Below are 71,101 nucleotides of genomic sequence, written 5' to 3'. Positions count from 1 at the left end.
TAAGGTTGAGTGGGTCAAAAATGTTCCCGCCCAGCAGGAAATTGGTTGGCAGGACGGACTCGCTCTCAGAGTTGGCACGTCGTCGTCGTTTACCATAACCGGGGTGCTTGAATCCAGCGCTCAACGTGCTGCGGCGCTTATTGATTTTCTGCTGTTGAGGTTTAGGCTGCTGGGTGCCATTTTGAGTTTCTGTAGACGATTCGACCCCAACAACCCCACTTTCACTCGAAATATCGTTTTCTGGGGTTTCTCTGTGTTTCAGTGAGGTCTCACTTCCTACCCCTTCACTGGCTTCTTTGCTGAGGTTTATAACCGTGGTGTTCCCGGACGGACGGGGAGAGCTGGCATCATTGCTAATAAGTTCTGAGTGCTGTTGGGAAGTGGGGTCTCTTTGCCCCTCACAAGATAAAACAGTTTCTTTGTCAAATGACATTTCTATCATGTTTCAGGCCAACTCTGGAGGAGACATGGATCTGAAATTAAAGCAACAAGTAATCATCCACAAAGCCAAATGCACTTAAAATTCTTTGCTAAATCATTACTATATGTAATACACTCAAAACATAGGCTATCATTTCCCTGCTGGAACGTAGATCAAAGCTTTAAATATCCTAATTAGCAACACACTAATATATGAGGCCAGATCATAGTTGGCTATTCTGAGACAAAATAAAAAACTAATTAGATCAACCAAAATTATTCTATGTATTGCCTGGCCCTATTTATTCATGTTAAACTTTGCCAAAATGTGCGCATCTCATTTACTTGTGCATTAGAAAGAAAGAGGCATATTCCAGGATTTCAACACAAACCTAGATATTTTAAAAGTACAAAGTTTCCAAGATGACTATTTTGATTTCCAAAGGGAAAACAGCTTGTGATACTAATTCTTTCTTTAACAAGAACATTATTTCAGCGCAATACAAGCAGTGCTCGGTTTAAGACATTCAACAGAACACACACACACAGTTTTTAAATCATATATATAAAATCTTGTACAACTGTTATAAAAGCCTAATTACCCTAAACAGAGAAAATGCCGTTTAGCCAAAATACACCGAACTTGAAGTTGCCAGATGCTTTGGTGTCAGCTCCTGACAACATGTGTCAAGTGTGCATAAAGAAAGTAAATGTTAGGTCAGCGTTCGCAAAACGTCCACCCACCTTCAGTGTCAGCGTGCCCGCCTCCTCGACACTGCTGTTATTATTGATACTTGGTACAAACCCCGCCTCCAGGCGTCATTCATGAATAATACATAACACAGTAAAATCTGCACGAAGAAAACAGAAGAGAGAAAACGAAGAGATACCTAAACGGGCTCAGCGCTGCGCTCAACATACAGCCCGGGGCTCTAACTCTCTCCGCCCTCTCTTAAAGGTACACAGCCCAGTGCCTGCCTCCCTCTCCAGCGGACGAAAAAAACCCCACAACAGCCTGGTCAGTGAAGCGACTGCTGTCCTTGCACATCCTGCACTGAAAGCGCCAGTACGCACAGCTGTCCGCTGACGTCAGGTTCACAATCAAAATAATACATTCAGAGGACACACCCCTTAAAATAAAGCTTAGTGAAATACAAACGAACTCTATTTTAGAATATCGGCGGGCTGTGTGGAGGTACTGACCACAATGCTCGTTTTCTGCTTATTTTTTTTAACCCCTAACTGATCGGCTAAACTACTGCGCTTACTCGACTGAACTTACTAATGAGCTGCAGAATCTCGCTGTGAGGTGCGGGGCTTTCTGTGCTTTATATAGCTCGAGCGCCTGATGACGTCGTGACGGGCAGCTAAACGGACCAATAGTGCACTCGTGTTCCGGAGACTCTCGCTTCACTGCCCAATCATGGAATACATTAGGGAGGGATTAGCCTAGATTCCGCTTTTTAGTAGCCCTAAGTACACGCCTGGTCATAAAAGTCAATGTTATTAAACTGGCTTCATCGCCTCACGAATTGCGCAGCGACGTCGTTAAACTTCCCGTATATAACGCATGTTTCAATCTATTGCATTATAATGAGAGAGTGGTTTTGTTTATGTGTGTTTTGGGCTGTTGTTTATACACTGCACACTTCCTCACAGGCAAGCACGAGATGCCTCTTAGCTCTTCTATCCAGCATGTAAATAAACGACATTTTGATGGTTGATTGACAGCCAATAACCCCAAATCCGCACTCTGTGACTGAAGACTGGTCACTTATTTAGCCTCAGTCGCTTTACGCCCGCTACTGCTTGTATTTGAACGCGATTAAGCTATAAGTAGAAGATTCGGGGTTCCCGCCCCCGCTTGTGGTTGCCGCGCATGGCATATGACTGGGGTTTGTAGTCCTAGTACGCTTACTAACGCACATTTGTGTAGTCCTCAAGAAAAACGTTTGTAAACGGAAAAATAACTCTTATGATTGTTTTAACTCACGAAAAGTATTATAGACATTTACCATTGCAAACAGTCCATCCTGCTCAAGTAGCAGCTGCGATAGTCAGAAAAAGTATAAATACAATTTGGGCGTAGGCTACGTCTTTAAGATTTCCCTAAATGTTATAAAGTAAGAAATATATCACGCGACTCTTGCTCCTACAGTTCATGCACCATTTTCCGTTTGCAATTTGCAGGTTTATAAATGCAGTAAGTCTATTTTGCCAGCAGAGGGCAAACAAGATTCTAAAACATAATTTGTAGGCTATATGAACATTTGCTTCTAATAGTTACTCAAATACAGTGCTTCACGACTAGGTTTAGTCTCTCTGTGTCAAACAGATGTTTTCTGCAGATTAATTTACTGGTTAGTGACATGTCGTGCAGTGATAACAGTGCCCTGCAGCATGAGAAATATTAAAGTTGACACTTTCTTGCCTTAAATGTTCTGTTTTGTCCATGAAACATATAATAGGATGTGATATAATAATGCTTCGTATTTTAAGTGATGCAAAGATGAATTTTCAGCATTTTTCCAGTCTTTAGTGATCCTACAGAAATCATTCTAATGTTCTGATTTGCTTCTCAAGTTGTTATTGGTACTATTATTGTGTTATTAATATTCTTATCATCTTAGTATTGTTGTTTTTTTCTGTGTTTTTAATCTAATCGGTGGGAGCATGAGATTTATTTTAAAAAATGAATACAATTTGACTCTAGATTTATTAGGCTTTGATTATTTCCTGTAGTAGATAGATAGATAGATAGATAGATAGATAGATAGATAGATAGATAGATAGATAGATAGATAGATAGATAGATAGATAGATAGATAGAATAAAGAAGTCATACAAATAAACAAAATTATATAGATTTATTTCGTGAAAAAGTACAATTAATTTACAATGTACAATAGGGAACAAATAAATATATTTACACAATTTATATACAGTAAGTCACATGTGATTAGCTCCTAATGTACATATGCCCAGGACACTCGCTCCCATGCCTTTTCCATGTGAAGCCCAGCCTCTTTCACGAAAGAAAGCTTCGAGTCATTAAGTGTTTTGAGTTTTGCTCACCAGGGCCTCCACACAGACTGTGGCTGGTTCTGAAACAGAGCTCTTCTCAGAGTCCGGGCTTGGCAGGAGGGAGACGAGCCAGTGGGTCGAACTGGAGTGGGGGAGCCCACCGAGACCTGAACATGAGGTCCTGAGGACACAGGCAGAGCGGGGGCAGAGAGACCGAGAGAGGATGACGACGAAGATGAAGAGTCACTGGAGAGCGGAGAGATGGTGGGAGGGAAAGGGAAATGGCAGGGGACAGAGAGATACGTGGGAGAGCTAGAGAAAGGAGGAGAGCTACTCGTGTAACAAGGAGAAGGTGGAGGAGAGAGGGTGTATGGAGGGGAGAGGTAGGGATGCGTCATGGCCTGTCCTGTTGGATGAAGCATAAAAGACTGAGGATACAAACTGTTGGTGTAGGAAAAAGGCTCTGTGCTGGTTCTCATGGGTCCTATGGCGTGGACGTCTGTCCTGCACGTCAACTCTGAATTTGGGATCCAGGGATGGTGGGCGGCTTGGCCGGAAACTCTACACTGGGAAAGAGTACTGCTGTATGAGTCGAGGTGGTGGCACAGGCCTTGAACGAAGCTGTCTCGCTGGGAAGGCTCCACGCAGTCGATAAAGCTGGCCAGACGGGAGATGCACTCCTTAAAACCCGCTTTGTAGATAGGATTGGAGGGCATCTGCTGGACACTGATGGGCTCGGGGACCGAAGCAAAGGGTATGTTGGGTCTCCTCGAGAGCAGAGTCGGAGCGTTAGCGTCAAGGTGTTCTGAGTCTTTCTTAGAGATGCCTGAGGTGGAGGGTTAGGGAGAGCCAAGCCGGGAAGGTATAAAAGGACGCAAAAAAGAGGAAAGGTAGATGGTGAAGCGTTAAGCGAGGTTAATAATGATAATGCAAGAAGTTGGTTTAGTTATTGGTTTAGGGTTGTTATGCATTTGAGAAAACGATCAAGAAATGTAGAAAGATTTAAGCAGAGTTAAAGAATGAGGATTTTAAGAGAAAAAAATGGGTGTAGGTTATTAATTGTAAAATTGAGAATCAGAGAGCACGTGTTTATGGAGTTATTTTGGGTTGGGTTAAAAATTAAAATAATTTAAAAAAAACAGGAGGGGAGAGAGAAAGAGACAAAGACAAAATGGATTAGAATCATGAAATTAGAGGCATCCATTGTAACTCAAATCGAATTAGCATAGATCTTACACAGCTATAGGGCCAATAATGTAGGGATTATAAATATTATGGTGAAAATACATACTCGAAATGACTCAAGGATAGACAGAAAACCTACCTTCACTAGGCCTATCTCTCGCAACCGTGGCTTTTGTCCGAATGTATTCAACGGTTAACTCCAGGATTTCAGCCTTCTCCAGTTTAGGGTTTTGAAGTCGCTGTGAAAGGGATTATTCGTTATGTTACTCCATACAAAAAAATGAAGGGCTGGATTGAAAACAGATGAAAAAAAGAGAAGGTTTTCTTACCGTGTCTAGAGTGTTATCCAGCAGAAGCGTCCGAAGCTCGTCTAAACGCTGGTTGATCCGGTCTCTCCGTTTCTTCTCTATAACCGGCTTCAAGATCTACACCAATCACATTACATGGAGCCTATTTAACTGACATTTAAAACTAAATCTCTACTAGGCACGTAGTCTATTGAGAAAGAATTAGACTTATCGCAAACGCGTGCTTTTAGTCTACTCACTCTTTTCGTTGGTCGTCGACTTGCCATTTTTGGAGTAACCATGATCTTCTGAACGCGTATATTCCCGTTGGTCCGTGTTTCTTAAGAAAACTCTTGTACTCTGGTAAAGGTCCCCGCGATCGGTGGCTTTTATTGGGGATGCTAGCGTGTCATTGGTGAGGAGGTGTCAATGACGATACTAACCTTATGGTCGTATTCCCCTTATGGCTTTCTCCTTCACCCAGTTGACCTTTTAATATATCCCGAGATAAGAAACTGTAAATCGATTAAGCTAACGGTTAACGCGCATTTTGTCCCGGCGAACTTATTTAACGGTAAAATATAACGCGAGTTATAGCGTGTCTTGTACGAAGCTGTGTTTGTGAATGTAAACGCAGTGGAAGCTGCGGGCTGTCTCAGCTTTAGAAGTCTGTTTAGAATAAGCAGTAATGTAGTCATAGAACGCTTATGATTTTATGGACTGGTTTGTTCGTTTTATTGCGCCAATAAGTCCATACAGAGCCATTTCAGTTTATTTTGAAGGTAAAGTTCTTGACACTCTCCCCTTGTTCACAGATAATAAGCCAACCAGATATAATAGATATTATATGTAGGCATATATAGGCATATATATAGGCATATATATATATATATATATATAGCTTCAGGTGTCATATAGGCCTAGTCTATAGTCTATATTTAGTCTAGTCTAGTCTAGTCTGTATTTAGTCTAATCTAAGATTAATTTCTCACTTTTTTTAGTTTTAAACGTGATTTTCGTAGAAATCAAGACCCCTGTGGTATGGGACACTTAGTTTTTTTTCTCGTGGGAACAGAATAGCAGGGCACGGTAGATGTGTAAAAACGAACACACTCACACTATAACATCGCCAGACTAAAGTCTTCAATCATCTCGGTATTTCATTAGCCTAGACGCTTAACGATTTTCACCTCATATCGACTCAGAGCAAAAACGAATAAACATAGCTGACTGGCCTGGACTTAACATTTAATCTGTAGTATACACCCTACATTTTATGCATATGCTACTAAAATCGATTTTGAGAAACGCCACTTGATAATGAACCTCGGCATGAACAACCAGGTCAAAAGAAAGCATAATGCTCTTCATAAACTGACGGTCCTGTATAAATGATTGGTCATGTGGCGCTTCACTTTTTGACCCCTGCGTGGGCCTCGAGATCAACCTTAAGAAAAATCCCGTGGGAAAGTTTAATGTTTGGTCAAGTGGAGTGGTGGCACGCACACCCTGGCTCATAATTCCATTAGTATATGATTCTTTTGACACGTCAGTTTAACGGTGAATTTGGCGTGAAGTCTCCGACGGACAAACGGTCGCGAGCTTTTCGTTGTAATCAGAGCGTGCATAAGCAGGGGGAGGGGCGAGACGTGGCTCAATTAGGCCAACAAAAAATAGCACAGTTATTAGCTTATAAATTGGCTTTAGTTCCTACCCTATCTCGTGAACATGAGTATTAAAAGCGAAAGCTCGTGGTATTGATACACAAACTTTGACTTTGGCGCGTATATGCTACGCCATGGGTGTAGAAGCGTGTCATACGCACGCGAAAACTGCGTATTATATGCACGCCAAACTCGTGCGTGTCATATATACGCCAAAGTACATTTTTGCGCATTTTCACAAGACCGGGCTCTTTATTTCACTGCGAGTATTTCTTTTACGCCGCATGCAGAATGAGCTAAACATTTCAAAAGTCCAAGACTGGGAAACCTTACAGGTGTCTGTGACTTGTGCAACTTTCGAAAGGCGCCCAGAGTTTTACGGAGATCGGGCTATTAAGCTGTCTTGTGAGGAATGTGCTAAGTTTCGGTAGTTTAGAATTATTTCACCTTTTTCAATGCAAACCCATTTAGAAACACGCTGGTTTCTGATAGCCTACGTCCGCACGGTCTGATGGCCGTCGACCGGCCAAACGTAGCGCGAGCTGGCCCGCTGGACCATCACTGAAACAACAGAGCAAACGGGCACGTGGAAACGTTCGGCACCTGAACGCCTGTTGCAAGGAGGTGTGAATTAGCCACGCTTTCAGGCACGGTGTGAGCACGTGTCGTCCGAAGGGGCGAGCTTTTTAGAGCAAGTAAAGCAGTCTGGAATGATGGCCCATAAACGGTTCAATGAGTTTAACCTGGTCGAAATTTTGCCAACATGCGCAGGAGTTTGTCACACCGACATTAAAATAACGCAAAACGTGAAAATGAATGATATGTGTTCAATTCGGTAAAACGGGGATTTACATTGGTGCTTAAAAAGTTATAAAAGACAAATGTGTGATGTTATTACACGTGGTGTGGCTCGTTAAGAGGCTGCTGTTGGTGACCGCTCATTATGGATGGAAAATTGTGGATTTTTTTGAATTCTACTTCAATTTGATATTAAAGAGATGGAGTCTATGTCAGTGGTTTTCCACTAGGGGGCTTTAGTAAACTTCCAACTGTGGCGCAAGATGGCTCATAGCACGTGTCGTCTGAAGCGCTGCTAAAGATCTAGCTCGGTCATCTTATTATGTGCAAATGAGTAAAGACAAACGTTCCGAGTCCATTTCGCTCGAAAGAAGCGTTTGGTACCCATTATTTCATACGGGTGTCCGTAATAGTAGGTAAAAGTTAAGTGGTGTCATTGTGTAACTCGTTGGCGGCTCCTCTCTGTTAAATTTATTTTAAAAAGACAAAAAAAACGATGGGAAAAAGAGGAATAAGAAATCAACAAAAATAATATTTTTTTGCATTACGGAATGGTCATTTTCCGAATAGTTTTGATCGAAAGGAGCTGATTTATAGCTGATTATTGATTTATATGGAAGTCTAGTCTCATTGGTAGGTTTACGCATAGGCCCATGAGATGCACGCGTTTCATTCTCCTACATAAAACACCCACATTGTAACATTAGAGCGTTTCTTTTTTTATGACTTTAATTTGAGGCACGGTTTACCGAGGTCGATTCCCGTGGGAAACTAACCAGCTCTATTAGAGGTGAAAGAGCACACGTCTTTCTCTGCGTGAAGCTGTCCTCATTCTGGTTCTTTTGACACATCTTGTTAACACCAAACGTGCGTCGAGCGAGCCCTCGTCCTGGACAAATGATGGCCGCGGCCGCCTGTTGGTCGTTTACTCCATAGGCGTCGGATAATTGTCATTTAAAGCAAGATCGAGTTATATACCAGATCAAAAATATACCATTCTCTGTACTTATATTCAAGAAGAATATATCCTTGCTGTTTTGACTGTAGGCTAACGATGCTTGAGCCGCTCTGGGTGGCATATCAAAGTTGACGAACTATTCCTTTTATTTGATTTAATTGAGTTGGATGTATTTTGATTACATTGGATTTCATAAAGTAGTTATTTACATTTTTTTTTCTTTTATTACATTCTCTGACATTATGACGATTCTTGTGATTAGGCCTACATAAAATACGAAATGAAGAAAAAGAGACGTGCTTTTAATATTTATTGGTTTGTGTATTCGGTAACCAAGAGGCAGGCTGTTTGTCGGAGTGTTATGATGGGAACCAGCGACCAGCCGCGCTCTCCCAGTAACACCTCACCTCAGCTCTTTTTATAACCTGTCAGAATTTGTACATTTTCTCTGAGCGCGGAGAAGGTTTCCAGTTCCCATGCTTCGCTTAGCTTGGTTCACACGCAGTCGTGATTTTCATCGCTTTGGAGGTGTTTGCGATCACCCATTCAGACGTTGCCGTGCATGTGATAAATTTAACGTGATAGCCTGCGCGTACGTAACCCTAAAGACGCCTTACGTCGGTTCCCTCCTTTTGAGACTGTCTCTAAAGTTTAACTTTTTTGCTCCGTGGCTCTCTTGAGGTTTTAAGGCCCTGCTCGGCGGCTATCGTTAGACCTAGCCTGCACGCGCGAGGTGAAGATTAAAGCAAATGGCACGCGCAGGGCTGTTGACGCGATTGCCCGCATAACAATGACAAAGGAGCAGACGAGACGGTGATTGAATGATGGCTAAATCGTTTTAACACTATAACGACAACGCGGAATGGTTAATCTGCTGACTGTATGTAATAACGTAAATGAAAAAAACAAAAAAAAAGTAACACAATAATATTAAAAGGGCACGTTACTAAAGGGCACTCTCGTTTGTAATAAAGGAGCCCAAGATTGAAAATGTCACAATATGAATGGCGATTTTGTTAGGCTTTTTCCTCAGGGGTGTCGCGCACGGGGCATAGAAAGGTCGTGCGATTGTGTAAATATTCAAAATGAGCACATAACCAACAGGCGTTCATTAAGTGCTACTATGGGAACACGCTTCTGGCCACGCTCTCCCACTCACACGAACGACTCCGAGGCTACACCTCACCTAGTAAAACAGAGAGACACCTCGGTCCTTTTTTATTACCTGTCGGGATTCGTACGTTATCGGCAGACGAAGAGAAGCTTCCCACGCTGCTCTTCAACAAACACGTGAGCACATGGGAAACGCCGCCTGCGTTCACACACAGTCTCCATTTTCATCACTTCCATAGGATGTTTTTGCGCTTAACTTGCGTCTCTGCATCACGAACTTACTGCTATACCTTGAGTAGCCTGCAGCATACAGAATGGAGGTGTTCATTCTTATGTGATTGCAATTTTGCAAATGTCTTCTTTTAACTTTTCTTTTGAATAGCAGCATATCCCCAAATGTAACATCAGTAATAGCATTAAGAGTCATTGGAGACATACAATGGCATTACGATTGATAAATCACCAAAGGACAGCAAGAATTGCAACTGACCAAGTGTTTTCGCGCGCATATGATACCCTAATCCTACCCAACGCGCGGCACATACACGCCAAAATCTTTTTGGAGGATTTATACCACGCGTTTTATTATTTGGCGAACTATTTTTACGCATATTCATGACACCAGTTAAGAAGAGGAGAGGTATCTTTAGAAATTTCGTGAACAAGGGCGATTTATTTACATAGTGATTTCAGTACCTCGAATCATCGAGAAACCAGGAGCGCGCGCTTTCATATGCGCACGTGGAAACTGTTTATTGACGCTCGCGCTGGTGTGAAACTGCCACGCGGCACGCGCCCTCCTGAATTACAAAGAGGCGTGAGCACACGTTTCCTTGCGACCCCCTAACGATTCACACCCACATGCTACAACATTTTTGAGCGAGACGCACTTATTAGCCTATAGAAAAGTGCACAAGACTGGCACTATGAAAATATATCGATTCATGTATTATATCAGACATGGTGTGTAAACGTCGTTTATAAATTCATTTTAAGATAAATAAATGCGTATTGTTTATTCGTTAAATCACCGTAAACATAAAAAATAAAATCACTGTAACAGTTTTGTTGAGTTATTGTTATTATTGTAAGCTGCTTTAAATATGTGGCACGTGTAGGTCTAATGGGAACTTTCATTAAAAAAAAAAAAATATATATATATATATATATATATATATATATATATATATATATATATATATATGTGTGTGTGTGTGTGTGTGTGTGTGTGTGTGTGTGTGTGTGTGTTAAACAGCCTAAATTTCGAAATCAAACCAGCACAATGCAACCCTGGAAATAAGACTATGAAAAGTAAAAGAAAGTAGCTACTTTTCTTTCTGTTATCCCAATGGCCTGTCTCGCCAGCGGCGCGTGGGCTATTGATATGGACACTTATCCTCAGTGTGATACTTGTGGTTTTTTACATACACACGTGCCCAAGGAAGTCTAGGTGTCAGTGAGCGTGTACCATCACTTCTTTTGATCTAAGGCTGCCCTGAATGTCTCAGTGAAGATTATATATTAGCTAACAACAGTCGACTGCACAACTGTAATTGGAAAAATAAGTAGGCCATTTTCTAATAAATATGTCGTTTACGCTAATAGCCCGGATGCGCACAACTCCGTGCAGCGTTTGAACTTCTGTACATCTTTAATTGGGATTAAAACATATGAGCTCACATCTAATGACCTACTAAAAGCCTGTGCCCTAGATCTTTTTGGTATTTCGTTATTAGGTTTTTAGCCGGGAACAAGCGGCATTAGAGCGCTGCGCCTCTCTGATTGGTCTGTGTCGGAGAGTGGGCGTGGCCGTTCCACCACGCGCCGAACGCCTATAAATACGTGCGCTCAGCTTCAGCCCGGCATCTCACGCTCGTCTGCTCGCCTCGAAGAGATTGCTTTTCCAGCGTACCTAATAGAAGATAACTTGGAGCTTTAAAGGATTATATCAACTCTGATATAAACTGCTGTTTGGAGTACACGTGCGATGAAAATCCTCAGAGAGGCCGAGACCATCAAAATGGACAGAAAGGTAAATATATATTGGCTATATTTTGTTCTGTGCATTCTAACAAATAGATGTCACACTTAACACGCTGACATGTATTATAATATAACCTGACCTGCCCACTGACTTTGGTTCCTTCGATTTCTTGCAGCTTTTAAAACCTCAGGTAGAAAGAAGAAGAAGAGAAAGGATGAATCAAAGTCTGGAGAACCTGAGAATGCTGCTTCTGCAAGGCCCTGAGCACAATGTAAGCACGCCGTACTTTTTTATTTTCTCTGCATAATGTCAACTTTAGATTCAGTGATCACAGCTAAGTGTGCATTTCTAAATTTTCCTTTCACGTTTTTGCAGAGTCCCACGCAAAGGAGAATAGAGAAAGCCGAGATCTTGGAATACACCGTCCTGTTTTTGCAAAACTCCGCTGCTCAGGCCAAGAAAGCAAAAGACGCGGAAGGAGGAGAAAAGAGTCGGTTTATGGATGGCTTTTCATCTTGTCTTCAGAAAGCAACCCGCTTCTTGTCAGATGAAGGTAAGGCCCGTGGACAGGAAGGTTCGGTGAACGCCGTGCTGTGTCAGCGTCTGTCCCAGCCCTGCGCGTCGACCACCGTCCGACTGCCTGCCAGAATCCAGAACTCGTCCAGAAAGCAGCTTCCAGACTCAAACGGGCGGCATCATCTGCAGCAGAGCTCCGTCTGCAAACAAGGACTTCCTACGGCTTGCAGGAACGTTGTGCCACATCTGAACAGGGTTCCATTCAGAAGCTCAGATTCCAACGCGCTGCATTCGACGGCCCCACCAACCTCTCAACACCAGACGGTCGGCCAGACGGTCTGGAGGCCTTGGCCTTGAGAGACATTTAAGACATTGGCAGAGAAATGGACTCGAAACACTGGGCTTGTGTAATCATTAAACATGGTTCATCTCTTTTAAATTATAGGCTTCAGAGAGACATGTTTAATTAAAAAAAATCATCTGACATCACGTTGGAAATGTAAAATGTGTAAATAGTGTATGATAAATTATGCAATATATTTTTACACAGATTTTTTTTCTTTTTTTTTGTTGTTGCATGATCTGTACTGAGTGTATGATCATTTGTAATACATAGCTGATGTATGTATTTATCTATTTTGCACATTTATTTATTCACGACATTCCCTTTTTATAGTTGCATACTTGGGGGGATAAAACATACATTCCGTCATTAAAATTTAAAAATGAAATATTCCTGTGTATTTGTTCATTAAGCCCACTTTTAAATATGCGTTAGCAGTTGATTTCGCAAGGAATTAACATTATCTCCAATGTTAATTCCTTGCGAAAACAACTGAAATCAACAATTCCTTTCAGCACGCGCCGATCGGCTTTGATCATCAAATCCTTTGAAACGCGCGCGACCAAATGTAACGCGCAGGTGTCGGGCTTCGAGGCGCCGAATAGCCGGCACACTTCCACGCGACTTCTGTTCTGACACCTCCGGCTTCCTCTGCTCGGTTGTCTGCTCACGCTAATAAATAAAGAGTGCGAAAAGGCGCCACGTGCCTCGGCACCTTGGAGACATCCGCCTAAACAAAGATACTGGCCTGTAACTCGCGAAAGTGCGTATCGGTGGCGCGGTTACGTTATGTTACGTTATTGGCGTTACGCAGAAATGGACTTTAGCGTGCATATGATACGCGACGTATAGATGCTCACCGTGTGTGGGCCTACGCGTAAACCTAGCGCGCGGCTTTTGGGCAACAATGCGTGTCAAATCACAGTGTTTCCTTTCGACGTGATAAAATGTATACAGGAGCATGGTGTATAGCTAATGAGCACATTTACGAGCATTAGCATAAAAAAAAAATCTAAGATTAAAGATCTATTTTTTTTAGTGCTCTCGTTTTGACCCTTGTGCAAAACCCTGCGATGAGTTTATTTCGCTCAGCTGCTTTTGAACTCTTGGGAAAGGACTGCTAGACATCAGAGACATGCTAATGAGGACAAAAGGCTTAACTGTTACCTGGTTTTAACACATGGCGGGCTCACGCTTTTGTCTGACAGGTGTCAGGACCGCAGGACTTAAAGACTGGCACGCGCATTTCCATCCGTTTGGATCAGAGACGCGTGAATTTCTTTACGCAATAAACCTTATTTGTGGCCAGGGAATGAAGGTCAGATGTCTTTCCCACGCTTCACCCTTTCAGGGTAACACCACCACCACAAAAAAAAAAAAAAAAAAAAGAGAGAGATTAATAACGTGGTGTTTTATTCTAGAAGAAGAACAGAGTAACAAAAGTTTAGGATTGGGGTTAAATTTATTAAAGATATTATTTCATCTCGGGCAGCCGCTATTAAAATCTGTTGTAGAATTACAGTGTAATTCGGGATGTACATTTTCAATGTTTAATACCTCAAAACAATAGTCAGCTGAGTATAATGTGTTCCCACACATTATATTTAATACCGTTTTAATACCAAATCATGATGGAATATGAATTGGCAAGGGTTGTGTTTATTTAATTATAGAAACTTTTTGTTTGATGTTGTATCTGTATTCTATTCGAATAATCAAAATAATGCGAATGTGATTTAATACATCTCTTTTCCCCTTTTAAAACCAGACTGCATATCTGATTTCTTTAGATTGATAAAATTAGGCTGCTTTGTTTTGGGTCTGTATTACCAGAATCATGTTTATTGCTTTAACATTGTTATTGTTTATTGTTGAATCCTTGTACCTTATGAATAAAGCTTATACGAAGAAAGCCTTTGTAATGAACGATGCTGAATTCAGCGAGCAGTACTAATGTGAACGCAGTGTAACGTCTTGCTAGAAACATCTGCTATACTAGCTCCAAAAAAATCTTTTAAAATTGAAGGGATGATATTAGCGCTTAGTTCAGTAATGTAACAACAAATATTAAGTCAACTTTACTTAATGTGCCATTGCTTTTAGAATGAGTTAGTCTGTACCCAAAACATTAGATGAAATTCATTCGATCAAACCGACCAGAAGTTAGCTTTTTGAAGACAGTGTCAATAATGCTGGCGGCTCTGGAGAAGAATGTGAAAGAACTGCTTCAGAAAATCGCAAATATATTATCTAAAACATTTGTTTGTTTTAACACCACTACATCTTAAATGCTTGACAGGTATGTGCAGTTTTATTCACAACTCTTCTATATCTGTGCATTTATTTTTTGCGCTTTGTAAGAATGTTTCACTTTTGCAACCACAAGGAAATGCAGTAACGATGACAAAAGTAAAAAATAATGTAAATGTGACGAGTTTCGGGACAGTTTTTACTCTCCCGTCATATCTAAATAATGCGTTATCATGTTTGCAATACGTTTAGGCTAAAATATTGTAAATAAAGCACAAAGCATGTAATGTATTATTCATTTATTTCTTTATTTTATGCATTATGTTACATAGTTAATGGCTTATTTCTATCATGAGGTTATGGGCGCCGTGGACCTGGGCCACGGCCATAGATGAGGTTGCTAGGTCTGCATAAAAAAATCAGCCCAATTGGTGCAAAAAAAACAAGAGAAATTAAAATTATAATAAAAATCGCTCCATAAACATTCTTCCAGGTACCTTGACCTCAGTAAAAAATTGCTCAATGGTCAATCTTCTTAGACTGGAGATTGACCTGCACTGTGGCGATGAGGCTCTGTGATGGACCTGTGATAAACCTGCGATGGACCGTGGCACTAAGGGGTCTCTGAGGGAGGAACGGAGGGAAGAACCATTATAACAATTGTGCCAAGCGAGGGTGAAGCCGTGGGAATGGAGCAGGGCCGGTGGAACTTATGGTAATGCGAGACACGGAGGAGCTCCAGAAAAATATAAGGATGAGTCATAACGGTGGAGAGAGAGAAGACCAGACAAAGAGCCAGACAAACACAGATCAACTCATTGCCGTCCTCCGGGTCATTGAGGGGTGGCTGCTATTTGCCACAAAACAGAGCTTTTTGCTGTTTCCTGTAATGATGAGGAGCGTGCAATGCCAAGGAATGGATTGTGAAAACAAGAGGGTACAAAAAATGTCACGATGATATCCTCTGTCTGTGTTAGCCAATGTGTGCATGTGTCAAAATTAAGAGTTGTGGTAATGTAATGAGGCCTGTGGAACTAATGGCAACGAGAAACACCGGTCTCAAGTTCCATGGAAGAGTAACAGTGGTGACAGTGAACACTGGCCTTGAAAGGTGCTTCCAGAGAAGTGGGTACGACATGCACCCTAGAGCAGTATTACAGTATTTTTATACCCCCCAGTGAGCAAGCCAAAGGGAACGGTGGCAAGGAAAAACTCCAAAATTAAGGTTACATGTAGGGAGAAACCTTGGGAGGAACCCAAGATTGAGCAGGGGGGACCCATCATCCTCTGGCCAATATATATAGAGAATACTGCATATTTTGTAATTATAAACCACAAATATGTACAATGTTCATGGCTAGATGATAATAATACAGTATTAGCCCCATTGTAAATTTAAATCTCTATTGAGAGCACTTACCGGACCTCTTTAAAAGCACATACTCTAGATGGTCCTGTTGCTGGTCGTGGTCTAGTGTTGCCAACTTCCAATGAAAATATGGGACAATCATATAACTCATTTTCATATATATAACACACACACACACACACACACACACACACACACACACACATATCACCAAAATTGGCATTAGTTGTGAGCAGATGATTGCCTGCCTGGGCCTGGGCTATAGGCAGGGCACTGAGGAAGGGCTGAGCAGTGCCTGGGCTATAACCGCAGCATCTGGACATGAGGAAACCCACGCTTTGACAGGTACCTCACGTGAAACAGTCAGGACCGGCATTTCAGGTACACCCAGCTTAAAAAATCCTTAACTGTACTCTGGGAAGACATGTCCTTTACTGTGGTACTGACGCTGCCCTAGTTTGTGGCTCTGCTTTGAGACGGTCCTGTGGTCTATCATAGCGCTGAGGGATAACTGGGAATCGTGGGGCTGAACACACACACACACACACACACACACACACACACACACACACACACACACACACACCAAAACAACTTCAAAGAACTAGCGGTGACAAAACACAGCCGTGTTCGGAGCCTGCATGATATCATACCATACCAGGTCTGCAGCAACGTGGTAAATAAATACACTGAGATGTGCGGTAAAATAACTCAGAAGTGGATCATTAAATGAAACTTTAAAACGTATGCTTTTATACTTCAAGAACACTTTAAATCCGTTTTTAAGAAGACACAGAAGCGCAATGTATTTGCGTGCATTTACTAGTAGGCTACTTTGGTGGAAAGATGCTTAGCACCACCTTGTGGCTGTATGAGCATACTACAGAGGTATATTTATAGCTTACTAGGTCCGCACATTTTTATTGATCCGGTGGCATTTACGAGCAACAGAAGAGGTACACTCCACCGAATGGGTAACATTTATATCCCCAGAATATTAAATGTATGAAAATTAACTCTGAAAATGATATTATTGAACAAATTGTCTTCACGTTTAGCCAACTGCAAAACTGAAAATTTATAATTAAAATAATTTATAAAAACTACGTAGAACACTAAAAACATAGCACGTTCTCACACCCTGCCTCTATAATTTGCCGTGGGATATTATAAAACCCTTAGGAAGTTGTTTTTTGCATTACGTCTGCATTTACGCTTTTATTTTCAAATACACATTTTAGTATGGTCCCCAGGTTTTCACTCATACCCGTTACACAAACACACTCCCCCCTCTGATAAACCTGGGACATTTCAAAAGACACTTTTTCAACTGGAAGTTGCATTATCCAGATCTTCTGAAGGCGATGGGGAGACCAAAGGTAAGGCTTTTCTTTTCAAAATATTTGATATTTTAATCGTGTCTGAAAGGGTAAATCTCACCGTACCGCCCTGTCACTTAAATTGTTTTTAGATGTTCTAAGAATTCTATGCTCAAAACTCCTATCGCCTTCAGTCCTGTTACCTATATGCCATAACAGGACTGAGTAATAGTAACAGGAATTAGTTGCAGTGATTTAATGGTGTGAATATTTAAGTAATGACTTTATTTTTTGTTTTAGTTGTTACTTATTTTCGTAAATGTATCATATGCACTTCATTTACCAACCATTTCCTTAGGATAAACATAAGACAAAAGAATTAGTTGATTTGTTTAAACATGCCTTTTAAAAGACTTGAATTTCAGTAACAGGACTGAGAAAAATGCATCCTTTGGGGAAGAAAAAAAAAAAAAAAAAAAGGCCCATGTTTGACCAATATACATTCTGAACAGTGAAATATATGTGTGGGGTTACATAGTGTTGAGAAGTAAAAACAAAAACCCCACAGTAAAACAATCAAGTTTCAGTTTTAAAACGTTTCAACAGCAAATGTTACCTATTCCCAAAATTTCAACTGATGTGAGGTGATTTGAAAATGTTCCTTACATTTGGCCATACAGACAAATCAAAAGGATACTGCGACACCCAACAATAAATGTGCATATTAGAAATTTTTTGGAAGCAGCATTCACAATGAAAAATTACTGCTACACATTAAAAGACGCCAGACTAAGTTATTAGTTACCATCTCACAAAAAAAAAAAAAAACAGTTGTGCCAGTATAAAGGTTCGGTGCGCCACTTTAAAAGCATCAACTAATGTTGCCTCAAAATGTGTTGCTTAAAGGTTTTAAATACATTTAACATCTTCAAGTTTTAATCCTTTGCAAGAAGGAAAGCCAATGAGTTCCTGGAAAGAAGTCGGTTTAGTAAATGTAGTTTGATTAAATTAAATGTAGACTGATAGCTTTCCCCTAATGCCTGGAGAGCCAAACCAGCCTCTAAGGAACACTAGTTTTTCCTGTTATTACAACACTATGCTTTATAGATACTCCATTGGATTTTTATTTTGCTAAATGCATTAAAAAAAAAAGGGCAATCAAGATCTATTGTGAAAGGGATATTTAAAAACAAAGTTAATAAAAACACAAACAAGCCTGAGAATTAAAATTGTTTTCGTTTATTGGATCTTTTGAAAAAAAAAAAAAAAAAAAACACACACAAAAGAAACACCACTCACGTTTTTGTCTAGGTCATGGCAGAAATGGGGTTGGCATGCCACGCATACAAAATTTAAGATAATTCATTTCTAAACACGTTTGTTAAGGTTTAACAACCTAATACAAATTAAGAGCGCCTACACTAAAGCATGTGGGGGGACAAAAAAAACAAAACAAAACCCAAAAACACAATTTCCTTCAGAACATCCGAGGACGGCTTCTCTTCTGCAGAAGTGGTCAGGAACCACGGAAACAAAATCAGGCAACCTACGAAAAAAGGGCAAGTCGTAATTAGAAAACAAAATCAAGAGAAAGAGACTAAGTGTTCTACAAAACAGCAAGCGGATACTAGCATAAGTGAACCCGAACGAAAATGTGTTCCAGTGATTGAGGATAGAACCAGCTGATGGGAAACATGCTGGCACCGAAGACATTTGCACTGGCACTAGTATTCCTCCACACATACATACACGCGTACAGAAAAACCACGTGTATGCCAAGAAGGAGGGTTGCACACTAAATGCAGCACAAAACTGGTACTTTAATAGCATTACCTCATTTGAAATAAACTACGCGTCATAAAAACACTAAACATACGTTAATCTCTAATAATACAACAAATTCAGTATCTCACGTACCATCAATGACGCTTCCTCAACGCTGCAGAAGAGAACAGAGAACGTCGCATGGCCGTCAGCCTTCTTTTATATTAGCTGTGTCGTCATTTTAGCGTCACGTGAAGCCATCCAATCAGCGGACGACATCAAGTCACGACGGAGAAGCAACGTCTTGAACGTGATATGTGTTAAAAGTCCGAGTATTTAAATAATTATAATTTAAATAATAATGAAGCAATTCTCAATTATTATTATTATTCTTACTAAACAGTTTGTCAAATGAAACAATGTACATCGTTTTTATGCAGTAGTAAGCAGATACTTTAAAATATATGAACACACTTTTAATAGATACTTTAAAATATACGAACGCACTTGTGTACTATTAACTGAAAGTTATGAATTTCCAAAAGGCCAAATAACGTTTCTCGGTGTCTTCTTGATCCAGACCACTGATGAAATAGTGAAACCCTGTCTACATATGGCGCGAAAATGCTTTGGCGTTTTCTTGTGTTGCAATTATTTGGTTGCTGTAGCACGTCATGTGTGAATGAGAGCAAACGCATTTTTCGCGATTAATGCAGAAAAAAACCGAGAACATACGCGCATATTTATTTTATTTTAGTTTCCTTGAAAAGGTCCACGTGTACGACACGTTTGAGCTGACTGGACGCGCGTGGAGGGCAAAGTTCACACGGAGGCAAGATGGCGGCTTCCTGTGACAGGTATTGTATTGCTCAGGCAGGATAATAGGATTATGTGTAAATAAAATCGAAGAGCCATACATTTGAAAAGCTCGTTTTTTACTTTACCCATTTGGTATGCATATTACATATTTAGATGTCCTCACAACCTATGAATTTATTCCTCACGGTGTCAGAAATATTTGCGGCATTTTCCTCACAAAAGAGTACTGTTGCGGTACAATGGAATAATGCTAAAAAGTTACCATAATCACGTACACTCGTGTCTGTTTGCTATTAAATAGCTTGAGTACTAGCGTGTGCGCGCTCGGGTTTCCGTTTAGTGTATTTTGTGAAGTATTTGGTGTTTTCTTTCAGTTTGTTGCCGCTGCTTCTGTTGTTGTGTCTGAGCGCTCAGGCTGTGGACCGCAGCAACTTTAAAACATGCGACCAGAGCGCTTTCTGCAAGTGAGTATGAAGAGCACCCTGTTACCTAGAAGTTGATCGACCTGGAAAACATGAGCTTGAATCAGAGGCTGTCGGAAAATGTATGTACGCTGTCATGTGATCTGTCTAAGAGCCGCTCAGGATTGCTTAGTCACGGTGGTTTGTTGTTAAGAGGGAAATCCCATCATATTTTTTCGATCCTTGGAATTAATATTCGTGCAGAGTAGTTTACAAATGTATTAAACATTAAGTCAAAAACGCCAGCGTGTTGCACAACGGAATATTTAAGTTAATGAGCCAGCATGCGCCCTCTGCAGGAAGACAAGCTAATAAACAGTTGCTGCCCAATTCTCCAAAATGCCTTACTAGAGCACTTTTCAGCATGCTCTAGTAAACTACAAATTTTCTTTAAATTCACCTACTCGCCTCACCTTTTTTTGTGACATTTAGGTATGAACAAGCTAAACGGGAAACGTGATTAAACAGTACACGAGTTTAGTTGTTCAGTCCTCCTGTTTTACTGCCAAAGCCTTTTTCTCAGATACAGCGTTTAGCCATATTCGCATTCAGAAAGATGCCCACCTGTGACATGTCTGGTGTTTTGTAGGCGTCAGAGGGAGCTGAAGCCGGGCCAGTCTCCGTACAGAGCTCTGCTGGACACGCTGGAGCTGAGCGACTCCAGACTCACCCTGCAGCTCATCAATGACAACAACAAGGTCACAGAATATACAGAAACAAACAGATCCGTATTTCCATTATGCATGTTCTTCTTTTTCGAGGAGTCGTTTCACTCGGGTGTGCGTCACAGAAAGAGACGTGTGAGGGACGTCGCGTCATGACGACTTTAAAATGCAGATCCTAAAAAATGTTTCCTTTGCCCAAACAATCATCGGACAGTGTGGGAGAGCTGAGACTCTTTGCGTTTGTTTGTAGGTTCGCTTGTTGCTGGAGCTGTACAGACTGCAGGGCAACATGACACGGGTGAAGATTAATGAACTCAAACCACTTAAGCCTCGTTACGAGGTTCCAGATGTACTCATCTCTGATCCCATTACCGAAACGTAAGTCGCGTCTACTCCTTCACCATCAGAACTGCTTTTTCTGTATACAGATGAAACAGCTACACATTTACTGAACACAGCCAGCCCTGGTGATTGATCAGTGCGATGGCCGGTATGATGTCTTAAGCCTGGAATATGCTACAGGACTTTTAAAACCTGAAATCGTACACTTGATAACTTTGTAAATCAATGCATCCAACATGTTCGATATCCTGGTCTACTGGGTTTGTAAATCAATTTTATTTTAAAACTGTTTAAGTCTGCACCGGCTCTGGATTTTAGTAAGCAGATATACTAGACCGTAAACCGAGTCAAAAGTTGTGTATTCCAGAATTTAGATATGGTGGCCAAATTAACATGATATTGCACTATTTTATTTAGCCAAACTAATGTACATAACATTTGCTGTACATTTTGAAAAACATTTAGAATTTTTGACTGAACCAATTAGTTTTATACATTTGCTACATTAGTAATACTTTTTTGTAAAATGAATGTGAAAAAAAAGTAATTAAGAATAAGAAATTAAATACTTAAAGATTTAATGGGCAAAATAAAATCTGCTTACAAAACATATTGGCCAAACAGAACAACTTTTTAGCTGATACTGTTCATTTAGAAATGCAAAATAGTGTCTGTTAAATCCTTCTTGTATTTTTATTTATCTAGAGAAGGTTCTATTTTGAAGATGGTAAATTGTTGCACAATTGTACCCCTTGTCATCTTTATAGAAATGATTGTTGAGCTGTGCTGTTTTGTTGTCTTGTGTCTTCAGGCTCTCCGTGGTGGCTCAGGATGAGAATAGTCTGGTTTTGTCTCTGGGCGGCAAAGATCAGCGTCTCATCGTAAGTGCTCAGCCATTTCGGCTGGACATTGTTGAGGGTCCTCAAGTGCTCATGTCACTCAACTCCCGTGGCCTGTTAGCCTTCGAGCACCTACGGGCACGCAAGGACACGTGAGTCCAGAAAGGCCATCGCATTCAGAAAGTTCACAACTGATACCACCTGCGTTATATAAATATCAAAAGGTTTAAATAATATTCAGTAAATAATACAAAATGCGAAAAAAGGTTAGCACTGCTTTCCTGGGCTGTATTTCTGATTAATTGAATATTTTTTTCACTCTTTCTACCTTTCATAAACGCACAGTCTTCCCGTTAAGAATGATAACAAAATTCTAACCTATGACCACGCACACTAATGTTCTGTTTATTACAAGCACACACTGCAGTTATACGATACTTGCAGGCTGCGTTTACACTGCAAAGCTTAATGCACAGATCCAATGATTTGACATTATGTAAAATTATCTACTTTCTTAATGCTGTCTGATTAATACTTCACCTCAAAATTCAAAGGCACCATTATTAAAAAAAGAAAATTATGCCTGTTTTTTTAGACAATCTACTTTGCATTATTTTCATGACAATTAAGATTTTAAAACAAATTTCAAACACATGAGACTGAGCATAATTAGTTATACCTTATCGGAATAGCTAGCTACTATTAAAAAAACTGTGAAATTAAAAACATTATTTCCTGTTGGTGACAAACCCCTTAAGGCTAGAATACAGATTCCAGGAATTTTTGCACAAAAATAAAAGAGGATTGTTTCTGCAGGAATGCATTTTCCCCCTCTGTGTTCACTGATTAAAATCTGAGGATTAATGTCTATTACTTTCTACTTGTAATCTTTCTGTTACTTCTTTTTTTTTTCTTTTCTGGCTTTCTTTGTCTGCACTAACTCTGTTAAATCAGGACTGCTTTCATCTAAGCCCAGTTAAGCACATCAGCGATCGTCAAAGTGACCTTAGCTCTGGTTTTCCCTTTCATCATCTTCACGGGAGCTTTCAAAAAGCTTTCAGAAAATATTTTAAGAATATTCACAGCATTTAGATGAAACGGCAACAACAAAACCTTAAAGCTTAAACTTGATTTTGAACAGGAATTGCATTGATTACTGGTTCTACAGAAGTATCTATAGGCATTATATACACACAACTTTGGATTCATGGTATGTTTCTGCACACTTCAATCATTTTGAATGACTACTGATGGAGTCCAAATGGTGACCATATAGGTTGGTTTGTGGTGTTTTGTGCTGTTGAAAGCACAATATGACTGACATCTGATCTGATTTTATAACGAGAATAAAAATATTCACATAATTGCCATCAGGTTAAAATGACACAAATTTTTTTTTTAAATACTGGGTTCTTTCAGATAAGGATAGATCAAGTTGTGTCAGAAATTTCATTCAGAAATACATTTGTAAATGTTTTTACTGAAATTTTCATCACATTCTATTTTCCTTCCCCTCTTTTTCTCAACTTTCCTCTCTTCTGTCTCGCTCAGCAGTATCTCTCATAAAATAAGTAGCACAGTTGGTAGCATGTGGGACTCGCTCAAGAGCATTTTCTCTAGGTAACACCCATTTGTCCAGTTCTTAACTGTAAAAACATTCTTAGATTTGTATTTCTTTTACTTAAAGGAATAGTTCCACCCGAAATGAATATTTTTTTTTCCCCAATATTTACCCATTCTCAGGAAACAATCAGGTACAAAAATGTTCATTTTGGGTGAGCTATTGCTTTAAACACAGTGTTTTAATTAACATGTTAGTTTAAATATATGTGTCACCCTAAATTATGCATGTACACCTTATGCAGTAGTGTACAATTTGCTTTTGATTTAGTTTAAGTGTATGTGTGTTCTAGATCGAAATAATAATTGTAGCCGATTTAGCATGACATTATATAGTCATAATATAGTGTGTTCAAACTCTACATTTTGTTGCACCTGGTGGATTTTAGATATTTACCAAAAAAAATGTACTCAATATGAAACCGTATTAGGTTAAACAAAACAAAAATAACAAGTCATCCACAAAAATGTACAGTATATTTGCTTTTGATAATTGTTGCCAGTTCTACAAATGTAGGTTGCCATCTGTGCTTCTGGCTCGGTTTAATATTTGAGAACACTAAATGATCAAGTAGATGAAAATAGCGTTTTGTGAAGAAACAAGTTGCCTATTTTTTTTTTTTTTTTTTTTGCATTCACCATTTTTTTTTTTTTTTTTTTTTATACAGGTGATACATAAACTGTGTCCCAAATGATGCACTTATACACTATGCATTATGCAAAGTAATTAAAGCTGTGACAGCTGAGTGCATAAAGTGTCCAACATTCCACACTTCATATTTTTTTTTTGTTTTTTAGGTGCATTATCTGGGTATTTAAAGTGCGCTTTTTCTTTTTTAAAATTTTTCGTGTGCACATGCTTCTCGCTCTATTCATACGACAAAGAATAGCACACAAGCAGGCAATTTGGAATGTACTTATAATGTTTAATTTGTCCACTTATTCTGTGCTAATGACCAACCTACTTGACCAATGCCTTTTCATTGACTCCATCCACCATTGCACAGATAGTTAAATTAAACAAAAACATGCATTAAATAGCAGTTGCCGGTAAAAGCAAATGCTTGGTTTGTCTTGGAATCATCATGTATTTGTGCTTAATTGCAAAATGTTATCAAATACAGGTATTGCATTGCTCGTTGCACATTTGTATTAAGTGAAATTTTGCCTGCTTTGCAGCAAAAGTGAGTCAGAGCAAGCGACCGAACAGGAGAATGTGGAGCAGCAAACCAATGAGGTGTGTGTAGATGTGTTTTTTTTACAATTTGTCATTGTTTTTCACACAAACATAACCTGTTGACTTTCTTTATTTTCTTTTATTATTATATAGGATGGACAGATAAAAGAAGAAGAAAGTAAACCAGGCATGTGGGATGAAACATTTAAATCTCATACTGATTCAAAGCCCAATGGTACGTTGAAATGGGGTTAAATCTTATTTATTCTATAACATACTCAGTGGAACATTGGTAAGAATACTAATCAAGTTTGTTTTTGGTTTTTTAAACTCAGGTCCATCATCTATTAGTTTAGATTTTTCTCTACCTGGTGTGGAACACGTCTATGGCATTCCGGAACACGCAGATACATTTAAACTCAAAAACACAGAGTGAGTTTTTACGCTTGCATGAGATTGATGCGGGACACGCTAGCAGCTTAAAGAATAGTTCACTCAAAACGGGTGATGATTTAAGATGAATCCTCTGCTGTGAATGGGTGCCGCCAGAATGAGAGCCCAAACAACTGATAGAAGATATGCCACTGATCCAGAAGTAACCCACATGACTCCAGTACATCAATTAACATCTTGTAAAGTCAGAATCATTAGCATTAAATTGTTGCTTCCAGTCCATAATTCATAACACTTTCTCCAGTAAAAAGGAAGTCCATCTCCTGTCATCCTCTCACATCACAATACACCCATGTATTTATAACTGTTTTGGGCTGTTGTCCAAAAGCGATGCAATGTTACATATATCCAAATCCGTTTCAATGAAGAAACAAACTCCTGCATCTTGGATGGCCTGCGGTGGATTACAGCAAGTTGTAATTTTTGGGTGAACTATTCCCTTAAATAGAAAATGAGGATTTTTTTTTTTAAATGCAGACATTAATTAAAAAAATAAATATGTCAAAAAAACTGTATGCTGGTCCAGAGAGATTATTGCTGGCTAGTGCTTGGTTTTGCTATTAGCTGTGCTGTCCACCAGCAAAATCAAAACTGAATATATTTGATTAAAATTCCATTGTTATGAAATGTTACGTGACAGCAGCTGATCATTTATTAGTTTTTTTAGCGTATCATGCTGGCACAAAAATGACTGTTCCATTAAACCGTTGCTGTGTTGTTTTTCACAGTGATTCAGACCCATATCGGCTGTACAACTTGGATGTTTTTCAGTATGAGCTACACAACCCAATGGCCCTTTATGGGGCAGTTCCTGTCCTGATATCTCATAGCACTGACCGCACCATGGGCATCTTCTGGCTCAATGCAGCAGAGACATGGGTGGACATCAGCTCGAATACAGCAGGAAAGGTGAGATGAGCAACCTGGGGCCTGTTCCATAAAGTAACTTTACCAAACAAGCCAGGCTTATTTCAGTTAGTATGATTCATTTTGAAATAAATCAAATGACAGTAAGTCAGACTAACTCAAACCTGGCTTATTTGGCAAACTTGTGTTATGAAACACACCCCTGCTCTTTTTTTAGTTGTTTTAGTAAGTGGTCTAATGCTTTCGGCTGACAAGGTTAAATCAGAGAAGCACTATATATTGGAGATTTTTTTTTTTTTGATCAAGTGTATCAGTTTTGGTATAAGCAAAATGTCTTCAAATGTTTTATAACGATTCCTTTAAATGTGTGTCTCTGTTACAGACAATGTTTGGAAAAATACTGGACTTTGTACAAGTTTCTAGTGAAGCTCCTCAGACAGATGTACGCTGGATATCTGAGAGTGGTATTATTGATGTCTTCATAATGCTGGGACCAAAACCTGCGGATGTCTTCACTCAGTATGCCTCGCTTACAGGTGCACAAACACACAGGAATAGGAAAGGCCAACTGCATGTGGTGTTATTGCTGAACTTTGTGAGACATTTCATGTTGGTTTCAGCTTAAATGTGTAGTTCAGTCAATCTGTCATTTACTCAGTCATATTTTTCATAACAGAATGGCATTTTGGAGAAATGTTTGGTATAGTATTGCTGACTGCCCTCAGATCTCAAATTAAATGAATCGGGAGATCTGTAAAAACAAATGACATAATCATCACATAATATGTAGGTTGACAATAACCTGGAATATTTCTTTACCTTCATTAAATGTTGCATTTGGTTCAATGTTTACCTGAAAGAAATTTAGTAGGGAAACCAAACTTTACAAATAAACCAGGACTATCAAAATACACATGATTAACTTTTTGAGTTAGATTTGTATCAATAATAAAATTGCTAAATATACCACATCTCGCACATGCTCTTGGAACTAAATTTTGTTGGCAAACATCAACATGCATAGTTGTTAGGTTGTTATATATGCATACTATGCTAACAAAAAAACATTATGGATCGATTATCCATTTTATCCAAATCCATATTTGGGATGTGATTAATCACTTGATAACACAATGATTACAGTTTACTAGGTTAAGTGTATCTAAGTGTACATGTATCATCCTCCTAAACATACCCCTCTCTTTCTTAGGTACTCAGTCTTTTCCTCCTCTCTCTGCGCTGGCATATCATCAGTGCCGCTGGAACTATAATGACCAAGAAGATGTAAAGACTGTCGATCAGGGCTTTGATGAGCATGACATCCCGTATGACTTCATTTGGCTGGACATTGAACACGCAGATGGTAAGCGCTACTTCACCTGGGATCCCAGCAAGTTCCCCCAACCTAAAGAAATGCTGCAAGGTCTGATGGACAAAAGACGCAAAGTGAGTGTCTGAAATCTCATCTTAAATCCAATCAACAATTAATGGATAAAACCTATTACGTAGTCCAGAATCATAAATGTGTGACACTGCTTTTTCGGTCTCCTCAGTTAGTGGCCATTGTAGATCCTCACATCAGGGTGGACAGTGGCTACAGGATTCACAATGAGATTCGCTCCAAAAACCTGTATGTCAAAAACAAAGATGGAGGAGACTACGAAGGCTGGTGCTGGCCAGGTGTGTAGCTACTCATACAGCCGTCTTAAAATCAATGCAACAAACTCTCCAGAGCTCTGAAACGCATTTTCTCTGCTGAAGGTAATTCAGGCTATCCAGACTTCACTAACCCTGAGATGAGAGCCTGGTGGGCCAGCCAGTTTGCCTATGACCAGTACGAGGTGAGGGTTTCTGAACACATTTCAACATTAAAATGTCGACATTGTTGAGGTTAGTATTGTATTTGTATTAAATGTTGTGTGTCTTCGTCCAGGGTTCCATGGAGAATCAGTACATCTGGAACGACATGAACGAGCCGTCTGTGTTTAATGGGCCTGAGGTCACCATGCACAAAGATGCACTTCATGGTGTCTGGGAGCACAGAGACGTTCACAACCTTTATGGCCTTTATGTGGTGAGAGAACCTTTTTTTGTGATACGTTTGTTAATAATTTATTTTTTTTAAATAGCCACATCAGTTCTTTATTCCAAAAAACATTTAATCTCATTAAAATCATTCCCACATGTCCTGGCCACATTTTAAAATGTTAACTTCAAAATTACAAGAACTAAAAATATTCATAATTTAATATTTCGAAGAAGTTAAGCATACCTTTTTAAATAGTTTTTTGATTTATTCATGATTAGCATTATGAATCAATTAGGTAATTGTCACCAATTATTAATGAATATGTAAGTTTAACTTTGCTAATGTTAAATATTTTAATAGTATTAAAATTTCTCACTAGTGTGAAGATTCTGGGTAATGGTGTTAATCACATTCTCAAAAATATTCACCCTCCAGTAAAAACTGACAAATTAAGGTAAATATTTGCTGAGATATCAAAATAAGATGTGAGGTGGCCAAGTTCAGGTAAAAAGTGCAAAAGAGAATGTTTTCGTAAACTCACTGCGATTGGATACTTTCCAAACAACGCTTATTGAATTACAGGGTAAATTGACATGTGACAATTTGCCCTGCGCTCAGTGTAACGGGTTCACCTGACTTGCCATGTTATCGGTGTAATGGGTTAATCTGAACTCGTATCTTGGAGAGGAAAAAAAATGATGGTTGCAATCTACATTTATTATTCTTGTCAGGGTTGTATTCTGCATACATATATACTGTATATTTACACAACAGCTATATTAACTAGTGTATATTATAATATAACAATATAATATTAATTGGTCTGGATAAAATGTTAAAGAATACCCTCAGTATTAAAAGACTTGTGTAATACAGAGAAGGACTGAAAAAAAACTGTGTAGTTTCTTTCTTAACAATACTTTTGTGTACCAGCAAAAAGCGACCGCCGATGGCCTGATTCAGCGTTCAGGAGGAGTGGAGAGACCTTTCGTTCTGACTCGAGCATTTTTTGCTGGATCCCAGCGTTACGGTGAGTGGCACATGCTCGCATCACACGCCAGCCTTGTTTGTACCAGAGCGTTTAGTGACGTTCCTCTCTCTAATTTCTCACAGGTGCAGTGTGGACCGGAGATAACGCTGCCGAATGGGGCCATCTGAAGATCTCCATCCCCATGTGCTTGAGTCTGGGTTTAGTGGGCATCTCATTTTGTGGAGGTGAGTGATGAGAGGTGCTTACCTTTAGTATGCATGCTAAAATGCAAATGAGATGCAATTCTTGCAATGGGTGAACAAAATAACAGCCACCAAAAGTGAACTTGCTAACGCCTCTTTGTTGAGTGACAGCAAAAAAAAGTTTTTGTTAATAATAATAATAATAATAATAATGTCTGCCGTTAACCTCATGCCGTACCTGTCTTCCTCTTCCTCAGCTGATGTTGGTGGTTTCTTTAAACATCCCAGCGCTGAGCTTTTGGTGCGATGGTACCAGGCGGGAGCTTACCAGCCGTTTTTTCGTGCACATGCTCACATAGACACACCTCGCAGGGAGCCCTGGCTGTTTGGACCCGAGAACACCGCTATCATCCGGGAGGCCATACGCCAGCGATATGCTCTCCTGCCGTACTGGTACCAGCTTTTCTACAACGCACACCGCACCGGACAGCCTGTTATGAGGTGAGTCAGAAAGGTTCTAGAATTAGTGGAGGATTGGGGTAAAAGAAGAACAAAAATATGCCCTATAAGAGCAAAAAATGATGGTGAAATGACTCTTCAATCACTTTGAAGAGTTGATTGTGATATTACTTTCGAACTTTTTACAGACCTTTATGGATAGAATATCCTGAAGATGGCGCTACTTTTTCAATTGAGGATGAGTACTTGATTGGTGAGTTTTTATACATAAATTGTAGTACATATGTGCCCAAATAAATGTTGCAGAGAAGGCTAATAGGTTTATTTCTCTTCATAGGAAAGGATTTGCTGGTGCATCCCGTCACTGATGAGGGCGCTACTGGTGTTACTGCCTATCTGCCTGGGAAAGGCGAGGTAAATGTATTTAACGCTGAATGGCACGGTCCGGATGGATTTTTAGCTCTTCCAAGTCACTCTAAAGTTTCCTCTGGTTTCTCTTGTAGGTCTGGTATGATGTTCACACTTTCCAGAAGCATGATGGAGATCAGAGCCTCTACATTCCTGTCACCATGAGCTCTGTGAGTCCAGACATTTTTTTTATGACTTTTTTTTTTTTATGTTACTAAAATTGGTTTCAGATGATTTTCCTTACCATGACAGGTCAAAGGATTTCCTATACACTTATTTTAATGTTTTTTTTTATTATTGCAGCAGCATTTGTGTTTTAGCATTTATCAGACGGCTAAATCCTGCTTTGTGTCATGTTCCAGATCCCAGTTTTCCAGCGAGGAGGGTCCATTATCTGCAGAAAAGACCGTGTTAGGAGATCTTCGTCCTGTATGGAAAACGACCCGTACACTCTTTATGTTGCTCTCAATTCTCAGGTGATTCAGTATATACTAGTATGTATGAGTGAAAATCTGCTAAGGGTAATTACATGTAACAAATTATGTAAAGTTTTTAACCTTCTTATCAAAGATAATATAGAAAAGATAATATTAAAACTACAATACAAATGTAAGTTCCAGACTCTGTACTTATATCAGAATGAGATTTTTGGGTAATTGTAAAACAATGGATGTTCGAAGTGGGGTTTGTGGTTTATTTTATGGCTTAAATATATTGCATGTTATTCAGAAACTGACGGCTTTGGTTGTTTTATCGTCTATTTGTAACAAATTATTTCATTTAAACCTATGAAAATGCATGTGCTGTTGTAAATAATAGTAAAACAGTACATATGTTGGTGCTCAGCAAATGTTGACTGTAAAAACGTGATGTATTCAGCAGTGAAATCCAAACAGAACTCAGCTTTTCGTATCTGACATTGTTTTCACCTGTGTTTAAGTAACGTTTGACTACTTTCTTGTGCTTCAGGGCTCTGCTGAAGGAGAGCTGTACATCGATGACTTCCACACATTCAGCTATAAAGAAGCAAAGCAGTTTGTCCACAGACATCTGTCCTTCTCTGCCGACACGCTGTCTTCCAGGTCGGTCTGCTCTTTACAGATCTTCTCAGATCTTCTCAGATTGCTATGCTGTTTCTTATAATCTGGTCACTCATCTGTTTTTAATTTTGTTTCGTCAGGAATCTGGCCCTAGACTCCCAGTTTTCCACTGCCTCTTGGATAGAAAAGATTGTGATCTTCGGAGGCAGTCGACCGTCCTCTGCCACACTGAAAAATGCAGGTCAGTGTCACTGTTATAGTGGTTAACGGCGAATATCGTTGGCTTGCGTGTGATAAATTGCTTATGATTTCCCTTATGTTTAAATGAATAATAGTCTGCTAAATTCATGCATTCTCACAAGCTTCTACCATGCAGGTTCTTATCAGACAATCGGATAAGCAACAATTAAAAGCAGGCTTACTAAAAAGGGAGAAAATGCTCTCCATGGAAGTGTCCCCATAATATGGAAAGGGACATTATTTAAAGGGTTATTCCAAGGGTCAATCATTTGTCGTTCCATAAAAGCCTTATTCATCTTCAAAACACAATATAAGATATTTTGGATGAAAACTGAGAGGATTTTGAGAGGGTACAGTATGAAAAACACACTAATTCATCTGCCATCAATGCTTCAACCCGTACACTGTTCTGTGTCATGTATAAGGAGGTTTCTTTTATGTATGTACACTTTGATTTGAAAACGCATCTTTGAACAGCGTCCAGCCGATACTCTCAAATGGTTCTGTGGTGACGTGGAGAGACACAGAAGATTGTTGAATAAATGTCATTATTTTCATTTTCTTTGCATACAAAAAGTACTCTCGTCGCTTCATTACATTGCGGGTGAACCACTGATGGCAGACGATGTCTTTCATGGTCCTCTGGTTGTTTACTAGGAGAGGGGTCAGCACGGCTCCCGAACTGCATGCGTCCACCGCAGAGGGGTGCAAAATAAAATCAATAACTCTTCCCCTGCACTTTTTCTCGGTCAAGTGTGTTAAAGGGCCAGCGTGAATACAACTAGATATAAATTAAAAGGGAAAAGATGCGTTTTATTCGCATTTAATGCTATGTGAGCACTGAACGCTCCCATACGCTATGTTTTATTCAGTTATTTTGGTCATTTGAGTTAAGTAAATCAGGGTCCTGAATTAAGGCCGGTTTGTAGTAAAAAAAAAAAAAAAACTTTCTCTCTTTTTCAGATGGTACAGAGTCAGCTTTAGAGTTTGAGTTTGACTCTTCACTCGCAGTTTTGACTCTACGTAAGCCAGGGGTCAGTGCGGCGGCAGACTGGACCGTAGTCTTGCGGTAACACCGGGACGACGTGCAAACAACGGAGAAAAGATAAGCACTTGACCAGACACGATTACAAAATGAGAGACCAAACAAGGAACGGGAACATGCATAGAGGAACCGAGGAATCAGATGTTTTTAAGACCATATATGTGTTAGGGTTAGGTAAATTTTGAGAAGCCATCAGTGAAGTACAGGACCAGTGTATTAAGAGAGGGGTTTGATGACATTCAGCTCTGTTTTTCACAGAGCAGGCTGAAACTTCTCTTTTAGACATGCTTTTGACATTCAAATTAACAAAATTAAAAACTGGTTGAAAGTAAAAAAAAAAAAATGTAGATGATGTTGATTTATAATTTTTTCTTTTTCTGTCTCAGGTCGTTAAGTGTTTTGGCATTAAAAATAAATTTTAACCTTCAAAAATTAAAAATCATGTGCACCGAGATATGCTTTTTTTTTTTAATGGGCAATTAAGAAACTGGAAATTATGAATAGTCAAAAATATTTAATATTTTACATTAAATCTCATGAAACCAGTTATTTCACTCCAGAATCTAAAGAAATAACTACAATTTCATTATACATATTAATAAATCTACTTTAGGACCATTGTTTTAGTGGCTTAGCTCTTTTAAAACCAAATTCTCATTTGAGTAAGACATTTTCTGAATCTCTATTAAATAGACTATAAGGGACCGTTTTCAAAAACTAAATGACCAATGGAAAATAAATTTAGTTGGTAATATTTTAAAATGAATTAATAGATGTTATTATTTATACCTTTGTTTACTAGAGCACTGACGCCATCAGTTATTAGTAGTAAGGTTTTGTTAAAATAAAGAGAATAAGAGTGTAGAAACGGGGCTTGGTAAAGGTCTTTGAGGCTGTTGTTTGAAAGAGACCGATGAGTTTGAGCAGCAAAAAAAAAAAAGAGCAACCTTGAAACTCTGATTAAATTACCCAAGTTTTTTCAACGCTGAGCAGTCATGAGGATTGATTTTGAAGGATTTCAACGGAATAAAATGGATTTAAATATAAAAAACAGTAAGAAAAGCACACGAAAACGTAAAGTGTCATTGCAGTAAATGTCTCTGGCGTAGGAATGGTAGAAATAAAAGTGGCTCATCTGATATTTGGCGTGTGTTTATTTCAATTCATGACATTTTTTTCTTGTTTGTGCAAAAATCCGGCAACTCTTCAACAACACTTTCACAGATTTTTAAAAGCTACAGTTAACAAGTCAATGACCTTCCATAAAAATGAAGGCCTATATACATACTAGAAGTTGCTTTTAAGAAGGTTACGTTTAACGTAAGCCACTTCCTGAATCTATAAATGCTTTACTTAGTTACCTGCACATTTAGATGCAATAGTGTGTTTAACATAGAATCAATATAGTATAATCGTCAAACTAATGACAGCGGTATCTTCCTGTGGTTGAAACCGGCTCCTGTAGTAACTTAGTAACAATAACCAGGCAGGTGATTCATAACGCTTTATGTATGTTACGTAATGTTCTAGGTTCTGATCTATTTGGAATAATAAAAAAAGTTGAACAGACATGAAAATATTCTTTACAACGCAAGTCAAAAGTATTCCTGGGGTATAAATTTATAAGTGTGCAGTTTGTATTTTTGTTAAAACACATTAACTTCTCAACAAAAATATAAACAGGATTTAGGACTAATGTTCAATGTCACGTGATCCTTGAGAAACTATTCTAAAATGCATTTGTAACATTATAAACTTGCTAAATAGTATTCATTTCTGACCTCAAATATATGAATGGCGGCATATACAGCGTAGCGCAACTTGTTAACAATCAGAAATGTTTCTTGAGCAGCAAATCAGTATATTAGAACGACACATGACAGTGAAAAATCACCTTTTCAGAACACAGCATTTACAGAAACGGTTATAAACTGTAAAACTTTAACAGTGTTACAGTTTTTACTGTATTTCTGATCAAATAGATGCAGCATGGGTGAGCATAAAAACATAAAAGGCTTATAAAGAACATTAAACAACCTGCTCTCATAAAAATATGTACCTCTGCGCACTTTTTGTGCAACACTGTTTTTACGTGCAGTTTCAAAGAGAAATGTCCACTGAGTGACGCTAAAACACAGGTTCAATACCGCGGCACATTATAATGCTCCATAATGTTGGAAATATGCCCTACTCCACATCCAACCCTAAACTTTCCAGATAGTGTTAACAAAACTCCTATAGAAATGCATTTGTCGATACAACCGTGTCGTTACTTTTTTTTTTTTTTTTTTTTTTGTTACCGAACAAACCTTCCGTCTATTAAAACCCACAGATATGAAGCTGGATGTGAGTGACGCTAACGTTCAAAAGCATCCGTTTTCAAATATCCCAGCATGTTAATATCGTTTGAAAGCCATAATATGATCCTCTTTTCCTCCCACGTTTAAACTTACGATGGTGTGGATCGCTCATGAAATGGCAGGATTTTGCTGAGCGTCAGTAAAAGGGCTATGTTGCTACAACTAATAAAAATACGACACCGTCTGGTCGCTAGCTTTTAGCGTAATGAATAATGCAGCCTACGGAAACAGTCACCAAGAGAATCGGTGTGCAAAACATGAAGAAAAGACTCCTATTCCAGTCACTGGACGTATCAAAATCGGCACAGAGCTTATTTATAGGTACTAACGGAGTTTTTGCAGGCCGACTCATCAGTTCGCATCATTCTGAATCTGTAGGATTTTCCCATTGGCTTTTGGATTACTGCAAAAAATATTGTAAGATCTGTAGCCAACGAAGGCTTCTTCAGTCTATAAATTTGAAAGCCTTGAAGCTATATATACAAACGCAGGCTATAAATGAACTACAAACGTGTTACCATCACTGACCTTCAGATTGAAATGTTGATTTTGTCACTAAAGTCTGAGTAAATCAATCATCAATTTTTTTTTTTTTTTTTTTTTTTTTACACAACCTTGTTCCCAAACATTAGACATCCACGTCTGAAAGCAATGACCGCATTTATGGCATTTCGTGTGCTCGCTTTGAGGCGCAAGTAATTCATCATAAATGAAAATTATTATATTCGGTGGTTCTCTTATTTTATACAATATTCCAGTTTTGAGCACAAGTGTTCACATTCTGTGGATGGAAACGACTACTGATGTATTTTACGGCCTAGAATAAACTGTGAAGATAGCTTGTGTTCACCACAGACCTTATTTCAGCCATTTAACAAAAAAAAGAGGAAAGAATGATGGAACTGATTGAAAATGCTAATTTGTGAACTCATTTTGGCTTGCAAAAATCATCATCATCCTGCGGCCAACCCCTCAGTTCTGGGAGGAGTCGGTCATGGCTCTCAGCAGCATCTCGTAGCTGAGGAAGGTTACAGCGTTCACAGGGAACGCTCTCACGCTGTTCAGAAGAAGGCCTTTGAAGAAAACCCGCATGCCCTCCTCACGCACGCTTACAGTAATGCAGTTCAGCACACCGCTGTACATGCGACCGCCGCCGCCACACATCTGCAGTCGAGCCTTCACCACATCCATGGGGGTGGCACAGGCCCATGTGACCACACCAGCAACGCCACCAGCCACCAGCACAGCAGTGTTACCTGAAGACCACATTTTGCTTACCACTTGCTTTATCAGAACATGCATTTTGCTAACTATTTAGTAAATAATTAGTCCTAATGAATGAGTAAATTCTATGTATGTTCTATGTAATAATTCAGTGATTTGCAAAAGTATTCATACCCCTATTTTTTCACATCGCCCTACATCAATATAATCCATACTGCCAAAGCAAAAACTTACCTAAATATTTAGCTGAAGCATCTTTACACCCTCAAGGCTTTCTCATCGTCAATTTGGCAATTATCTGCCAGTCTTCTCAAGTTTCAACTCTGAAGCTCTGTCAGGTGGGGGAAGATGTACATGTTCAGGCTTCTCCAAAATAATTGATAGGGTTTTTTTTCCAGGCTGTGGCTGGGCCACTCAAGGACGTTCACAGAGTTGTCTATGTGTGCTTGGGGTCATTGTCCTATTAAAATGTGAACCTTCTGCAAAGTCTGAGTATCTGAATGAAGGCTATCTCTATATTGTGCTGCACTGAGTACTCCTTCTACTCTGATAAATTCTTTAATCCCTGGTGTTGAAAAACAGCCCCACAGCATGAGGCTGCTACCAGCACACTTTATTTTTGGGATGTTTGCAGGTGATGAGCAGAGCTGGTTTCCTTCAAATATGATCCTTAGAAATTGAGGTTCATCAGAGCAGAGAATTAATTTGTTTTAGGTGCTTATTTGCAAATTTCCAAAAGTGTGTATGAATACTTTTGCAAAGGCACTGTATGATACTACAAAGATACTAATATATATATAATATGCTATACATTTAATACATAAAAATAAACAACATAAGATAAAATATTCTATTATGAATGTACTGTAAATCTAAATTCATATTTTTGAAAAGAATTTTGAATCATTAAAATTAAATATGCAACATTTTAAATGTAATATCATCACCATCATCAACTACAAGCTTAAAAATGTAATATATGATACTACATATAAGCCACTTTATTAAAGGCCAAATTAAAATGAATACATTTTTAAAACCCATTTTAAATGTTTTTATTTTATTTAAATGTGTTTGGGTGCCTCCAAGACCCATATTATGAATTATTTAACATAACCTAATGGGACATTGTCATAAAGTGTTATCATATATTTCAGATTATTTCAGATATTTATTCATGCACAATTACCTGGTTGCTTCCCTTTCTCAGTCAGCATCCTGCAGATCAGCTCGTACGGCAGGAAGTAAACTCCAAAACATGGCACGTCGCGCAGAGCAAGAGCCCAGATCCCTCTGAAAAGGCCTTTCACCCCGTCCTCTCTTAAGATCACAGCGATGCAATGTATGGGACCTCTGTATTTATTCCCACCTGACTTCGTCTGGTTCTGCAGACGCACTTTAACCAGGTCTATCGGAGCTGTAACAAACAACTGCGAAGAGCGGATCAAATTAGAACAACCCAGTGGCATGCAATGCGTTGCTTTAGATTGTTTTGGACTTTTCTGGTGCGATGCCCAGACTTGCCTGCGCTAACCCTGAAAAACAGCCGGCCGTGAACACGGCAGTGAGCGACGACTGCTTGCTTTGGTCAGAGGAGCTGTGACCTGACCGAGTAAGGTAATCCAGCGCATTACTGTATGAACCAAAGGCCACAGCATTGCTGACAGCAACGGAGACGACCGGAAATGACATGCCTTTAAAAAATCCACGGAACTGGGGAAAAAAGCAAAAAAAAAAAGAAAAACAATTAAGCAATAAATTCTTGCTATCAAACATATGCCAGAGACTATGCATTCGCAACCATTAGCATTTTTGTCTGCATTTATTTGATCAGAAATACAATTATATTCTGAAATATTATTATAAATAGCTATATTTTAAACATAATTTATCTCTACATGGCAAAAATGAATTTTCAATAGCTTCTAAAAGTAGCATTTAGTTTCTTATTTGGCACTGCCCTGATATCTTTTTAATGCATGCCACTAGACAAAATAAAATCCCTTGCTATTTTTATTATGGTGTGTTGCTATGGTCCTGAATGAATGTCAGGCTCGGCAGAGACACCTGCATTCCCCAACTTTTTTCCCAGTTGCTCTGTTTAAACATTTTATTCCCCTTTATCATATAGTTTCTATTCTTCAAGACCCTTTTTAGATTTAAGACTTTCAGCCGTGTCTCTAGAAACACGAGCTAAACCTGTGTCTGTAAAACAGCTCGAGCTAAAGCGGTTTTGTTAAAGTTTCCATAGCTTAATTGTGTTTCGGCGTGATTTTGTAAATCGAATTTGTAAAGAATATGTGACTTAATAACAACAGCGTCGAATAGGGTTTGTATATATTTGTATATAAAACTGTATTTTAAGTATATATTACATTACACGCTGACATAATGTGCCTCTAAACTGTTTATATTTGTCATTACATCATCATAATATTGATTCCATTTGTATACATTGTATGAAGTTGTGATCAAAATGATTCATATTTGAAGTAAAATCACATTATGAAATTATTTTCCCATTTTTTCTGGCTTTCAAGAAAAACACCGTGAAAAGAAAGTGCTCTCATTCAAAAACAAAGTTTGCTAGACACCACTGGAACAAACAGAACTGTGTTTTATGGTCAGATGAAATGAAAAAAGTGATCTAAGGAAACCCTTAGGGTGGGTTTTCGAATCATATCAGGCATTAGAGGTTATCTCTAAGCTATTACCTTGGCAAAAGGAGTTTGCAAATGCAACTCAATAAAAGGGTGTGATTAATTGTGGCCAATGTGCATTGAAGGAAAACATTTATTTCGGATTGAGACCACCCCTCTCTTTTTAAATTCTTATTCTCAAATGAATATTGAGTTGTGTATTTTTTTTAAATAATAAAAGATAAAAAAGTTTAACAGTGCAGATTTATGCACAATGTAGTTTTTGATAACTTACTCCTTCATGTGTATATGTTTTGACCACACAATCAAATATTCCTCTATATACAGCCTGGGTCTGCAAGCGCACCTACGAGCAAAAGAAAGGCATCAACTGCATTAGTGGTGTCAGGGAATGAAAACCAGCCAATTATACATACTGAAAATCTATTATCGAAGAAACTCACCTTTACTGTGTCCAAAGGGTGTCCAACAACTAAACCAACAGCACCTGACACCACACATGATTAACCATTTGTTAATCATTGAACAGTTTGCAGTCTGAAATTATTAAATATTTATAACAGAGTGATTTAGTAATAGAGCAATGACTGTATTTCTTATAATTTGTACCATTTGTGAAGAGAGCAAATTAATTAGTAATAGTATAGTACTACTATAAAACCATTTTTTCATGCGCTGCTCATTTTTTTTTTTTATTTTGTGATGCATATTTTCATATTTATTTTTTTTAAAGACTAGTCCAAAGAAAATCTAAAATACACATTTAAGTAATATTTTTTATTACACTTGTGTCTGTCACTTTTCATAAAACATATCTTTAAATCCAATAAAAGGCAGTTTATTTCTGTCTGAGTGTTTTTACAGAGGGATGAAGTGGTGAAAGTTTACCTAACGCTGTGATTTATTTTTATTTGTGTCTTTTGTGATCATTATTTTTATTTTGGTGATATTTTTATTTATATCACCAAAAATGAACCTGAAAAAAGAAAGCTGAATCTGGCTTAAGCTGAAGTTAATTTATTTTCAGAGAAATGTATATATATATATATGATAGATAGATAGATAGATAGATAGATAGATAGATAGATAGATAGATAGATAGATAGATAACAATAACATTTCAGATATCTTGCGATAAAAATTGTATGTTTTCAACTGGGCAAAACACGGTGAAATCTATTAGTTACATGATTTCTTCTTCAGCTCTGTTGTATCGTCTTAATGCTTTTGAAATATAGGCTACCATCGTTTACGTATTCATTTTAAACGTATGAGGTATGAGGGGCGTCCTAAAGAATGTCACTAGTACTAAAACTTCTCAGTTAATGGCTGATAAAACCGAGCTGATTCAAAGTGATCTACCAGCAGATGTTTCCCTTGTTATTTCAACCTGACAAGTTTGGAATTCCTAAAACGAAATTACAAAGAATTACCTGAAATCCATCCTGCGACGAACTCGACAAACGGCATGGCACTTTCATTAAATAAACCAATGATAAAAACAAACTCTTCTTTAGTTAGTCCGAGGTGTTTTATGCGTGCAGTAAGAAACTATCGAATTAGCCGGCTAACGTTACCAAAGTTCAGACGCAGCGCACTGATACATGAACCTCGGCAAACCACATATAGAAAAGTCGACTCTATACAATATTTTTCAAGCAAAAACTCGGAATTAACGACGAAGCAGGATGTCCTCTTTGGGCAGAAATCATCTTGCTTCGATAAACTGAACTGTCACGAGAGAAACTGCAACGACTCTGGCCTTTTAACAACAAAACGATTTTGCATTTTTGGATTAAACTTACTGTTGCTAAAAAGTAAATAGAGAAAGAGGGGGTTTTAAGAGTATGTTTGGTCTCAAAGATCTGCTCTACTACCATCTGCTGGTGATAATGTACCTTGTCAGATATTTATCATGCTTATCATGTCTTGAAATGCTACTCTAGCTTATGTTGGGGAACTTTGATTTTTAGAAATTAGTAATAATAGAGCCATTCGTACTGTTTTACAAAGAGAAATTGTTACTGTGCCTGATATTTTGCCTCACTGAAAATTTGATTTGCTGGAGAAAAGTATGGATGTAACCACAGATATATAAATCACGGATAAGATTTAAACCTTTATTTCTTATTTTCTTATTCATAGATTGTATCCAGTCATCCAGTCATTGTTAATAGGAAGGTAAAATGCAAATTGTATTTTTGTAATGAATATGAGGAAACTTATTTTGGGATATATTAATATATTAGTAAGAATATTCGTTGTTTCAAACATTTTCTCTCTTATATGGGAAAATGTAATGAATTCTTTTACTTATTCTATTGACCAAATTATATATTCATAAGTGTACATTTACTAATAAAAAACTATTTTGTGGATCTGTTGACTGAAATATGCATTTATATTATATTAAACTCTGTAAATAAGAAAGCTGCAAGGACTGTACAATATATTTATTTGGTTTCATACATACAGTACATGTGCATATATGTATATCTTGTGACTGAATGGACATACAAAATAAACAATGTGTACCAATCATTTATATACATTGAAGATGACAAATTTTAATTGAGCATCTCTCTTGTTTGTCTTCAAATTGACCCTCGCTGGCTCCGTTGTCTTGAGGTGACCCTCGCTGGCCCCGGTGTCTTTTGATGACCCCCACTGACCCTTGTGTCTTCTGGTCTCCCTCACCTGCCCCGGTGTATTGTGATGACCCACACTGACCCTGGTGTCTTTTTGTGACCCTCGCTGGCCCCGGTGTCTTTTGGTGACACTCACTGGTCCTGGCGTCTTTTGGTCACCTTCACCTGCTCCGGTGTTTTGCCATGACCCGACTAGCCCTGGTGTCTCACTCATTCTGGTGACCTTCTACTCTCCTACTTCTGGGTCTCTATTCCTGAAGTGGCCTCTTCACTCTCCATGTCATTTGCTACGTGATAAAAATGAACAAGAAATAGATCAAAAATCTGTGTTTTGTCACTCAACATTTAACTTATTTAAACTCAGTCTGACCAAACTCTTCATTACTAGGTTACATGGGCACCAAACCAGATCTTTTCACCAACCTACTGCGTACCTGCAAGTGCATGAGCAAAGATTTCTCCAAAAACCTCTCATTCTTTTTCTTAGTCGCCCAAGTCTTCCAATTTTAGGCATCTTTAATCTGGAAAAAAACAAACAGAACAAACATGAAAACAAACTAACAAACACACTACAATAAATGACATACAATAAACTCAGCATCATATATGTGCATGTTGTATGTGATCTGTGCATGCATTTAATTAACAATGGTTTTTAGCGGCATATATCCGCACAAGTGTGTGTGTGTGTTCAGCATGTACTTGGTCTCTGAGAGCGGCAATTGTGGGACACACTCTTCATTAGTCCATTTGCTATCGTCCTTAAACACACAAATACATTTTCAACCGTTTTCAATCTCTTAGATATATATTTGAAACTTGACCTCATAACGTGGTATAAACTCACTGCTGAGTTACTGGTGGATGCATGAGGGTACATGTTTGGCAGCAGGTGGATCAGGTTGTCCAGCAGGTGCTCTATCAAAGCAGTACACTGTCCCTGTTCTTCAAACATGGTGGGGCCAGAAGGAACGCTGCAACGTACAAATAACAAATACATGTCACCTTACTAAATACACCATACACCCCGTCTTCATTTCATGACTGGTCTCTGTGTCTTATACTGTTCTGAAGACTTGTGCAGGTAATTCTAGACACCTTTATGCTATTCTGTAACTATATTAGCTGAATGCATACACACAAACACTTACTAAAAGATGCTGGGTCCAAAACTACTGACAAATCTGTAGATGTCATCAAATTTAGATTACTCTCAGCAGCAACACGGGACAGGAAGAACATTAGGTAGCAGAGGACATTAAAATGTTCCTCTGGAAGGCTGTTCAGCACAGTCCTCAGAGCCTGATTCAGTTCTTCCTTTTTTTGAATCTGCAAGATGTTGGACCTGATAAATCTGTGTGTCTTACTCGAGCACGTTTACTCGTCACCACCTCAACTTCTCTTACCCTGAACACCTCCAGCAGCTGCGCCCTGTGTGACTCTGGAATGAGTCCGCCAGGCAATTCCCTGAGAAAACTTTCAATAAGGAGGCCCAAGTGTAAACATCCCAATCGTCAAATTCGGAAAGCCTCCTTCATCAAACGTTTTCCTCAGTTTCATGCAGCGTTTTAGTGACCCGCTAACTCTGAACAGGCCGGTGGCACTTAGGCCTAAACACACACGCACATTTTACAAAGACCCACACACAACCTCTACGTGCAAGTGACAAACACTGAGGAGCACAGTCAAACACTCACCGTGCTTCTCCACAATCTCCACTACGTGTGTGAACACCAGAGGAAGACCCTGCCTCATCTGTCCTCTCTTCCTCAGGCTGATGAGGGGCACACGAACACGGCCCTTGGTGTTTCCACCTGCACAAGACAAAAGTTCAGCAATGAAAAATAAAAAAATCAGGAAGGTGTGCCTTTTAATAGTCAGAAAACATTGTGTTTCTTCACCTGCACTAACACCAATATGCAGAATGCAGTTTGTTAATCATAATAGACGAACGATGTATGACAATTCAATAACACAACAAGTTTATTACTGAACATTCAGCATTCGTAGGCTAAATTGTTAGTGATCTGTTGTGTGCAGGGCGCATACTCACACACACTGGTAAAACACCAACCGATCCCATTTCAGGAAAGGATGTTCTTCAGTGTGCGGGTTCACAACGAATCCGAAGCCGGCAGTCAAAACGGAAAAAGGGTCAAAACGGGAGTCCAAACCGAGTCAAAAATCGAGCGTCAAAACGGAAAAGGGTCAAAACCGAGAATCAATATCAAAAATCCGAAAGGTAGTCAAAAAAGGCGAAATGCAATAACCGAAGAAATGATCACCATGGAAACTCGTCAATAGCACCAACCACAACAATCGTCAAACTTCCCAACAAAGAATTCTAAAAAAGAATGCCCGTATGTAGCTGCTGCGCTCCTCACGTCATGATTCTACAGACGTAGTTGTCTAGTTGTGCTGGATTCATGGATGTTTTTTGTATTTCTTAATTATTTGTTGAATGGTTTATGGGAATAAGTAGATTTTAGATTGATTACACGCTACAATATACAGCATAATTTTCACATTTGAATTGTATTAACATTTTACAATCTAAACATCTTTACAAAAATTACATTCATAATGCACATGTCCTTGTGTCACGTCTTTGGACTCTTTTGTTGTCGTTTTTGTCTTGTACCATGTGCTCTGTGTGCCCTACCTTCTCTTCTAGTTAATTGTCTTTAATTTCTTCAGCCGTGTCTTGTTAATTTAGTGATTACCTTGTGTATTTAAGTCCTGTGTTTTGAGTTCACGTTTGTCCGATCATCAAGGTCCTTACGTGTGGCTAATGTTCTGCCTGCCTGTTTAGTCTTTTTACTTGTCGAAGTGCTCTCTTACGCTAAACCCCACCCGTGACAGTACGATTGTCGCGCGTATTTTCTTTTTTTTTTTTTTTTTTTTTTTTTTGTCATGGATTACCCCTATAATGGCCGAACTTCCTCATGCTGCTGGAGCAGGAGGATCGCTCTCTCTCGAGGTTATACGGAGATCTTCCTCATTCTCGCGAACGATTCGCGCTACCCGGACAGCTTCCTCTGCTAGATCCACTTCCGAGGATTAAACGCTTCCACACGAGCGAAGCTGTCCGGGACGGCCTCGAGAGAGTGGGTGCTGGCGTTGTGCAATTCGCCTATGACTGTTCAGCCCGTGGACAACGACACCAGCCCCACTCCAGATCCAGAGCCCAGCCCATCATCTCCGCGTCGCGAGCAAAGCCTGAGACCACCGATGGCGGAGTCTGGCACGACCACGGAGCCATCGCCGAAGAGAGCGACCGAGCCGTGGAGCGCCACGGACCCGAGCCGACTGCGACAGACCAGGTGCGTGAGCCGGCAACAGAGCTCGCCACGGTGGAGACAGCCGAGTGGAGCTCCGCCCACTGCACATCGGCTGACGATGAGCTGATTATCCACCTGGGGCTGCTGGATGATGTCGACCTGGACTTAGACTGGGCACCTCCCTGTATCCAGAGTTCCTGTTCCCGTTCAGCCGTCCTGAATACCTGCCTCAAGGGCGCCCCTAGAGACTGTTCCCCAGAAGCTCACTCCAGTGCCCGCGCAGCCAACGCCGCCACCAGTGTCTATGATGCAACTTTTATTCAAATTCAAATTCAAATTCAAATTTTATTTGTCACATACACATACATACATGGTACGACATGCAGTGAAATGTTCTTTACAACCGTCCAGCATCAAAATAGAAACAAATTTAAATGTATATATAAATATAAAATATAAGAAATATATATAAAAAGAAGTGTGCAAAGTAGAATATAAAAAAATAAAATAAAATAGAATATAAATATAAAGTATAAGATATAAAGTGTAAAGTGTAAGTGTAAAGTGGCTGTGCAATGTCCAGTGCAAAGTGGCTAGTGCAATTGTCCAAATGTAAGTGGCGAGTATCTGGGGAAAGAGGGGTGAACATGGGAATTCCGGTATTTAGGTGCTGGGTGTTCTCTGGTTCAGACTCCGAATGGCCTGCATGGAAGAAGCTCCTCCTCATTCTCTCTGTGTTTGCCTTCAGGGAACAGAAAGCTTTCCTGAACGCAGCAGAGAAAAGAGTCCATTGTTGGGATGGCTGAGGTCTTCCACGATCTTCCTGGCCCTGGTACAGCACCGCTTGTTGTAGATGTGCTGCAGCACAGGGAGCTCAGTGCGGATGGTGCGCTCAGCTGACCGCACCACCCTCTGAAGGGCTCGCCTGTCCTGCATGGTGCTGTTTCCAAACCAGGAGGTGATGTTTCCCGTCAGGACACTCTCGATGGTGCAGGTGTAAAAGTTCCTGAGCACCTGAGATGGGAGTCTGAAGTCCCTTAAGCGCCTCAGATGGTATAGACGCTGCCGGGCCTTCTTCACCAGGGTGTTGATGTGACAGGACCAAGACAGGTCCTGCGTGATGTGAACACCCAGGTACCGGAAACTGTCCACTCTCTCCACTGGGGTCCCGTCGATCTTGATGGGATGGTAAGAGCGCACCTGCTTCGTGCTGAAGTCCACTATTAACTCCTTTGTTTTGCTGACGTTCAGGAGAAGATTGTTCTCCTGACACCATCTCTCCAGGTTGTTGATCTCCTGAAGGTAGGTCATCTCATCGTTGTTGGCGATCAGGCCCACCACGACAGTGTCGTCAGCAAATTTAATGATGGTGGTGGAGTTTGTAGTGGCCACACAGTCATGTGTGTACAGCGAGTACAGCAGGGGGCTCAGAACACAACCCTGAGGGGCTCCAGTGCTGAGAGTGAGGGAGGATGAGGTGTGTTTTCCCATCCGTACGGCTTGTGGTCTGTCGGTCAGGAAGTTGGTGATCCAGTGACGCAGGGATGGGCTGAGTCCCAGGACCTCCAACTTCGAGGTGAGCGTGGAGGGAACTATGGTGTTGAACGCTGAACTATAGTCCACGAACAGCATTTTCACATAGTTCCCTTTCCTAAAATCCAGGTGGCTTGTGGTTGTGTGGAGGAGGTGTGTGATGGCATCCTCCGTAGACCGGTTTTGGCGGTAAGCAAACTGTAGTGGGTCGAGTGTGTCCGGTAGTGATGCGGTGATGAAGTCTCTGACGAGTCTCTCGAAGCACTTCATCACTACAGACGTCAGAGCTACAGGGCGGTAATCATTAAGGCAAGATGGTTGAGGTTTCTTCGGCACAGGAACAATGATGGACTCTTTGAAACACGAGGGGACTACAGACTGTTTCAGGGAGAGATTAAATATCTCAGTGAACACCGGTGCTAGCTGGTCAGCACAGGCTCTCAGAACCCGACCTGTGATGCCGTCAGGTCCTGCTGCCTTCCTGGTGTTCACTCTCCTGAATGCCCTCCTTACGTCGTGCTCCGAAATGGTGAACGCGATTTCCTCTCCGGCTCTCTCGGCCGTGCGTGCTGTTCATCATGCCGCTAGCGGCGCTAGCGTGATTAGCGTGATTAGCTGCAGCCTCGAAACGAGCATAAAAGGTGTTTAGCTCGTCTGCCAGAGAAGCATCCGCGCTCTCCACTCTGGAGGTTGGCGTTTTATAGTCCGTGATGTTTCTCAGTCCCTGCCAAAGGCTCCTAGAGTCACTGTGTTGAAACTGTGACTCAAGTTTCCTCCCGTAGCGCCTCTTTGCCTCCTTTACCGCTCTGTGCACGCCGTGCATGCGCAGCCTTGTATTCAGACATATCCCCGTTGACAATCCCCGTATTATAGGCTGCGGAGCGGGATCTCAGAGAGTCGCGGATAGTTTTGTCTACCCACGGCTTCTGGTTGGGAAACGTCCTGATGACGGTTTTCTCCGTGTCATCCGCTAGTTTTCGATGAATCCCACCACCGCTTCCGTGAACACGCGTTGGCGTCCTCGGAGCTACACCTGAACATGGCCCAGTCTGCGTCATCCAGCGTCCTGCAGAGCGGCCACCGAATGGTCAGTCCAGCGTGACACCTCCCTCTGTACCGGGGCTTCCTGTTTCAGCCTCTGTTTGTAAACAGGTACGAGGAAAATGGCGGCATGGTCCGATTTACCAAACGGTGGGCATGATTTTGCCTTGTAGCTGTCTCTGAAGGGTGTGTAACAGTGATCCAGTGTCCTTTCGCCCCTGGTGGGGCAGGTGATGTGCTGGTGAAAGTTCGGCAGTGCGCGCTTGAGGTTTGCACTGTTAAAATCCCCCAGCACAATGAGTGCGGCGTCCCGGTGTTGTGACTGGTGTGTTGTGAGGTGGTCGTGTAAATCCCATATTGCAGCGTCCGTGTCCGCTTGAGGTGGAATATAAACGGCGCTGACTATGACCGAGCTGAATTCCCGTGGAAGATAGAAAGGCGACATTTGATGGTCAGAAGTTCCAGGTTTGGTGTGCAGGAGCGTGAGAGAAGAACAACGCGCGCTGTCGCACCAGCGGTGTTGTTCACCATCAGACACACTCCACCTCCCGTCTCTTCCCGACTCCATTGTTCTGTCCATGCGGTAAACGGAGAAAAACTCGGCCGGTTGTATGGCGTGGTCCGGTACCGCTGGGTTCAGCCATGTCTCGGTGAAGCAGAGGAGGTTGCAGTCCCGAATGTCTCTCTGGAACTTGATCCTTGCCCTGAGGTCATCGAGCTTGTTTTCCAGAGACTGGACGTTGGCTAACAGGACACTAGGTAGGGGAGCGCGGTGTGAGCGTGCCCTCAACCTCAACCTATCACCCTCCCACCCTTGCCACACGCCGTCGATGGATCCACCACAAAAGAAAGCTTTCTATGTAATCTTCCTGACTTCTCAATTCCTTAGCACATCCAATACGACGCAAAAACTTGATATTACAAACTATGCACTCTTTTTCCAACAATTTAGATACAGTTGCTCCTTTGCACTTAAAGATGGAAGAAAACAATCTGACTCCATGGTATAATGAAAACACACGGACCCTAAAGAGAGCAGCCCGGAAAATGGAGCGCAGGTGGAGAAAAACTAAATTAGTAGTATTTCATTGCCTCAAGGGAGAGTATTCTGTCATAGAGAAAAGCATTAAAAATTGCATCCCTTTTAGAAGAAAACAAACAAAACCCCGGTATTTATTCAGTACAGTAACTAAATTAACGAAAGCGTCAACAGGTGCTAATTTTTTGCAAGAGTATAGCTGCAATGAGTTCATGAATTTCTTTATCCCTAAGATTGATACCATCAGAGATAAAATTGTAACTATGCAGCCGTCAACTACAGTTTCACATCAGATAGTGAGCGTTCGGTCCCCTGAGGAAAAATTACACTCCCTCTACTATAGGAGAAGAAGACTTGTACAAACTTGTTAAATCATCTAAACCAGCAACATGTATGTTAGACCCTATTCCATCTAAACTATTAGAAGGTTTGCTTCCTGAAGTCATAGATCCCATTTTGACCATTATTAATACATCATTGTCATTAGGATATGTTCCCAAAACCTTCAAACTGGCTGTAGTTAAGCCTCTTATTAAGAAAGCACATCTTGATCCCAAAGACTTAGTAATTTACAGATCAATCTCTAATCTCCCTTTTCTGTCAAAGATACTAGAAAGGTAGTATCCTCACAACTCTATTCCTTTTTAGAAAAAATGGTGTCTGCGAGGATTTCCAATCAGGTTTTAGACCGTACCATAGTACTGAGACTGCTCTCATTAGAGTTACTAATGACCTGCTTCTATCATCGGATCGTGGTTTTATCTCGTTATTAGTGCATTAGAGGAAGCGCCTTAGCATGGTTTAAATCATATCTATCTGACCGCTATCAGTTTGTAGCATTAAATGAGGAGGTATCATATCGCTCAAAAGTGAAATATGGAGTTCCTCAAGGCTCAGTGCTAGGACCGTTACTTTTTCAACCTGTACATGTTACCTCTGGGAGATATTATCAGGAGTCATGGTGTGAGCTTTCACTGCTATGCTGATGATACTCAGCTCTATATTTCAGCGCAGCCTGGTCATACACACCAACTTGAGAATCTAACAGAATGCATAGTCGATATAAAAAAACTGGATGATGAGTAACTTCCTAATGCTAAATTCTGAAAAAACAGAGGTGCTAATAATTGGACCTAAAAACCCCACACATAATAATCTAGAACACAGTCTAACACTTGATGGCTGCTCTGTTAATTCTTCATCATCAGTTAGGAACCTAGGTGTGCTGTTGGACAGCAATCTTTCCTTCAAAACCATGTTTCTAGCATCTGTAAAAATGTGTTTTTTTCCATTTTAAAAATATATCTAAATTACGACCTATGCTTTCAACCTCTAATTCATGCGTTTATGACCTTGAGGTTAGATTATTGTAATGCTTAATTGGGTGGTTGTTCTGCACGCTTAATAAACAAACTTCAGCTAGTCCAAAACGCAGCAGCCAGAGTTCTTACTAGAACTAGGAAGTATGATCATATTAGCCCGGTTCTGTCAACACTGCACTGGCTCCCTATCAAACATCGAATAGATTTTAAAATCTTATTAATTACCTATAAAGCCCTGAATGGTTTAGCTCCTCAATACTTGAGCGAGCTCTTATCACATTATAGTCCTGCACGTCCGCTGCGTTCTCAAAAGTCTGGCCATTTGATAATACGTAGAATATCAAAATCAACTGCATGGCGGCAGATCCTTTTCCTATCTAGCACCTAAACTCTGGAACAATCTCCTAACTCTGTTCGGGAAGCAGACACACTCTGCCAGTTTAAATCTAGATTAAAGACACATCTTTTAACTTAGCCTACACATAACACCCCAACATACTTTTTTTATTATTCAAATCCGTTAAAGGATTTTTTAGGATTTAGATTTGCTGGAACCGGGAACACTACTCCTAAAATACGATGTACTTGTGACATCGTAAAAAGAATGGCATCTACGCTAATATTAGTCCTGTCTCTTTCTCAATCTGTTTTCACAGTTTGTATCCAGACTAGATGGTGGATCAGCACACAGAGATTATGTTCATCAGAGACCAGAAAACCTAGATGCGCACGTGGATCACCAGATCCTGATGCACACACACACACACACTTCATTTACACTATCTGACACAGCTGCGTTTAAAATTGAACTTGAACTTGAACCCCAACTGAGTCTGGTTTCTCCCAAGGTTTTTTTTTCTCCATTCTGTATGCATGGGGTTTTGTTTCCTTGCCGCTGTCGCCTCTGGCTTGCTTTGTTGGGGACACTTAACTTCTAGTGATTTAACGTCGAATTGATTACAGAGAGCGTCTCTGCATTTAATAAGAAATTGGTCACTCTCGTCATTATACATCCCTGTCATTGTACTCTTCTACCTTATACTGTACAGTGCTTTGATGCAACCTGTGTTGTTAAAAGCGCTATATAAATAAAAATGTTTGATTGACTGATTGATCCGCCAATATATTCATAAGTGTACGTTTACTAATAAAAAACTACTTTGTGGATTTGTTGACTGAAATATGCATTTATATTGACAGTATCAGAAACTCTGTAAATAAGAAAGCTGCGAACTGTACAATATATTTATTTGGTTTCATACTTGCATACATGTGCATATATTACATGTATACAAATTTTAATTGAGGCTCTGGATCTCTTCCTGTCTGCACCTCCCTGTAACTCCTTCTTCTTACCTCCTCCTGGGGGCCATCCTCCACCAGAACCTCCTCCCAAGCTCCCGTTTTTGTTTTGTCTCTTCAGTGCGAGGACGCACCTTCCGGGAGGGGCGATATGTCACGTCTTTGGACTCTTTTGTTGTTGTTTTTGTCATGTGTTCTGTGTGCCCTACCTTCAGTTCTAGTTAATTGTCTTTTGTTGTCTTCAGCCGTGTTGGGCGCCAAAATGTAACAGCTCTTCTCTATATTAAAGAAACTGCCTGCTACAATTATATTATTTTTATTAAGGACCCATCAGCCATTTTGTGAATCGCACCTTAAATAAGTACAAACTTCCATAGGTGAACCATAGCTACAAAAGAAACCATAACATCAAAAGAATACCCAAGATCGTGTAATTTTTTAACATGCCATAATCAAACACTACACAAATGATTAAGTTTGCATATAGACCAACAGAATTCAAGGTCTTTTCATAAATGTCTCTGATACTTATCAAAACAGAAGCTGTAGTTGATGATGATAACCTTGTTGAGGCTTGATAATGTCCAAAAGTTCACAGCTTAGTAACCATCAGGTTTGAGTCCAACCTCCAGACGACAAAAAGTTCATCAAGTGTGTCCATCAAGTTCAGATACCGCTGTGAAACCACCCTTCATATGTCCTCAATGGCCACCTTAGCAGCACAAAAGGCCAATATCCAAAGGTTCTTGGTGATAGGGCTTCAAATGTTAAGGCTTCTCAAACAGAACTCTTTACCACAAAACAAAGATACATGGGGAGCAGACCATGCTTCTTCCAAACAATCTCTTCCTCTACTGCCCCACAATTAGAGATTTTATTCCCCTAGAGCCCCTAGAGGACGGTAGTATAACTACAACAACTCCAAATATATAGTGACAGAACTATGGGTTCCACAACTATTCAGTTGGTCCGATCGTCGAGGTCCATACGTGTGGTTTATGTTCTGCCTGCCTGTTTGTAGATTATTATTTTGCCCGTTTAAGAGAAATAAATTTATTTTACTTGTCAAAGTGCTCCTTTACTCTAAACCACACCCGTTACGAGCTCAGTCGTTCGGGCGTCGTGGAGAGACTGTCTGGAATCAGAGAAGCGTGTCGCCGAGGTGCAGCTTTATCTTCTGCTCACTTCTAAGTGCAACCCTCCTATATAGACTACAGGTGCAAGTCAACACTTTTTGGGAAAGTCCCCGTACAGCTGGAGACCTCCCTTTCAAGAAGCTCATTATAAAAACACAGCCATCTTATCAGTCTGCTCTTCTTATAGAAGATCTTTCTAAGATGTTCTCCTCTCCACGTCGGGAACTCAGCACTCAACGATAAGATTCCTATTCTTCAAAGTTCTTACTAATACATATTTTATCTCTGGCTATACTTTAACTAAATGCTACATATATCATACCTAATGTCTTTTCTCAATAAACTACTTTTACACATGATGCTGTTGTGGTCTTTCTTTCTACTATTCAATAAAGTGAATACAATACCATGTGTACTGTGTATCTTATAAATACTTATCAAATAAAAGAATACAATATTCTGTGTGGTCTCTTCTTCTAGATAAATCATTAACACATCACAATGTGTTTACAATACAAGGTATCACTCAAATAAACAAGGCAAGCTTACAAAATTGGGAAAACTTCCGTTTTCCTCAACAAAATATATGATGCACTTATTACCAATATTGATATAAATCAATTCATTTTAGCAGGCTCATTAAAAGCATTTAAACACTTTTCCTTACAAACCATGAAAAACATTTTTTAATCCCGTTCTTAACATGCAATTTAAAAATGACCCAAAGCAAATAAATGCAAGCCAAAGCAATTAACCCGAAGGAGAAAACAATCAAGTGACAAATTTCAACAACAGTACAACTCTAGAGCAGAAGTACTTGAGGAATGAAGTATCCAGCCAGTACTGAGTCTCGACTCGTCAGACGCGGTGCAGTCAGAGGGAAGATGTTGCTCACTCTCTGAGTTTCATGAAGAACTGCATCTGTGTAAGGCATTTTGACTCTGTCTACCAAACATGGCTGCCGCCACTTGCCGATTACACAGTCGATTTCATCTTGAACTTTCTCTGCGAAAAAAGACAACAATTAAACAGTTTAGTGCATTTTAACAATCATATACAGTGCAGTATTGTGACTCACATTATGAAATATTCCCCAAAGAAAATTTGCCAAAGCTGTACTCATCCTCAGGCCATCCAAAGATGCAAACCATTTGATTCTTCATCAGAACAGATCTGGAGAAATTTAGCATTACATCACTTGCTCACCAAGAGATCCTCTGCAGTGAATGGATGAAAAAAAAAAACAACATCACAATAATCCATAGGAAATCCAAACCACTCGGTCCAACAATTAATATAGGTAAAGCCAAAAGCTGCGTGTTTGCAAGACACAAAATCATTCAAATGTTTTAAAATGTTACTTCTGTCCTCTATCCATAATATTGCCTGTTTCAATTCTCTTGGTAGATTTTGATATGAGAGAACAACACTGATACATGAACCTCGGCAAATCACATATAGAAAAGTCGACTCTATGCAATATTTTTCAAGCAAAAACTTGGAATTAACGATGAAGCAGGATGTCCTCTTTGGGCAGAAATCATCTTGCTTCGATAAACTGAACTGTCACGAGAGAAACTGCAACGACTCTGGCCTTTTAACAACAAAACGATTTTGCATTTTTGGATTAAACTTACTGTTGCTAAAAAGTAAATAGAGAAAGAGGGGGTCTTAAGAGTATGTTTGGTCTCAAAGAGCTGCTCTACTACCATCTGCTGGTGATAATGTACCTTGTCAGATATTTATCATGCTTATCATGTCTTGAAATGCTACTCTAGCTTATGTTGGGGAACTTTGTTTTTAGAAATTAGTAATAATAGAGCCATTCGTACTGTTTTACAAGGAGAAATTGTTACTGTGCCTGATATTTTGCCTCACTGAAAATTTGATTTGCTGGAGAAAAGTATGGATGTAACCACAGATATATAAATCACGGATAAGATTTAAACCTTTATTTCTTATTTTCTTATTCATAGATTGTATCCAGTCATCCAGTCATTGTTAATAGGAAGGTAAAATGCAAATTGTATTTTTGTAATGAATATGAGGAAACTTATTTTGGGATATATTAATATATTAGTAAGAATATTCGTTGTTTCAAACATTTTTTCTCTTATATGGGAAAATGTAATGAATTCTTTACTTATTCTATTGACCAAATTATATATTCATAAGTGTACATTTACTAATAAAAAACTATTTTGTGGATCTGTTGACTGAAATATGCATTTATATTATATTAAACTCTGTAAATAAGAAAGCTGCAAGGACTGTACAATATATTTATTTGGTTTCATACATACAGTACATGTGCATATATGTATATCTTGTGACTGAATGGACATACAAAATAAACAATGTGTACCAATCATTTATATACATTGAAGATGACAAATTTTAATTGAGCATCTCTCTTGTTTGTCTTCAAAATTGACCCTCGCTGGCTCCGTTGTCTTGAGGTGACCTCGCTGGCCCCGGTGTCTTTTGATGACCCCACTGACCCTTGTGTCTTCTGGTCTCCCTCACCTGCCCGGTGTATTGTGATGACCCACACTGACCCTGGTGTCTTTTTGTGACCCTCGCTGGCCCGGTGTCTTTTGGTGACACTCACTGGTCCTGGCGTCTTTTGGTCACCTTCACCTGCTCCGGTGTTTTGCCATGACCCCGACTAGCCCTGGTGTCTCACTCATTCTGGTGACCTTCTACTCTCCTACTTCTGGGTCTCTATTCCTGAAGTGGCCTCTTCACTCTCCATGTCATTGCTACGTGACAAAAATGAACAAGAAATAGATCAAAAATCTGTGTTTTGTCACTCAACATTTAACTTATTTAAACTCAGTCTGACCAAACTCTTCATTACTAGATTACATGGGCACCAAACCAGATCTTTTTCACCAACCTACTGCGTACCTGCAAGTGCATGAGCAAAGATTTCTCCAAAAACCTCTCATTCTTTTTCTTAGTCGCCCAAGTCTTCCAATTTTAGGCATCTTTAATCTGGAAAAAAAACAAACAGAACAAACATGAAAACAAACTAACAAACACTACAATAAATGACATACAATAAACTCAGCATCATATATGTGCATGTTGTATGTGATCTGTGCATGCATTTAATTAACAATGGTTTTTAGCGGCATATATCCGCACAAGTGTGTGTGTGTGTGTGTGTGTGTGTGTGTTTTCAGCATGTACTTGGTCTCTGAGAGCGGCAATTGTGGGACACACTCTTCATTAGTCCATTTGCTATCGTCCTTAAACACACAAATACATTTTCAACCGTTTTCAATCTCTTAGATATATATTTGAAACTTGACCTCATAACGTGGTATAAACTCACTGCTGAGTTACTGGTGGATGCATGAGGGTACATGTTTGGCAGCAGGTGGATCAGGTTGTCCAGCAGGTGCTCTATCAAAGCAGTACACTGTCCCTGTTCTTCAAACATGGTGGGGCCAGAAGGAACGCTGCAACGTACAAATAACAAATACATGTCACCTTACTAAATACACCATACACCCCGTCTTCATTTCATGACTGGTCTCTGTGTCTTATACTGTTCTGAAGACTTGTGCAGGTAATTCTAGACACCTTTATGCTATTCTGTAACTATATTAGCTGAATGCATACACACAAACACTTACTAAAAGATGCTGGGTCCAAAAACTACTGACAAATTCGTAGATGTCATCAAATTTAGATTACTCTCAGCAGCAACACGGGACAGGAAGAACATTAGGTAGCAGAGGACATTAAAATGTTCCTCTGGAAGGCTGTTCAGCACAGTCCTCAGAGCCTGATTCAGTTCTTCCTTTTTGAATCTGCAAGATGTTGGACCTGATAAATCTGTGTGTCTTACTAGAAAGCACGTTTACTCGTCACCACCTCAACTTCTCTTACCCTGAACACCTCCAGCAGCTGCGTCCTGTGTGACTCTGGAATGAGTCCGCCAGGCAATTCCCTGAGGAAAACTTTCAATAAGGAGGCCCAAGTGTAAACATCCCAATCGTCAAATTCCGGAAAGCCTCCTTCATCAAACGTTTTCCTCAGTTTCATGCAGCGTTTTAGTGACCCGCTAACTCTGAACAGGCCGGTGGCACTTAGGCCTAAACACACACGCACATTTTACAAAGACCCACACACAACCTCTACGTGCAAGTGACAAACACTGAGGAGCACAGTCAAACACTCACCGTGCTTCTCCACAATCTCCACTACGTGTGTGAACACCAGAGGAAGACCCTGCCTCATCTGTCCTCTCTTCCTCAGGCTGATGAGGGGCACACCGAACACGGCCCTTGGTGTTTCCACCTGCACAAGACAAAAGTTCAGCAATGAAAAATTAAAAAAATCAGGAAGGTGTGCCTTTTAATAGTCAGAAAACATTGTGTTTCTTCACCTGCACTAACACCAATATGCAGAATGCAGTTTGTTAATCATAATAGAGACGAACGATGTATGACAATTCAATAACACAACAAGTTTATTACTGAACATTCAGCATTCGTAGGCTAAATTGTTAGTGATCTGTTGTGTGCAGGGCGCATACTCACACACACTGGTAAAACACCAACCGATCCCATTTCAGGAAAGGATGTTCTTCAGTGTGCGGGTTCACAACGAATCGAAGCCGGCAGTCAAAAACGGAAAAAGGGTCAAAACCGGGAGTCCAAACCGAGTCAAAAATCGAGGCGTCAAAAACGGAAAAGGGTCAAAACCGAGAATCAATATCAAAAATCCGGAAGGTAGTCAAAAAAAGGCGAAATGCAATAACCGAAGAAATGATCACCATGGAAACTCGTCAATAGCACCAACCACAACAATCGTCAAACTTCCCAACAAAGAATTCTAAAAAGAATGCCCGTATGTAGCTGCTGCGCTCCTCACGTCATGATTCTACAGACGTAGTTGTCTAGTTGTGCTGGATTCATGGATGTTTTTGTATTTCTTAATTATTTGTTGAATGGTTTATGGGAATAAGTAGATTTTAGATTGATTACACGCTACAATATACAGCATAATTTTCACATTTGAATTGTATTAACATTTTACAATCTAAACATCTTTACAAAATTACATTCATAATGCACATGTCCTTGTGTCACGTCTTTGGACTCTTTTGTTGTCGTTTTGTCTTGTACCATGTGCTCTGTGTGCCCTACCTTCTCTTCTAGTTAATTGTCTTTAATTTCTTCAGCCGTGTCTTGTTAATTTAGTGATTACCTTGTGTATTTAAGTCCTGTGTTTTGAGTTCACGTTTGTCCGATCATCAAGGTCCTTACGTGTGGCTAATGTTCTGCCTGCCTGTTTAGTCTTTTACTTGTCGAAGTGCTCTCTTACGCTAAACCCCACCCGTGACAGTACGATTGTCGGCGTATTTTCTCCTTTTTTTTTTTTTTTTTTTTTTTTTTTTTTTGTCATGGATTACCCCTATAATGACCCGAACTTCCTCATGCTGCTGGAGCAGGAGGATCGCTCTCTCGAGGTTATACGGAGATCTTCCTCATTCTCGCGAGCGATTCGCGCTACCGGACAGCTTCCTCTGCTAGATCCACTTCCGAGGATTAAACGCTTCCACACGGCGAAGCTGTCCGGGACGGCCCTCGAGAGAGTGGGTGCTGGCGTTGTGCAATTCGCCTATGACTGTTCAGCCCGTGGACAACGACACCAGCCCCACTCCAGATCCAGAGCCCAGCCCATCATCTCCCCGCGTCGCGGAGCCCAAGCCTGAGCCCACCGATGGCGGAGTCTGGCACGACCACGGAGCCATCGCCGAAGAGAGCGACCGAGCCGTGGAGCGCCACGGACCCGAGCCGACTGCGACAGACCAGGTGCGTGAGCCGGCAACAGAGCTCGCCACGGTGGAGACAGCCGAGTGGAGCTCCGCCCACTGCACATCGGCTGACGATGAGCTGATTATCCACCTGGGGCTGCTGGATGATGTCGACCTGGACTTAGACTGGGCACCTCCTGTATCCAGAGTTCCTGTTCCCGTTCAGCCGTCCTGAATACCTGCCTCAAGGGCGCCCCTAGAGACTGTTCCCCAGAAGCTCACTCCAGTGCCGCGCAGCCAGCGCCGCCACCAGTGTCTATGATGCAACTTTATTCAAATTCAAATTCAAATTCAAATTTTATTTGTCACATACACATACATACATGATACGACATGCAGTGAAATGTTCTTTACAACCGTCCAGCATCAAAATAGAAACAAATTTAAATGTATATATAAATATAAAATATAAGAAATATATATAAAAAGAAGTGTGCAAAGTAGAATATAAAAAATAAAATAAAATAGAATATAAATATAAAGTATAAGATATAAAGTGTAAAGTGTAAGTGTAAAGTGGCTGTGCAATGTCCAGTGCAAAGTGGCTAGTGCAATTGTCCAAATGTAAGTGGCGCAGTATCTGGGGAAAGAGGGGTGAACATGGAATTCCGGTATTTAGGTGCTGGGTGTTCTCTGGTTCAGACTCGAATGGCCTGCGGAAGAAGCTCCTCCTCATTCTCTCTGTGTTTGCCTTCAGGGAGCAGCGCTTTCCTGAGCGCAGCAGAGAAAAGAGTCCATTGTTGGGATGGCTGAGGTCTTCCACGATCTTCCTGGCCCTGGTACAGCACCGCTTGTTGTAGATGTGCTGCAGCACAGGGAGCTCAGTGCGGATGGTGCGCTCAGCTGACGCACCACCCTCTGAAGGGGCTCGCCAGTCCTGCATGGTGCTGTTTCCAAACCAGGAGGTGATGTTTCCACGTCAGGACACTCTCGATGGTGCAGGTGTAAAAGTTCCTGAGCACCTGAGATGGGAGTCTGAAGTCCCTAAAAGCGCCTCAGATGGTATAGGCGCTGCCGGGCCTTCTTCACCAGGGTGTTGATGTGACAGGACCAAGACAGGTCCTGCGTGATGTGAACACCCAGGTACCGGAAACTGTCCACTCTCTCCACTGGGGTCCCGTCGATCTTGATGGGATGGTAAGAGCGCACCTGCTTCGTGCTGAAGTCCACTATTAACTCCTTTGTTTTGCTGGACGTTCAGGAGAAGATTGTTCTCCTGACACCATCTCTCCAGGTTGTTGATCTCCTGAAGGTAGGCCATCTCATCGTTGTTGGCGATCAGGCCCACCACGACAGTGTCGATCAGCAAATTTAATGATGGTGGTGGAGTTTGTGGTGGCCACACAGTCATGTGTGTACAGCGAGTACAGCAGGGGCTCAGAACGCACAGCCCTGAGGGGCTCCAGTGCTGAGAGTGAGGAGGATGAGGTGTGTTTTCCCATCCGTGCGGCTTGTGGTCTGTCGGTCAGGAAGTTGGTGATCCAGTGGACGCGGGGATGGGCTGAGTCCCAGGACCTCCAACCGAGGTGAGCGTGGAGGAACTATGGTGTTGAGCGCTGAACTATAGTCCACGAACAGCATTTTCACATAGTTCCCTTTCCTAAAACCCAGGTGGCTTGTGGTTGTGTGGAGGAGGTGTGTGATGGCATCCTCCGTGGACCGGTTTTGGCGGTAAGCAAACTGTAGTGGGTCGAGTGTGTCCGGTAGTGATGCGGTGATGAAGTCTCTGACGAGTCTCTGAAAGCACTTCATCACTACAGACGTCAGAGCTACAGGGCGGTAATCATTAAGGCAAGATGGTTGGAGGTTTCTTGGCACAGGAACAATGATGGACTCTTTGAAACACGAGGGGACTACAGACTGTTTCAGGAGAGATTAAATATCTCAGTGAACACCGGTGCTAGCTGGTCAGCACAGGCTCTCAGAACCCGACCTGTGATGCCGTCAGGTCCTGCTGCCTTCCTGGTGTTCACTCTCCTGAATGCCCTCCTTACGTCGTGCTCCGAAATGGTGAACGCGATTTCCTCTCCGGCTCTCTCGGCGTGCGTGCTGTTCATCATGCGCTAAGCGGCGCTAAGCGTGATTAAGCGTGATTAGCTGCAGCCTCGAAAGCGAGCATAAAGGTGTTTAGCTCGTCTGCCAGAGAAGCATCGCGCTCTCCACTCTGGAGGTTGGCGTTTTATAGTCCGTGATGTTTCTCAGTCCCTGCCAAAGGCTCCTAGAGTCACTGTGTTGAAACTGTGACTCAAGTTTCCTCCGTAGCGCCTCTTTGCCTCCTTTACGCTCTCGCATACGCCCGTATGGCGCAGCCTTGTATTCAGACATATCCCCATTGACAATCCCGTATTATAGGCTGCGGGGCGGGATCTCAGAGAGTCGCGGATAGTTTTGTCTACCCACGGCTTCTGGTTGGGAAACGTCCTGATGACGGTTTTCTCTACCGTGTCATCCGCTAGTTTCCGATGAATCCCCACCACCGCTTCCGTGAACACGTTGGCGTCCTCGGGCTACACCTGAACATGGCCCAGTCTGCGTCATCCAAAGCGTCCTGCAGAGCGGCCACGAATGGTCAGTCCAGCGTGACACCTCCTCTGTACGGGGCTTCCTGTTTCAGCCTCTGTTTGTAAACAGGTACGAGGAAAATGGCGGCATGGTCCGATTTACCAAACGGTGGGCATGATTTTGCCTTGTAGCTGTCTCTGAAGGGTGTGTAACAGTGATCCAGTGTCCTTTCGCCCCTGGTGGGCAGGTGATGTGCTGGTGAAAGTTCGGCAGTCTTGCGCGCTTGAGGTTTGCACTGTTAAAATCCCCAGCACAATGAGTGCGGCGTCCGGTGTTGTGACTGGTGTGTTGTGAGGTGGTCGTATAAATCCCATATTGCAGCGTCCGTGTCCGCTTGAGGTGGAATATACTCGCGGCGCTGACTATGACCGAGCTGAATTCCGTGGAAGATAGAAAGGGCGACATTTGATGGTCAGAAGTTCCAGGTTTGGTGTGCAGGGCGTGAGAGAAGAACAACGCTGCGCTGTCGCGCACCAGCGGTTGTTCACCATCAGACACACTCCACCTCCCGTGTCTTCCCGACTCCATTGTTCTGTCCATGCGGTAAAGCGGAGAAAAACTCGGCCGGTTGTATGGCGTGGTCCGTACCGCTGGGTTCAGCCATGTCTCGGTGAAGCAGAGGAGGTTGCAGTCCCGAATGTCTCTCTGGAACTTGATCCTTGCCTGAGGTCATCGAGCTTGTTTTCCAGAGACTGGGCGTTGGCTAACAGGACACTAGGTAGGGAGCGCGGTGTGGCGTGCCTCAACCTCAACCTATCACCCTCCCACCCTTGCCACACGCCGTCGATGGATCCACCACAAAAGAAAGCTTTCTATGTAATCTTCCTGACTTCTCAATTCCTTAGCACATCCAATACGCGCAAAAACTTGATATTACAAACTATGCACTCTTTTTCCAACAATTTAGATACAGTTGCTCCTTTGCACTTAAAGATGGAAGAAAACAATCTGACTCCATGGTATAATGAAAACACACGGACCCTAAAGAGAGCAGCCCGGAAAATGGAGCGCAGGTGGAGAAAAACTAAATTAGTAGTATTTCATTGCCTGGCGGGAGAGTATTCTGTCATAGAAAAGCATTAAAAATTGCATCCCTTTTAGAAGAAAACAAACAAAACCCCGGTATTTATTCAGTACAGTAACTAAATTAACATAAACGTCAACAGGTGCTAATTTTGCGCAAAGAGTATAGCTGCAATGAGTTCATGAATTTCTTTATCCCTAAGATTGATACCATCAGAGATAAAATTGTAACTATGCAGCCGTCAACTACAGTTTCACATCAGATAGTGAGCGTTCGGTCCCCTGAGGAAAAAATTACACTCCCTCTACTATAGGAGAAGAAGACTTGTACAAACTTGTTAAATCATCTAAACCAGCAACATGTATGTTAGACCCTATTCCATCTAAACTATTAGAAGGTTTGCTTCCTGAAGTCATAGATCCCATTTTGACCATTATTAATACATCATTGTCATTAGGATATGTTCCCAAAACCTTCAAACTGGCTGTAGTTAAGCCTCTTATTAAGAAAGCACATCTTGATCCCAAAGACTTAGTAATTTACAGACCAATCTCTAATCTCCCTTTTCTGTCAAAGATACTAGAAAAGGTAGTATCCTCACAACTCTATTCCTTTTTAGAAAAAATGGTGTCTGCGAGGATTTCCAATCAGGTTTTAGACCGTACCATAGTACTGAGACTGCTCTCATTAGAGTTACTAATGACCTGCTTCTATCATCGGATCGTGGTTTTATCTCGTTATTAGTGCATTAGAGGAAGCGCCTTAGCATGGTTTAAATCATATCTATCTGACCGCTATCAGTTTGTAGCATTAAATGAGGAGGTATCATATCGCTCAAAAGTGAAATATGGAGTTCCTCAAGGCTCAGTGCTAGGACCGTTACTTTTCAACCTGTACATGTTACCTCTGGGAGATATTATCAGGAGTCATGGTGTGAGCTTTCACTGCTATGCTGATGATACTCAGCTCTATATTTCAGCGCAGCCTGGTGATACACCAACTTGAGAATCTAACAGAATGCATAGTCGATATAAAAAAACTGGATGATGAGTAACTTCCTAATGCTAAATTCTGAAAAAACAGAGGTGCTAATAATTGGACCTAAAAAACCCACACATAATAATCTAGAACACAGTCTAACACTTGATGGCTGCTCTGTTAATTCTTCATCATCAGTTAGGAACCTAGGTGTGCTGTTGGACAGCAATCTTTCCTTCGAAAACCATGTTTCTAGCATCTGTAAAATGTGTTTTTTTCCATTTTAAAAATATATCTAAATTACGACCTATGCTTTCAACCTCTAATTCATGCGTTTATGACCTTGAGGTTAGATTATTGTAATGCTTAATTGGGTGGTTGTTCTGCACGCTTAATAAACAAACTTCAGCTAGTCCAAAAGCGCAGCAGCCAGAGTTCTTACTAGAACTAGGAAGTATGATCATATTAGCCCGGTTCTGTCAACACTGCACTGGCTCCTATCAAACATCGAATAGATTTTAAAATCTTATTAATTACCTATAAAGCCCTGAATGGTTTAGCTCCTCAATACTTGAGCGAGCTCTTATCACATTATAGTCCTGCACGTCCGCTCGTTCTCAAAAGTCTGGCCATTTGATAATACGTAGAATATCAAAATCAACTGCGGGCGGCAGATCCTTTTCCTATCTAGCACCTAAACTCTGGAACAATCTCCTAACTCTGTTCGGGAAGCAGACACACTCTGCCAGTTTAAATCTAGATTAAAGACACATCTTTTTAACTTAGCCTACACATAACACCCTCAACATACTTTTTTTATTATTCAAATCCGTTAAAGGATTTTTAGGATTTAGATTTGCTGGAACCGGGAACACTACTCCTAAAATCACGATGTACTTGTGACATCGTAAAAAGAATGGCATCTACGCTAATATTAGTCCTGTCTCTTTCTCAATCTGTTTTCACAGTTTGTATCCAGACTAGATGGTGGATCAGCACACAGAGATTATGTTCATCAGAGACCAGAAAACCTAGATGCGCACGTGGATCACCAGATCCTGATGCACACACACACACACACACTTCATTTACACTATCTGACACAGCTGCGTTTAAAATTGAACTTGAACTTGAACCCCAACTGAGTCTGGTTTCTCCCAAGGTTTTTTTCTCCATTCTGTATGCATGGGGTTTTGTTTCCTTGCCGCTGTCGCCTCTGGCTTGCTTTGTTGGGGACACTTAACTTTCTAGTGATTTAACGTCAATTGATTACAGAGAGCGTCTCTGCATTTAATAAGAAATTGGTCACTCTCGTCATTATACATCCCTGTCATTGTACTCTTCTACCTTATACTGTACAGTGCTTTGATGCAACCTGTGTTGTTAAAAGCGCTATATAAATAAAATGTTTGATTGACTGATTGATCCGTAATATATTCATAAGTGTCGTTTACTAATAAAAAACTACTTTGTGGATTTGTTGACTGAAATATGCATTTATATTGACAGTATCAGAAACTCTGTAAATAAGAAAGCTGCAGAACTGTACAATATATTTATTTGGTTTCATACTTGCATACATGTGCATATATTACATGTATACAAATTTTAATTGAGGCTCTGGATCTCTTCCTGTCTGCACCTCCCTGTAACTCCTTCTTCTTACCTCCTCCTGGGGCCATCCTCCACAGAACCTCCTCCCAAGCTCCCGTTTTTGTTTTGTCTCTTCAGTGCGAGGGCGCACCTTCCGGGAGAGGGGGCGATATGTCACGTCTTTGGACTCTTTGTTGTTGTTTTTGTCATGTGTTCTGTGTGCCCCTACCTTCAGTTCTAGTTAATTGTCTTTTGTTGTCTTCAGCCGTGTTGTTGGCGCCAAAATGTAACAGCTCTTCTCTATATTAAAGAAACTGCCTGCTACAATTATATTATTTTTATTAAGGACCCATCAGCCATTTTGTGAATCGCACCTTAAATAAGTACAAACTTCCATAGGTGAACCATAGCTACAAAAGAAACCATAACATCAAAAGAATACCCAAGATCGTGTAATTTTTTAACATGCCATAATCAAACACTACACAAATGATTAAGTTTGCATATAGACCAACAGAATTCAAGGTCTTTTTTCATAAATGTCTCTGATACTTATCAAAACAGAAGCTGTAGTTGATGATGATAACCTTGTTGAGGCTTGATAATGTCAAAAGTTCACAGCTTAGTAACCATCAGGTTTGAGTCCAACCTCCAGACGACAAAAGTTCATCAAGTGTGTCCATCAAGTTCAGATACCGCTGTGAAACCACCCTTCATATGTCCTCAATGGCCACCTTAGCAGCACAAAAAGGCCAATATCCAAAGGTTCTTGGTGATAGGGCTTTCAAATGTTAAGGCTTCTCAAACAGAACTCTTTACCACAAAACAAAGATACATGGGGAGCAGACCATGCTTCTTCCAAACAATCTCTTCCTCTACTGCCCCACAATTAGAGATTTTATTCCCCTAGAGCCCCTAGAGGACGGTAGTATAACTACAACAACTCCAAATATATAGTGACAGAACTATGGGTTCCACAACTATTCAGTTGGTCCGATCGTCGAGGTCCATACGTGTGGTTTATGTTCTGCCTGCCTGTTTGTAGATTATTATTTTGCCCGTTTAAGAGAAATAAATTTATTTTACTTGTCAAAGTGCTCCTTTACTCTAAACCACACCCGTTACGAGCTCAGTCGTTGGGCGTCGTGGAGAGACTGTCTGGAATCAGAGAAAGCGTGTCGCCGAGGTGCAGCTTTATCTTCTGCTCACTTCTAAGTGCAACCCTCCTATATAGACTACAGGTGCAAGTCAACACTTTTTGGGGAAAGTCCCGTACAGCTGGAGACCTCCCTTTCAAGAAGCTCATTATAAAAACACAGCCATCTTATCAGTCTGCTCTTCTGCGAAGATCTTTCTAAGATGTTCTCCTCTCCACGTCGGGAACTCAGCACTCAACGATAAGATTCCTATTCTTCAAAAGTTCTTACTAATACATATTTTATCTCTGGCTATACTTTAACTAAATGCTACATATATCATACCTAATGTCTTTTCTCAATAAACTACTTTTACACATGATGCTGTTGTGGTCTTTCTTTCTACTATTCAATAAAGTGAATACAATACCATGTGTACTGTGTATCTTATAAATACTTATCAAATAAAAGAATACAATATTCTGTGTGGTCTCTTCTTCTAGATAAATCATTAACACATCACAATGTGTTTACAATACAAGGTATCACTCAAATAAACAAGGCAAACTTACAAAATTGGGAAAACTTCCCGTTTTCCTCAACAAAATATATGATGCACTTATTACCAATATTGATATAAATCAATTCATTTTATGAGCTCATTAAAAGCATTTAAACACTTTTTCATACAAACCATGAAAAACATTTTTAATCCCGTTCTTAACATGCAATTTAAAAATGACCCAAAGCAAATAAATGCAAGCCAAAGCAATTAACCCGAAGGAGAAAACAATCAAGTGACAAATTTCAACAACAGTACAACTCTAGAGCAGAAGTACTTGAGGAATGAAGTATCCAGCCAGTACTGAGTCTCGACTCGTCAGAGGCCTTGCGGTGCAGTCAGAGGGAAGATGTTGCTCACTCTCTGAGTTTCATGAAGAACTGCATCTGTGTAAGGCATTTTGACTCTGTCTACCAAACATGGCTGCCGCCACTTCCACGATTACACAGTCGATTTCATCTTGAACTTTCTCTGCGAAAAAGACAACAATTAAACAGTTTAGTGCATTTTAACAATCATATACAGTGCAGTATTGTGACTCACATTATAAATATTCCCCAAAGAAAATTTGCCAAAGCTGTACTCATCCTCAGGCCATCCAAAGATGCAAACCATTTGATTCTTCATCAGAACAGATCTGGAGAAATTTAGCATTACATCACTTGCTCACCAAGAGATCCTCTGCAGTGAATGGATGAAAAAAAACATCACAATAATCCATAGGAAATCCAAACCACTCCGGTCCAACAATTAATATAGGTAAAGCCAAAAGCTGCGTGTTTGCAAGACACAAAATCATTCAAATGTTTTAAAATGTTACTTCTGTCCTCTATCCATAATATTGCCTGTTTCAATTCTCTTGGTAGATTTTGATATGAGAGAACAACACTGATACATGAACCTCGGCAAATCACATATAGAAAAGTCGACTCTATGCAATATTTTCAAGCAAAAACTTGGAATTAACGACGAAGCAGGATGTCCTCTTTGGGCAGAAATCATCTTGCTTCGATAAACTGAACTGTCACGAGAGAAACTGCAACGACTCTGGCCTTTTAACAACAAAACGATTTTGCATTTTGGATTAAACTTACTGTTGCTAAAAAGTAAATAGAGAAAGAGGGGTTTAAAGAGTATGTTTGGTCTCAAAGAGCTGCTCTACTACCATCTGCTGGTGATAATGTACCTTGTCAGATATTTATCATGCTTATCATGTCTTGAAATGCTACTCTAGCTTATGTTGGGGAACTTTGTTTTTAGAAATTAGTAATAATAGAGCCATTCGTACTGTTTTACAAGGAGAAATTGTTACTGTGCCTGATATTTTGCCTCACTGAAAATTTGATTTGCTGGAGAAAAGTATGGATGTAACCACAGATATATCATCACGGATAAGATTTAAACCTTTATTTCTTATTTTCTTATTCATAGATTGTATCCAGTCATCCAGTCATTGTTAATAGGAAGGTAAAATGCAAATTGTATTTTTGTAATGAATATGAGGAAACTTATTTTGGGATATATTAATATATTAGTAAGAATATTCGTTGTTTCAAACATTTTCTCTCTTATATGGGAAAATGTAATGAATTCTTTTACTTATTCTATTGACCAAATTATATATTCATAAGTGTACATTTACTAATAAAAAACTATTTTGTGGATCTGTTGACTGAAATATGCATTTATATTATATTAAACTCTGTAAATAAGAAAGCTGCAAGGACTGTACAATATATTTATTTGGTTTCATACATACAGTACATGTGCATATATGTATATCTTGTGACTGAATGGACATACAAAATAAACAATGTGTACCAATCATTTATATACATTGAAGATGACAAATTTTAATTGAGCATCTCTCTTGTTTGTCTTCAAAATTGACCCTCGCTGGCTCCGTTGTCTTGAGGTGACCCTCGCTGGCCCCGGTGTCTTTTGATGACCCCACTGACCCTTGTGTCTTCTGGTCTCCCTCACCTGCCCCCGGTGTATTGTGATGACCCACACTGACCCTGGTGTCTTTTGTGACCTCGCTGGCCCGGTGTCTTTTGGTGACACTCACTGGTCCTGGCGTCTTTTGGTCACCTTCACCTGCTCCGGTGTTTTGCCATGACCCCCGACTAGCCCTGGTGTCTCACTCATTCTGGTGACCTTCTACTCTCCTACTTCTGGGTCTCTATTCTGAAGTGGCCTCTTCACTCTCCATGTCATTGCTACGTGACAAAAAATGAACAAAGAAATAGATCAAAAATCTGTGTTTTGTCACTCAACATTTAACTTATTTAAACTCAGTCTGACCAAACTCTTCATTACTAGGTTACATGGGCACCAAACCAGATCTTTTTCACCAACCTACTGCGTACCTGCAAGTGCATGAGCAAAAGATTTCTCCAAAAACCTCTCATTCTTTTTCTTAGTCGCCCAAGTCTTCCAATTTTAGGCATCTTTAATCTGGAAAAAAAACAAACAGAACAAACATGAAAACAAACTAACAAACACTACAATAAATGACATACAATAAACTCAGCATCATATATGTGCATGTTGTATGTGATCTGTGCATGCATTTAATTAACAATGGTTTTTAGCGGCATATATCCGCACAAGTGTGTGTGTGTGTGTGTGTGTGTGTGTTCAGCATGTACTTGGTCTCTGAGAGCGGCAATTGTGGGACACACTCTTCATTAGTCCATTTGCTATCGTCCTTAAACACACAAATACATTTTCAACCGTTTTCAATCTCTTAGATATATATTTGAAACTTGACCTCATAACGTGGTATAAACTCACTGCTGAGTTACTGGTGGATGCATGAGGTACATGTTTGGCAGCAGGTGGATCAGGTTGTCCAGCAGGTGCTCTATCAAAGCAGTACACTGTCCCTGTTCTTCAAACATGGTGGGGCCAGAAGGCGCTGCAACGCATACAAATAACAAATACATGTCACCTTACTAAATACACCATACACCCCGTCTTCATTTCATGACTGGTCTCTGTGTCTTATACTGTTCTGAAGACTTGTGCAGGTAATTCTAGACACCTTTATGCTATTCTGTAACTATATTAGCTGAATGCATACACACAAACACTTACTAAAAGATGCTGGGTCCAAAACTACTGACAAATTCTGTAGATGTCATCAAATTTAGATTACTCTCAGCAGCAACACGGGACAGGAAGAACATTAGGTAGCAGAGGACATTAAAATGTTCCTCTGGAAGGCTGTTCAGCACAGTCCTCAGAGCCTGATTCAGTTCTTCCTTTTTTGAATCTGCAAGATGTTGGACCTGATAAATCTGTGTGTCTTACTCGAGTACGTTTACTCGTCACCACCTCAACTTCTCTTACCCCTGAACACCTCCAGCAGCTGCGTGTCATGTGTGACTCTGGAATGAGTCCGCCAGGCAATTCCCTGAGAAAACTTTCAATAAGGAAGGCCCAAGTGTAAACATCCCAATCGTCAAATTCGAGGAAAGCCTCCTTCATCAAACGTTTTCCTCAGTTTCATGCAGCGTTTTAGTGACCGCTAACTCTGAACAGGCCGGTGGCACTTAGGCCTAAACACACACGCACATTTTACAAAGACCCACACACAACCTCTACGTGCAAGTGACAAACACTGAGGAGCACAGTCAAACACTCACCGTGCTTCTCCACAATCTCCACTACGTGTGTGAACACCAGAGGAAGACCCTGCCTCATCTGTCCTCTCTTCCTCAGGCTGATGAGGGCACACCGAACACGGCCCTTGGTGTTTCCACCTGCACAAGACAAAGTTCAGCAATGAAAAATTAAAAATCAGGAAGGTGTGCCTTTTAATAGTCAGAAAACATTGTGTTTCTTCACCTGCACTAACACCAATATGCAGAATGCAGTTTGTTAATCATAATAGAGCGAACGATGTATGACAATTCAATAACACAACAAGTTTATTACTGAACATTCAGCATTCGTAGAGGCTAAATTGTTAGTGATCTGTTGTGTGCAGGGCGCATACTCACACACACTGGTAAAACACCAACCGATCCCATTTCAGGAAAGGATGTTCTTCCAGTGTGCGGGTTCTAACGAATCGAAGCCGGCAGTCAAAAACGGAAAAAGGGGTCAAAACGGGAGTCCAAACCGAGTCAAAAATCGAGGCGTCAAAAAGCGGAAAAGGGTCAAAACCGAGAATCAATATCAAAAATCGAAGGTAGTCAAAAAAAGGCGAAATGCAATAACCGAAGAAATGATCACCATGGAAACTCGTCAATAGCACCAACCACAACAATCGTCAAACTTCCCAACAAAGAATTCTAAAAAAGAATGCCCGTATGTAGCTGCTGCGCGCTCACGTCATGATTCTACAGACGTAGTTGTCTAGTTGTGCTGGATTCATGGATGTTTTTGTATTTCTTAATTATTTGTTGAATGGTTTATGGGAATAAGTAGATTTTAGATTGATTACACGCTACAATATACAGCATAATTTTCACATTTTGAATTGTATTAACATTTTACAATCTAAACATCTTTACAAAAATTACATTCATAATGCACATGTCCTTGTGTCACGTCTTTGGACTCTTTTTTGTCGTTTTTGTCTTGTACCATGTGCTCTGTGTGCCCTACCTTCTCTTCTAGTTAATTGTCTTTAATTTCTTCAGCCGTGTCTTGTTAATTTAGTGATTACCTTGTGTATTTAAGTCCTGTGTTTTGAGTTCACGTTTGTCCGATCATCAAGGTCCTTACGTGTGGCTAATGTTCTGCCTGCCTGTTTAGTCTTTTTACTTGTCGAAGTGCTCTCTTACGCTAAACCCCACCCGTGACAAGTGCGATTGTCGGCGTATTTTCTCCTTTTTTTTTTTTTTTTTTTTTTTTTGTCATGGATTACCCTATAATGGCCCGAACTTCCTCATGCTGCTGGAGCAGGAGGATCGCTCTCTCTCGAGGGTTATACGGAGATCTTCCTCATTCTCGCGAGCGATTCGCGCTACCCGGACAGCTTCCTCTGCTAGATCCACTTCCGAGGATTAAACGCTTCCACGAGCGAAGCTGTCGGGGACAGCTCTCGAGAGAGTGGGTGCTGGCGTTGTGCAATTCGCCTATGACTGTTCAGCCCGTGGACAACGACACCAGCCCCACTCCAGATCCAGAGCCCAGCCATCATCTCCCGCGTCGCGGAGCCAAGCCTGAGACCACCGATGGCGGAGTCTGGCACGACCACGGAGCCATCGCCGAAGAGAGCGGC

General features: G+C 40.4%; 5 protein-coding genes and 1 non-coding gene across 8 annotated transcripts in view; 2 read left to right on the top strand and 4 right to left on the bottom strand.

Moving 5' to 3' along the window:
• Positions 1-1,711, bottom strand: part of mepcea (methylphosphate capping enzyme a) — a 10,160-nt gene extending 8,449 nt beyond the window's left edge. Inside the window, exons 1-2 of one of the 2 annotated variants that reach the window (XM_043220149.1) lie at positions 1,165-1,711; positions 1-473 (exon numbers count right to left, since the gene is read on the bottom strand). The exon at positions 1-473 is cut by the window's left edge and continues 1,415 nt beyond it. In XM_043220149.1, the coding sequence (XP_043076084.1) occupies positions 1-442 (442 nt within the window). In that variant the 5' untranslated portion in view covers positions 443-473; positions 1,165-1,711. The remainder of the gene's footprint in view (positions 474-1,164) is intronic. The other variant, XM_043220150.1, reaches the window with a different exon arrangement.
• A 1,780-nt stretch (positions 1,712-3,491) lies between these two features.
• Positions 3,492-5,218, bottom strand: her1 (hairy-related 1). Its single transcript, XM_043220589.1, has 4 exons — positions 5,177-5,218; positions 4,959-5,054; positions 4,769-4,868; positions 3,492-4,270 (listed from the first exon to the last, which is right to left on the bottom strand). Exons 1-4 carry the CDS (start codon positions 5,216-5,218, stop codon positions 3,492-3,494), a joined length of 1,017 nt encoding a protein of 338 aa, XP_043076524.1.
• A 5,889-nt stretch (positions 5,219-11,107) lies between these two features.
• her7 (hairy and enhancer of split related-7) lies at positions 11,108-12,673 on the top strand. Its single transcript, XM_043220055.1, has 3 exons — positions 11,108-11,481; positions 11,609-11,704; positions 11,809-12,673. The coding sequence occupies exons 1-3, from the start codon at positions 11,437-11,439 to the stop codon at positions 12,304-12,306; spliced, it is 639 nt and encodes a 212-aa protein (XP_043075990.1). The 5' UTR covers positions 11,108-11,436; the 3' UTR covers positions 12,307-12,673.
• A 6,209-nt stretch (positions 12,674-18,882) lies between these two features.
• Positions 18,883-19,017, bottom strand: LOC122325624. Its single transcript, XR_006247363.1, has one exon. It is a non-coding gene; the product is annotated as a small nucleolar RNA SNORA57 (small nucleolar RNA).
• Positions 19,018-19,718: 701 nt separating this feature from the next.
• On the top strand, positions 19,719-33,770 carry ganaba (glucosidase II alpha subunit a). The gene is made up of 25 exons (XM_043219305.1): positions 19,719-19,851; positions 20,188-20,277; positions 20,864-20,972; positions 21,190-21,317; positions 22,093-22,272; positions 23,675-23,740; positions 24,920-24,977; positions 25,071-25,152; positions 25,253-25,349; positions 26,099-26,279; positions 26,620-26,773; positions 27,448-27,683; positions 27,791-27,917; positions 27,999-28,078; positions 28,171-28,311; positions 29,200-29,296; positions 29,380-29,481; positions 29,697-29,940; positions 30,087-30,151; positions 30,236-30,312; positions 30,402-30,476; positions 30,669-30,782; positions 31,276-31,388; positions 31,487-31,587; positions 32,550-33,770. Exons 1-25 carry the CDS (start codon positions 19,832-19,834, stop codon positions 32,657-32,659), a joined length of 2,847 nt encoding a protein of 948 aa, XP_043075240.1. The 5' UTR covers positions 19,719-19,831; the 3' UTR covers positions 32,660-33,770.
• A 192-nt stretch (positions 33,771-33,962) lies between these two features.
• LOC122324696 (solute carrier family 25 member 45) lies at positions 33,963-40,948 on the bottom strand. 2 transcript variants are annotated; one of them, XM_043219307.1, is made up of 6 exons: positions 40,309-40,948; positions 39,319-39,412; positions 39,150-39,221; positions 37,740-37,928; positions 37,405-37,645; positions 33,963-36,247 (listed from the first exon to the last, which is right to left on the bottom strand). In XM_043219307.1, the coding sequence occupies exons 4-6, from the start codon at positions 37,905-37,907 to the stop codon at positions 35,964-35,966; spliced, it is 693 nt and encodes a 230-aa protein (XP_043075242.1). In that variant the 5' UTR covers positions 37,908-37,928; positions 39,150-39,221; positions 39,319-39,412; positions 40,309-40,948; the 3' UTR covers positions 33,963-35,963. The 2 variants fall into 2 exon arrangements, with proteins under 2 accessions (XP_043075242.1, XP_043075241.1); XM_043219306.1 differs by having other exon boundaries at positions 39,319-39,362.
• Positions 40,949-71,101: the final 30,153 nt, after the last annotated feature.

Source organism: Puntigrus tetrazona, chromosome 20, assembly GCF_018831695.1.
Source record: "Puntigrus tetrazona isolate hp1 chromosome 20, ASM1883169v1, whole genome shotgun sequence".
In the NCBI taxonomy this organism is placed as follows: Eukaryota; Metazoa; Chordata; class Actinopteri; order Cypriniformes; family Cyprinidae; genus Puntigrus; species Puntigrus tetrazona.
Note: the sequence above shows the minus strand (reverse complement) of the source record. Positions and strands in the feature narration are given on the sequence as shown.

Bases quoted from the DNA above. Each gene is read 5' to 3' on its own strand.
- her7 (XM_043220055.1), top strand. From the start codon at position 11,437: ATGAAAATCCTCAGAGAGGCCGAGACCATCAAAATGGACAGAAAG. The intron at 11,482-11,608 runs GTAAATATATAT...GATTTCTTGCAG, and splicing joins CCATCAAAATGGACAGAAAG to CTTTTAAAACCTCAGGTAGA. The intron at 11,705-11,808 runs GTAAGCACGCCG...ACGTTTTTGCAG, and splicing joins TGCAAGGCCCTGAGCACAAT to AGTCCCACGCAAAGGAGAAT.
- LOC122324696 (XM_043219306.1), bottom strand. From the start codon at position 40,345: ATGCCGTTTGTCGAGTTCGTCGCAGGATGGATTTCAG. The intron at 39,363-40,308 runs GTAATTCTTTGT...GTGTGGTGTCAG, and splicing joins CGTCGCAGGATGGATTTCAG to GTGCTGTTGGTTTAGTTGTT. The intron at 36,248-37,404 runs GTAATTGTGCAT...TGTGGTCTTCAG, and splicing joins TGAGAAAGGGAAGCAACCAG to GTAACACTGCTGTGCTGGTG.
- her1 (XM_043220589.1), bottom strand. From the start codon at position 5,218: ATGGTTACTCCAAAAATGGCAAGTCGACGACCAACGAAAAGA. The intron at 5,055-5,176 runs GTGAGTAGACTA...TGATTGGTGTAG, and splicing joins GTCGACGACCAACGAAAAGA to ATCTTGAAGCCGGTTATAGA. The intron at 4,869-4,958 runs GTAAGAAAACCT...TCCCTTTCACAG, and splicing joins TGGATAACACTCTAGACACG to CGACTTCAAAACCCTAAACT.
- ganaba (XM_043219305.1), top strand. From the start codon at position 19,832: ATGGCGGCTTCCTGTGACAG. The intron at 19,852-20,187 runs GTATTGTATTGC...GTTTTCTTTCAG, and splicing joins ATGGCGGCTTCCTGTGACAG to TTTGTTGCCGCTGCTTCTGT. The intron at 29,297-29,379 runs GTGAGTGGCACA...AATTTCTCACAG, and splicing joins TGCTGGATCCCAGCGTTACG to GTGCAGTGTGGACCGGAGAT.